Source organism: Rhinoraja longicauda, chromosome 10 (genome assembly GCF_053455715.1).
Source record: "Rhinoraja longicauda isolate Sanriku21f chromosome 10, sRhiLon1.1, whole genome shotgun sequence".
Taxonomy (NCBI): domain Eukaryota; kingdom Metazoa; phylum Chordata; class Chondrichthyes; order Rajiformes; family Arhynchobatidae; genus Rhinoraja; species Rhinoraja longicauda.
In genome coordinates, this window is record NC_135962.1 from 44646149 (window position 1) to 44718237 (window position 72089).

At 41.7% G+C, this 72089-nt stretch overlaps 1 protein-coding gene across 2 annotated transcripts; it reads left to right on the top strand.

Annotated features, from left to right (window-relative positions):
* Positions 1 to 496: 496 nt before the first annotated feature.
* golga5 (golgin A5) lies at positions 497 to 28715 on the top strand. Of its 2 annotated transcripts, none has more exons than XM_078406784.1 (13): positions 497 to 763; positions 5840 to 6463; positions 11849 to 12079; positions 12752 to 12971; positions 14282 to 14405; positions 15815 to 16018; positions 17956 to 18126; positions 19777 to 19905; positions 20852 to 20950; positions 21475 to 21697; positions 23574 to 23676; positions 23834 to 23897; positions 28370 to 28715. In XM_078406784.1, the coding sequence occupies exons 2-13, from the start codon at positions 5884 to 5886 to the stop codon at positions 28454 to 28456; spliced, it is 2235 nt and encodes a 744-aa protein (XP_078262910.1). In that variant the 5' UTR covers positions 497 to 763; positions 5840 to 5883; the 3' UTR covers positions 28457 to 28715. The 2 variants fall into 2 exon arrangements, with proteins under 2 accessions (XP_078262910.1, XP_078262911.1); XM_078406785.1 differs by having other exon boundaries at positions 497 to 640.
* Positions 28716 to 72089: the final 43374 nt, after the last annotated feature.

Sequence of the window (72089 nt, forward strand, 5' to 3'; positions counted from 1 at the left end):
AACTAAACTCAAAGGGGCATCTCGATGCAGTTGAGCGCCAATAAGTTGCGGCCGAACTAATGCGCAGAGCTGGAGACTTAACTTGCCGCGTCGCGTCTCACAGACAGCAGCGACGGCCCCCAACGCCGTTGCCATTGACGACGACCCCAGCGCCGTCAAATCCATGTACGCCCCTTCGTCATGACGCTCCCAGCGCCGTCGTCGTCCCCTCCTCCTCACACGGTCTACGTCACGACGCACGACGCACGACGCACGCCGCCAGCGTCGTCCTCTTCGTGCAGTTTACGTCACGACGCACGGCGCCAGCGCCGTCCTCCTCGTGCAGTTTACGTCACGACGCACGCCGCCAGCGCCGTCCTCCTAGTGCAGTCTACGCCATGACGCACGCCCGTCAGCGCCGTCCTCCTCGTGCAGTCACGTCACGACGCACTCCGCCAGCGCCGTCCTCCGAGTGCAGTCTACGCCGTCACGCCCATTTCCATTTTTTTTCTCAGGCAACCGGTGCGGACGCCTGGTTGCCGGGGTCCTGATCGCGTCCTGCTCCACGTCTGCGGCTCCGCCATCGTTGCCGTCGCTCCGCACCGGCGGCTCCTCCCGACCCGACCGGGCCCACCGACCCGCTCACCCCGTGCAAATCCCGGTAAGTGTGAGCGCAGGGCGGAGGGAGAGGTGGCGGCGGGGAGTTGTTGGAGGGGGAGTCGCATTGCCTTGACCACCCGCCCCCCAGGCCAGGGCTCATCCTCGGGCCTAAGAAGGTGCTGAAGTAAGTCCAGCATTTTGTGTCTTGTCTTCAGTGTAAACCAGCTTCTATAGTTCCTTCCTCCGCCGAAGGTGCTGAAGCTGCACCGGGTGTGACAGGGCCGGTTGTAAGCGGCGATCAGCCTCATGAGAGTCGCATTGCTGCGTGGGGTGGTTTGTATGCAGCAGAGGTTGGGTGAATTCATGGGTGGAATTAACCCGTTTGGCTCCACACAGATGAAAAAAAAATGTAATTGCCCCAATTCTGCAGGTTTTCGGGGTTGTCACACGCGAGAAAATAGACACAAAAATGCTGGAGTAACTCAGCAGCGGGACAGGCAGCATCTCTGGAGAGAAGGAATGGGCTGCAGACAACTAGAGATTTTCATTCGGGATGGCTTGTTTACGATGCGGAAATGCTTAATGTAAATAAACCACCTGGAATGTGAAATGTGGCAGGATGTACGGCGATATAAACGTCTCTCATGCGCCTTGAGTAGATTAAAGGTGTGCACATGACAACAATTCAAAGAGTCTCTGAGAAGATGCAACGTCTGCACCAGTTTGAGGGAATTGCTGAATTATGATTGTTCAAAACGGAGAATCAACATTTGAGATAACATTGATTATCGCAAGCCTCTGTCAGCAGAACACACGACCAGCGAAATGGCAGGAGTGCACCACCTCCCATACTACTCACTGCCAGCACCTTACGCTGCATCTGTGGCAGAGTCTGCATATCATGCTCTGGAAAAAACCTTTGAGGCGGTCTGAAGAAGGGTCTCGGCCCAAAACGTCACCCATTCCTTCTCTCCTGAGATGCTGCCTGACCCGTTGAGTTACTCCAGCATTTTGTGTCTACCTGCATATCATGCTAGCCATCTCAGAATTGCAGTGGATGCAAATCATTCTCAACCCCAATGATCTGCCTGAGAAGATGTTCTAAATTCTGTGGCATTATCCAGTCAGCATGTGAACACACATTCAATCAAGTATGGTACCATTGAGCCATAGTGAACTAAGTTAATGCGGATTTGAGGAGAGGAAATTCTACAAGTTATAGTTCGCACAATGAAAGAAGGTTTAATTTGAAGCACAGGCCTGCAACATTGGTACAGGAGTTCTGATTTAGACCTATAATCGTTCCTTCACCAGTGGTTGGTCAAACTCCTAGATCTTAAAATGCGATCAGTACAGTTCATACATTTGTGAGGTATAGGAACTGAATTATGCCTTTCGGTCCACACCGCCATTCAATCATGGTTGATCTTTATTTCCCTCTCAACCTCATTCTCCTGCCTTCTCCAACCCCTGACACCAATACTAATCACAAATCTGTCAATCTCTACCTTAAAATATCCATTAACTTGGCTACCACAGCCATCTGTGGCAATGAATTCCACAGATTTACCACCCTCTGACGAAAGAAATTCCTCCTCATCTTTCTAAAAGTACGTCTTTTTATTCTGAGGCTATGGCCTCTGGTCCGAGACTCTCCCACTAGTGAAAACATCCTCTCCATATTCACTCTATCCAAGCCTTTCAGTATTCAGTAAGTTTCAAAGACGTCCCACTCATCCTTTTTTAACCTCAGTGAGTACAGGCCCAGTGCCTTCAAACGCTCAATGTATGTCAACCCAATCATTCCTGGGATCATTCTCAGAAACCTCCTCTCAACCTTCTCCAATGCCAGCACATCCATCCTCAGACATGGGTCCAAAACTGCTCACAATACTTCAAATTCAGTCTGACCAGTACCTTTCTAAGCCTCAGCACAGGCTCCAAACTATAGAATTAGTCTAAATACAAGCTATTTCTACGTTTTGTTTCTGACACCTTTCTTGTGCTGTTATGGGACCATCTGTGATGCAATAGAAACATGGAAAATAGGTACAGACGTAGGCCATTCGGTCCTTTGAGCCAGCCCCGCCATTCAGTATGATCATGGCTGAGCGTCCAAAAGCAGTACCCCGTTCCGGCTTTTCCCCCATATCCCTTTATTCCCTTAGCCCTAAGAGCTAAATCGAACTCTTTAAAACATCCAGTGAATTGGCCTCCACTGCCTTCTGTGGCAGAGAATTCCACTGATTCACAACTCTCTGGGTGAAAACGTTTTTCCTCATCTCAGTCCTAAATGGCTTACCCCTTATTCTGAAACTGTGACCCCTGGTTCTGGACTCCCCCAACATCGGGAATATTTTTCCTGCATCTACCCAGTCCAATCCTCTAAGAACTTTATATGTTTCCCTTTGATCGCCTCTCATCCTTCTAAATTCCAGCGAATACTGGCCCAGTCGACCCATTCTTTCATCATACGTCAGTACCGCCATCCCTGGGAATTAAACTGGTGAACCTATGCTGCATTCTCCCAATAGCAATAATGTCCTTCCTCAAATTAGGAGACCAAAACTGCACACAATACTCCATGTGTGGTGTCACCAGGCTCATATACAACTGCAGTAGGACCTCCTTGCTCCTAAACTCAAATCCTCTCGCAATGAAGGCCGACATGCCATTGGCTTTCTTCACTGCCTGCTGTACCTGCATGCTTACTTTCAGTGACTGATGTACAAGCACACCCAGGTCTGGTTGCACCTCCCCTTTTCCTAATCTGACACCATTCAGATAATAATCTGCCTTGCTGTTCTTGCCACCGAAGTGGATAACCTCACATTTATCCACATTATATTGCATCTGCCATGCATCTGCCCACTCACCCAACCTATTCAAGTCACCCTGCAGCCTCATAACATCCTCCTCGCAGCTCACACTTCCACCCAGCTTTGTGCCATCCGCAAACTTAATTCCGTGCAATTCGTCTAAATCGTTAATATAGTAAACAACTGGGGTCCCAGCACCGAGCCGTGCGGCAACCCACTAGTCACTGCCTGCCATTCTGAAAAGGACCCAGTTAATTCCTACTTTTTGCTTCCTGCCTGCCAACCAGTTCTCTATCCATGTCAATACCCTACCCCCAATACCTTGTGCTCACTAATTTTGCACACTAATCTCTTGTGTGGGACCTTGTCAAATGCTTTTTGAAAGTCCAGGCACACCACATCCATGGACTCTCCCTTATCCTTTCTACTTGTTACATCCTCAAAAAATTCCAAAAGTTTAGTCAAGCATCAATCTGCAGCAATTCATGAGAAGGATGAAAGACAGTAAATTCTGGTCTTGCCAGAATTTAAAAAAAAACAACCTGCATTTATGTGGACTTCATTTAACACCTGGCTTTTGCTTTCTAAGGTACAGTGAATTTACAAACATTAATATTTAAGGGCAAGTTACTAATTTTTTGAATTAGTAAAATTCTAAGGTTAAGCCTTACTAGGCCTGTAATAAACAGTGTGCACAAGGATCTGCTCTATTATTTATCTTTTGATTTTTATTTATATGAAGTAGATGAGAATGTAGGTGGCATGGTTAGCAAGTTTGCAGATGATACTAAAACTGGTGGTATAGTAGACAGTGAAGAAGGCTATTTATGATTACAGTGGGATCTTGATTAACTGGGCCAATGGACTAAGGAATGGCAGATGGAGTTTAATTCTGGTAAATACAGGTATTTGTTTGGCCCTAGAGAATGCTGCAGAGCAGAGATACTTGGGAGTGTAAATATATAGTTCCTTCAAAGTGACAACACAGTTAGATAGGTTGAGGAAGAAAGCATTTACCACTCTTGCCTTCATCGGTCAAGGAGTTGGGACATTGTGTTGGAGCTGTATGACATTGTTAAAGCCACATTTAGCATACCGTGTATCGTTCTGGTTGCCCTGTAGGAAGAATGCCATTAAACTAGAAAAAGTGCAAAGATGGGCACTGGATGGGCTTAAATTATGAGGAGAGCCTGGAAAGGCTTGAACTTTTTTCCGTGGAGCATTGGAGGCTGAGAGGTACATAAAATCACAAGAGGATTAGTGGAAAGGTTGAATAATAGAAATCTATTAGAAGACATAGACTTGTGGTGAGAGAGATAAGATTTAAAAGGGGCAACTTTTTCACACAGGGTAGTGGTATAGGTTGCCTGGGGAAGTTGTAGAGATAAGTACAATTCCGACATGTATAAGGGATTTGGACAGATACGTGGATAGGAAATGTTTGGAGGGATATGGGTTGGGTCAGGCGCGGGCAAATAGAGACTAGCTCGGTTAGGCAACTTGGTCTGCATGGACGACATGGGAGGAAGGGCCTGTTTCTGTGCTGTATATTTCTATGACCACCATCTGCATTATAACTACAATTCACCCTTGACTGATGTTAACATTTGATTATATCGCAACAACATCTTTCTAGATGACTTTACATTTTTAAATTTAATTGTTTGTTGGCTTTTGTATAAAATACAAAGTTGGATATTGATCCGTGGGTTAATGATGTAAACCCTCAGTCCAAAATTTTGGTTTTAGAAGAGGATTTCCCCGATGTAAATTTGTAAATTTCCCAGGTGTGGGATAAATAAAGGAATATATTATTATTGATTTTAGTTGACACTTGGAGGTTACACCATTATTGTTGAAACCATTCTGCAAGTTATATTAAATTAAGGTCCATCTGTTCATTCAAATATGTGTTAAAATTTCTATGACATTACATTGTTCTAGTCAGTATTTATCTCCCAATATTACCATCAAAAAGAGCAGATTCATCTTTAATTTGGTTGCTTTTGTGTACTGCTGCAACTGCAGAATGACTGCAAAGAACAATGTACTGTACAAAGGGGATTGCAATGTCTGCAATACGCTAGGAGTGAAAGGAATAATTAAGACTTTCAATGATACAAATTAAAAAATGTACTTTAGATATGCTGTAATTTATTTTCTCAACATTACTGAATTGCCTTCACTGACACAATGTTATGCTGATCTTGTTAACTCTACGATCATTCATTGTGGGAGCTTATATTTTGTAGTTTAGTGTTATTTTGGACAATAATTTAATACTGCTCACAATTCAATTAGAAATGTTATCATCAAAGGTATTCTGCAATGTTCTATACCTTTAAAGTCTATTACTGAGTTCCACCTGTTATGCATCAACCAATTGAGGCACGTGGGCTCTCATTTTGTGCATTAAAAGATGCTTTTGCTCTTCTTTTCAGGTCATGTTATAATATTACGTTTTTGGCTCTGATAACAGTTCAGAATGTCATGGTTGGCTGAGCTTGCAGGAAAAGCAGAAACCTTCTTGAACAAAGTGGACCAGGGAGCAGCAGTAGCGTTGCAGAATCCACCCATTGAAGCCGTGACTGTCATAGACAGTAAGAGCGATGAAGCCAGTACTTTGAGCCAATATTCTACCCTGATTCAGCTGAGTGATAAATCTGATCACCAGATCCAAACTAACCCTGGGTATGTCTCCTCTGCTGCCAATAACATTAAGAGGCAAAAGGCCACCCTTCTGGCTGGAGCTTCGAATGTCTCCTCAGCATCACAAAACATTGAGACTATGGCTGGTACGTCTGCAAGCTCTTCTCTGGGCAGGCCCTCAATGCAGTTTGTAAGACCAAAAAGGAGTGAGCCAAACGATGACCAACTTTTTGATTTCCTAAATAGTTCAGAGAAATCATTAAATGGAAAAGTGGACAGCAAACAAGAGGCACCAAAACCCTCAACACCAAAAACTCTCTCTCGGACTTCCAGTCACGGTTCAGCAACATCTGGCATCAATGTTGTTAAGTCACCTGAGGAGAGCTTTATCAAGGACAATTCTGCTACTGGACATGGTAGGAAAATGTTTCAATATTTTAAAAAAAAATTTGTACTTCTCTTTATCAATTTTCTACACATAGAGGTCGAAAATGTTTGGAATTCTTGTGGTTGTACACCACTAAAATTGCTGTTATGCCAGGTTCATAAATTTACATCATGTGTAACTCTGGCTGGTAATTGAGTTGGTCCTGATTATTGATAGGTTATCAATTTAAAGATATCTGGAACTAAACCAGTTCCAAATCTATTTAATGGAAGCCTCGTTTTCTATTGGCAAAGATTTTACATGGAATTAGCTCAGGCAGTTCCAATCTAATATTTTATATAGCATTAAAAATGTAATTTGGCTTGAACTTTCTAAGGGTGGCTGCTGTGAAACGTTGAAGCATGTGTGGCCTAAGGGAGAGCAAAGGAATATTGTTTCTCCCCTCATATTGTACATTGTTCCATCAGCACCAAAAGTGCAAAGATATTCCTTTCCTGGTGCTTTCAGTGTTTTTATCAAATGACCTTATGTGCGATTTATTTCTATAACTGATGTCAGAAATTACAGACTTAAAATACAGCTTTCAATTTTTTTCCTTCTTGCCTTGAAAAGAGGAAACAGTGACTGTGTGGCAGTTAAGCCTTGCTGATGGATAAATGATTTTGTGGTCTCGTTTTCTATTATCAGTACACCCTGATAACAATGTGTAATTGTTGTCACTTAAATTTTAAGAAGACGTTAAAAGAGCATCAATGAGTGAAAATTCACTGCATATTTATTTTTAATCCACAGTTTATGTGGCTTTAAGATTATTTCCATTGTAAAGTGACTTTAGTCTAATCCTGGCTCACTCAATAGCATTAATGACCTTAGGTTTGATCACTCATCAGGAGAATACGCCAACTAAATCCAGCTACACATTTAACAGTTTGATCCTGACTGTTGCGTAATTTGTATAACCAGAAAGAGTTGCAACAAGAGTCTGTAGTGTGCCTTTAATGTAATTATATGCTCCTGAACCTTTACTTCAAAAATTACTGCTGACCATTATAAAGATATTGGGACAGATGACCAATTGCATCTTGAAAGATGTAGATTTTGAGAAGTATCGTGTAGGACGATAGTGAAGTAAATAGGCAAGAATTTGATGGGAACTCAGGAGGTTAAGATGTTGGCAATTCAAAAATGGAGGTTCAAAGGTATTAGGGACAAGAACATAAAGCACATAGGTATTTAAGAAAATTGTACGGTTGAACTCGGTAACAGAACTGGTGCGGAGCAAGACTATTGTGAAATTAAGATGAAGATTTTGGTGTAAAGTCTTTGTCCTGCTGTGAGCCACTGTAGATCAGTGATGTATGAATGAAACATGGCAGAAGTTAGGACATAGGCAATAGTTTTTGATGCCTCATTTTCAGAGGGCACATGCGTGTCTTGTGTAAAACTCATCTGGAGAGGCAGATGTAATTACAAAATTGTGAGCTGTCCAGATTGGTTTCACACATCTTCCACGGAGAGAGTTTGAGGACCGGAAAAGATTAATTAGATTCCCTGAATGTTTAGTTGGGAAGAAATTTCTACTCATTTGGTTCAGAATATCAGTATAACAATTTAGAAACACTGAATGAATCAAGAGTGGAGCTGAGTGTGGTTAACAACTGCGCAACGGCTGGAAAAGGTTTTCCGATTTAAGTTGTTAGTGCGAGAAAAGAATTCATAAGGAATAGTTAAACATAGAGCAACTATCTTCTCTAATTTGTCAGCAGTTTTATAATTGCATAATGTCTCCTTAGTTAATGTGCACCATTTTTCAGTGGGCAATTGGGTATGTTTTGAGGCAGATAGTAGAAGCATATTGGAGCAAGTTACAGCTGCCCATTTGCACAGTTTAAGTTGAGCATTAATGTCAATGCAATCATTGTGATGACAAGGCCTTGTTTACATGTGAGCAAAATTGAGTAGAAGGAAGACATTAGATCCCTAATCCCTTAAGAGTGGAACGGTCAGCAAGAGAAGCAAGTGAATGAATGAATGAATGAATGAATGATTGTTTGTTTGTTTGTTTGTTTGTTTGTTTATTGGCCAAGTATGTGCATATACAAGGAATGTGCCTTGGTGCTCCACTCACATGTCAACACAAACATACAGTTAACAATTAAGAATAAAGCATAAACACATTAAAACAATAAGGATACAACATTACGGTCTAAACATGTGGGTGAAAATAAACCAGAGCAAAAAATAAACTACAGACTTTGGTTATTGAGTAGAACTACCACTCTTCCAGAGGGAAGTGCTTCAAAGAGTTTGTGGCCAGGGTGAGAGGGGTCAGAGATGATCTTGCCCGCTCGCTTCCTGGCCCTTGCAGTGTACAGTTTGTCAATGGGGAGAAGGTTGCAGCCAACAACCTTCTCAGCTGTGCGAATGATCCATTGCAGCCTCCGGATGTCGTGCTTGGTGGCTGAGCCAAACCAGACTATGATGGAGAAGGTGAGGACGGACTCGATGTTAGCAGTATAGAATTGGACCATCATTGCCTGTGGCAGATTGTGTTTCCTCAGCTGCCGCAGGAAGTATTTGGGTCTGTTGCAGGGTTGGTGTTTTGTGTGAGCTCAGAGTAGCACGTGGCGAGCTTTAATGTGGTGAAATATATTGAAAATAACAATATAAAGGAGCTTTGCAAGGTTGACGTAGGGATTGGGAGGAGAATGATGGAAGGACTGGTGAAAGGACTTTTAGTAATCTGGGTTTTGGAATGGGTAGAGTCAGGTGGAGGACTCGGGAGAGATAATCCTAAAAGAGGTCATAGAAATAGAAATACGGTGTTGAGGCTCGGCAGTAGAACAAGATTAGTACAGAGGGTTGGTTCTGTTGTTAAAAATGGAAAGTAGAATAAATACAAGAGTGTTGGAGTAACTCAGCAGGTCAGGCAGCATCTCTGGAGAACACGGAGAGGCAACATTTTGGGCCAAGACCCTTCTTCAGACTCAAGAGTGTCCTATTCCTGTTCTCCAGAAATGCTACCTGACCTACACCTGTCCGACAGATAATGTATTCCTTTATTTGCCCCACACCGGGGAAATTTACAGATAAGAAATACTCTTCAAGAGTCAGGTGTGGATTTGTCAATGACCACTGTCCGCAGAAGACGTCATGAACAGAAATACAGAGGCTACACTGCAAGATGCAAACCACTGGTTAGCTGCAAAAATAGGATGGCCAGGTTCCAGTTTGCCAAGAAGTACTTAAAAGACCAATGACAGTTCTGGAAAAAAGTCTTGTGGACAGATGAGACCAAGATTAACTTATGTCAGAGTGATGCAAGAACAAAGTATGGAGGAGAGAAGGAACTGCCCAAGATCCAAATCATACCACCTCATCTGTGAAACACAGTGGTGGGGGTGTTATGGCCTGGGCATGTATGGGTGCTGAAGGTACTGGCTCACTTATCTTCATTGATGATACAACTGCTGATGGTAGTAACATAATGAATTCTGAAATGTATAGACACATCCTATCTGCTCAAGTTCAAATAAATTCCTCAAAACTCATTGGCCGGCGGTTCATTCGACAACAAGACAATGATCCCAAACATACTGCTGAAGCAACAAAGGAGTTTTTCAAAGCTAAAAAATGGTCAATTCTTGAATGACCAATTGAGCCTGTCTTTTATGTGCTGAAGAGAAAACTGAAGGGGACTAGCCCCCAACACAAGCATAAGCTAAAGGTGGCTGCAACACAGGCCTAGCGGAGCATCACCAGAGAAGGCATCCAGCAACTAGTGATGTCCATGAATCGCAGACTTCAAGGATATGCAACAAAATACTAAACATGACTACTTTCATTTACCTGACGTTGCTGTGTTCCAAACATTATGGTGCCCTGAAATGGGGGGACTATGTATAAACACTGCTGTAATTTCTACATGGTGAAACCAAAAGTATAAAAATGGCCTTTATTAAAATCTGACAATGTGCACTTTAACCACATGTGATTTTTTTCTATTAGAAAATAACTGCAGATGCTGGTACAAATCGATTTATTCGATTTATTTTTTTCTATTACAAATCTGAATCTGTGGAGTACAGAGGCAAATAAATAAATGATGGGTCTTTGTCCCAAGCATTATGGAGGGCACTGTATATACAATACATGCAAAGTTTGATTTTTTTTATATGAACAATATTATTTTCTCTTCTATTTATTTTCTAGGATTGTTTTCATTGATGCTGACATGCAAAACTAAAGAATAATGCATTTGCATATTCAACTATCCAATTTTTTTCTGGATGTACAGTAGAGATAAATGAATTGTCAGTCCTCCATGAATGAGAACCCGATTGGGCAATTGGATGCAAAGGTCAGCCAACCCAAATTAAAGTTGCATCCAATTTTCTGATCATCAGAATGTATTTTGTCAATGCTTACATTTAGTCAAGAAGGCTTCCCAAACTATTGATCCATAATCCTATTGAGGGGCGTTGTAAACATGAAATCCTACGATATTTAACCTAACATGTTTTGCAGAACGTACATATCTGGAGAAACAAGAAAGTGCAGGTGCTGGATTTGCACTGTGAATAGTTAAGAAGCTGATTCACTGAGACAGATTTTGAAAATAATAACATTTACTAATAGTCCAGCCATTAACTTTGTATCTCTTGCAGACCTCCCAACCCTTCCGAATTTGGCGGAAATTTCCGCTTTCTTATTGCATTTCCGCCATTCTGATTTTGCCTCACATTTTTCCGCAAAACACATGCCCTGCCGCTCGCCCCATCACTGAACTCGCCCGGCCCCGCCGCTGAGCTCGCCCCGCCGCTGTACACGCCCCGCCGCTGTGTTCGCCACGCCGCTGTACACGCCCCGCCGCTGTGCTCGCCCCGCCTCGCCGCTGTACTAGCCTCACCTCACAGCTCACCTGGCCTCGCCTTGTCGCTGGCCCGGTCTCACCTTGCGTCGCCTCGCCACTGACCCGGCCTCACTTCGCCGCTGACCCGGCCTCACCTCGCCGCTGACCCGGCCTCACCTCTCGCCTTTTCTTTGTTGTAAAAGGTATTTCTGTTCAATAACCTTTCTATAATAGTAGAATATACTCATGACAGGTCTGACATTGTACATGTAGTCCAAGAACTGCAGACTGTTGGAAATAATAGTAGTTTTTCACACGTGAATGTAGCGCAACGTGGACACGCATTTGGAGGGCATCCTTTTTTTTGCTGAAAAGTTGCATTACGCGCCATATTATGAATTTTGATGTAAAATTCTGAATTTTGGACATCAAAATTCTGAATTTGTAAAATCAAATGTTGGGAGGTCTGCTCTCGTGTAGAAATTAGAACAGTTTTCAAAACATAAAATACATTTTCATGTCTAGCTTACATTTTATTTATTAATTGTTTTTTTGTAAAAGATCCAGAAATGTCAGAGAACTCTCCCAGTGTGAATCAAAGTGGCCAATTAGAGCCTTCGAGGGAAGAAGCATTGGACAATGCAGGGAGCACAACTTTCTCAACTAAAGACGAGAATCAATCGCTCGAGCTGTCGAACCTTCGGCTTGAAAACCAGTTACTGCGGAGTGAGGTCAACTCCCTAAACCAAGAAATGGCTGCACTGATTCAGAGATCAAAGCAAACACAAGAAGGTGAGACAGCAATTGAAGCACTGGATACTTGGAACACACTGGTTATCTTTATCTCTGATAGATTCCTACAGATGTAGTTTATGCAATTGAGATTCCAAGGTTTCTGGACAGATATGTTATCTAAAGAACATAGAACAGTACAGAACAGGAACCGACCCTTCAGCCCACAATGTCCGTGTCGAACATGATGTCAAGTTAAATTGATCTCCTCTGCCTGCTCTTGATCCTTATCCCTCTATTCCCTGTAATTCCACATGCCTAGCCAAGAGCCTCTTAAATGCCATTATTGTATCTGCCTCCATCACCACCCCTCAACAGGCATTCCAGGCACCCAACACTCTGTGTAAAAAAAAAAAATATGTTGACAATCTGCTGGCTTATAAGCAAACAAGGTACAAAGTGACATGGATTAGATTAATTCGTCAGGTTAAACCCAAATCCTATAATGCGGGATTATAAATTTAGACTGATTTAACAACAACTAAGGGAGAAAATAAAGATCATGTGAACCATGATATTTTAAAATTGTCCTCTCGGGTAGTAGAGCAAGAACACAGGATTCTTTTTTTGTGATTATTTGTAATGTGAACTAGTGGGGTTGGGGTGGAACAAACATCCTCCCTCATCTGTACTTTGATCTGACTATTATTTCTGGAATTCTTGCATTTTTAGAGTTAAATAAATCCAGGAAACAGATTGAGAAATGGAATAGCGAGAACTCAAAGACGGACAGGATAAGTAGGGAACTGCATTCTCAGGTGGACGACCTGAACGAGGTGCTGGGCGCCAAGGATTCGCAGCTGGCTGTGCTCAAAGTGAGACTGGAAGAGGCAGATCAACTTCTGAAGACCCGAACTGAAGCAATAGATATGTTGCAGAATGAAAGAAACAGGTTTCAATGACTCTCCTGGCATGCATGCTTTTCATTAGATACTAATTTCCAAATGAGAAATAACACTTCTAAACGGGACGGACCTTTGGATGGTTCAAAGGATTTTAGTTCTGATTTATTCCATCAGATTTTTTTTTCTGTTTCATGTCTAGCTTAGAAAGGGAGAAACACATTCTGATTTACAACATTCAAAGTGAAATCAATGGATGTAGTTCACGAAAACTGGAAATATTGCACCACCAGGGGGATTGGTTTGCTTTTGAGTCTTTTTCTATGTGGTTCAGAGTCAACTGAAGTAAAGAATGCTGCATTCTATATCATTGTTTAGTGCTCTGTAACTTGAGCGAAATGTTGTGATATATAATTCTGAGATTTGAGATTTTTAAATGAAATTGAAGCTATCATCTTTACACTTGCAGCATCTTGAAAGAAAGCCCATAATACTGAATTATTTTATTGCCAGGTAACCAGAAGTACTTTTACTACTTCATCATTGATCTGAACCATATTTTACATCAAAATAGGAATAATTAAAACACTATTTTATATTATTTTCCACCCTTTTTTCTGTGCAATTATGTACATTTTTATTGGAATAAATGTTATGTTTTATTTTTTATAGTTCTGTCCCTCTACTCCTGGTGTCTTTGGAGGTGGGCTGAGCCTTTCAAAGGCCACTTTCCCAGTTAAATTCTGAATATCGCAATTGCTATGTTGCTGAGAATGATCAAGTGAATGCATGGCCCCTTCACACTCAGCTAGAAAATACACTGTCATATTGCAGAGATTTAGGCATAGTTTTATTAACCTGTGTCTTTTTGCATGCTTTTTACGATGAAAATATTTGGTGGTAGCGAATGAAGCAATTTCCATTTAGGGGACTAAATTATGCCATCAATTTGGATATAGCTGAATTAGACTCTTCAATGTACGAATATCACATATCAATGTATGAATGTTATTTTTAAGGATTAAATTAAGGATTTTCATTTATCATTGTTGCTGTTGGCACTGAGACGTTACTCAATATGCACTAATGCAGAACATTGGTGCTCCAATTTAATTACCCATTTATTGAGAGGTGAAGAAGTTTTACTTTTGACATATATCCTTGATATATTAAAACAATCTGTGCCTATAATTTTGATTGTTTTGGATTAGCAACATTATATCAGAAGCAAATTGTAAATTCCAAAACATTGAGGGAAGTGGCACTCTAAGGAATCCATTAAATCATTCTGTGTTTTTATACATTGCTTCTGTACAATCCCGAAAAGTATTTTGTATCATCTCTCCTTTTATTCTGAAAGGATATTACAAGATCACAATGAAGGGAGCAACTTGCACAACCAAGCCTACCAGACAATGCAAGAAAGGCATATGGATGCTGAATCAACACTTAAAAGAGAACAAGAGAACTACAGTCAAATGCAGGTTGGTCTAGACAAACTTGTAACTTTTTAAGTGCCCTTTATGTCGAGTCTATTTGATACCTTGGGTATGCAAGCTAAGAATTTCACGCGACAAACGCGTTCATGAAGTTCATAAAAGCTACCCGGGTACATGGCAGTTGAATGCAGAACAACAGACTTTTAACAGTGATAATTTGTTTTCTAATTAACATTAAAGCAGAATTAATTTATTTATCATTTGGTTGGTCCTACAATATACTTAGCTGAAATGACAAAAGTCTGGATAAACTTTGTTTCTGCATCAGAATGCATTCCAAGCACTTAAAGCAGGAGACAGTAGAAATCGAAATTTACGAGCTAACTGTGAAGATTTTTATGTGGTTAGTCTTCATATTGTGTTCTGCCCCCTAAACCAAGTCAGTCATCCCAAAAAGATGCTAAATCACACAAAATGGCGTTGAAAGTTTTGTTCACTTGGAGCACTTTTCTGCGGGTGCCTCAATGGAATAAACCTAGGCTTTGTTTGAGTGGTGAACTGAGAGCATAGAAAGCTTCCAGTGGTGGAGAGCTACGGTGTCCATTTGGTAGCTTCGCTTTTTTTCAAGGCTTAACATGGATTGATTCAAGGACCATATTTTCTCATTGTGTAACAGCACAGAGAGACAAGTGCAAAATAAATATGCTCTTTGCAAATTAAAAAAAATTAATAATTTGGAGTGATTCATAAAAATTTGCTGGTGACTAGAGAAAAGTGCTATAAGATAGAAAGTTGTCATTAATTGTACGCAGTAAAATCAAGATATGATAATGGCTGTGCAATGTACTCCTTTTCTGAAATCCAATTCCACTGAAAATATGCAGCAGAGCACAATACCCGGTTATGGAAATATAGTTTGACACATGTGATTGAGATTGAATTTCTACCCAATGTGTGTCAGTGACTCGTGGAAAATGTGAATTATTTTTGCCTTGGCGTGAATTTAGTTCACTGTCCATGAAAACTGACACTCTGGAACATCTATGTTTAAATTTTCAACCTGGATCATTGAATTCATCCTCAATTAATCCTTGCTGCCAGCCTCGCCTCATATTTCGTCTTGAGACAAACAGTCCAGCATTAACTTAAAATTCATGTTTTTACTTTACTTATGTTAATTCTCTTCACTTCATTCCTCTTCTGGATGCAAAGAGCCCTAGAGTGTACTGTCCAAGACACAGTAATTCACTGTGACACTGGATAGTGAGTAAGACGATGCACCATATGTTTGTGAGCAGCTGCTATGACTCAATGTGGAGAAATCCTTTTATTAAATACAGTTTTTCCCTGATATTGTTTAGCAAATGCCTTGTACTTGCCCGTACAGCAAGAACATAGTCCATTTAAATAAAATGAGATGGGCCTAAAATGCCTCTTTTGTTTATTTTGTTCAGCATGAATTTGCAGCCAGACTCGGTAAAATAGAGGGTGAGCGGCAAAGCCTCGCGGAAGCACTGACAGCGTCCGAGAGAAAAGCCATTGAAGAGAAGAGGAGGGCAGATAATAATCAGCAACAGCTCAAACTTGCAAAGACCAGCCTGGATTCCTCTAAACAAGAACTAGTGGATTACAAGCAAAAGGCTTCCAGAATCCTTCAAGTGAGGGCAAGGTTATGGAGAAGTACTGCAAACCAATCCATTTGTTTGTCTTTAGCACGTGAATTTTCTATGTGGAGTAACTTTTGTGCCACCAGGGATCCAAGACAATAATGCAAGTATATTGCAGGGCATGTACCCTGTGCAATAGGCCCCATAACAACGTATTGCTACAAAATTAATCTGTAATTGTCACTGAAAGTGCAACATTGGGAATAAGGAGATTTTTCACCAGACTTTCAAAGAATGTTCTACAACTAGTGGTCCTTGAGATAAGAGGCTAAAGCATTTTGTGAACCTTGAATAAGGTTGGGTTTTGGTTTATTATTGGCACTTGCATCAAAGAACAGTGAAAAGCCTTTTTGTGTGCTACCCAAACAGATCAGATAATACCAAACATAAAGTACCAGAGTTAGAGCAAAGTCAAACTCAAGTACCAGAGTTAGAGCAAAGATGAAGATACAGAGTGCAGAATATAGTTCTCAGCATTGTATTAGCTCCAAAGACAAAGTCTATAAATACAATAAAAAATTCTAGTACAATAGTGAGAGCAAAGTGCAAGATACAGAAAACATTAAGAAATGGTACCAAACTTACAGATAGAAAAGAGATTTAAAACAATGGAGCAATAGTTTGAGCTGATAGTAGATCCTTCTCTGGGAAACCACCCAAAGAGTCACCACTCCACTGACAAAGATAACAAATCTTGTAAAACTATGACGATCAGCTGTGCAACTATTTGGAAATCCTGATGGTCCAACATCTGACTCAGCAATGATATTACGCACACTCCCTATCCACTCACTAGGCCCTCAATCCCGTATCCCTTCTAAATTACCAGTTCACTGGAAAACATTAGTTTCTGTGCATCATCTTTAAACAAACAAATTAGAAGTGTGTTGATATACTAATAGAATAGCTTTTGGTGCTCCAAAAAAAAATGTTAGTCAAGCACCACCAACTCCTGAGCATGCTGGATTATCAGAATTTCACTGTATGTAAGTAAACAATGTTAAACAGTAGATTACGTCCTGTTGAAAAACCAGTGATGGGATAAAGGTATCATCTACACTAAGAAATGTTGATTCCACATATTCATCAGTTTGATGTCAAGGTGAACACGTGATAAATCAAATATTATTTTCTTTTAAATTTGTACATCTTGCACTGTTGCATTGCAGTACTGAAATATTGTCACTAGATGGCAAAGTTTACTTGTGTGCGAAAATTAATTTGGTAGTTTGCATCAATTTTCCTGTTTTTCCTGATATTCTATCATTGGAAGTTCTTCCAATTTCTTAGCAAGAGGTACTAATTTGGGGATTGATTCTTGAACATAAAATCAATACGTTTCTTTTGATCCAATGATTCACTTTAACTATTCTAAATTAAAGTGACTCTTTGTTATGGCTCAAAGTTTTGCCAAAGATGGGCAATGTATTGAAATGAAAATATTGCACAGAAGACCCCAGGGTTACAGCCGTTTGGGTAATGGAAATTCACCCTTACAGATTTTACAACTCAGTACCCAAAAGTTTGAGATACAAAATAAAAATCACTCTCATGGAATCTATATGAAAAAACTAAATAAAAAACAAAATATTTTTTTTCAGCTCGCATTAGTTGACACACGCAAATGACATGGCTTCACATTATGGAAAATCGCCACATGGCCCTGTTTTCTCGAATGTATGCTTGCTGTCATCATCATAATCATACTTTATTAGTCAAATATGTTTTGCCACAGATGAGGAATTTAAATTGCCCGTGTGATGCGTGGGTTGCCTATTATTCCCAATTGAAATTGCATATGTGCTTTAATATAAATTTAACATCTAGGGTGCTAGTGATTAAAAGTATGAAATGGTTTTTTCCATTATCACCATTCCAAAATAATTGAATTCAAATTTATTATGAAATCTTTACATATTTTTCCACAGTCCAAGGAGAAACTGATTAACAGCCTGAAGGAGGGTTCAGGGTTTGAAGGTATCGAGAGCAATGCTATCAGCGTCATGGAGCTGGAGGAACTACGTCATGAGCGTGACATGCAGCGGGAAGAGATCCAAAAACTGCTGGGTCAGATACAAACACTGAGGACAGAACTGCAGGTAGTCAGTTCCACCCTGTCATTAAATTCTTACTAAACGTATGCTTTTTTTGCTTGTTGCTTGAAAACTCAGCAGACCGCAAGAGGGATATGACTCCCACAGCAAAATCTGGAATTTTGGCTCGGCATTCATCCACGTTTCACATTTTGGGTTGGCCTGTAAAGGGAAGCCCAGTATTACAGCTCAAGATAGTTAGGAGGCTGTTCAACACGTTGGGGGCCCGGGCTCAAAGTAAATCCCCTGTTTTAATAGTGATTGCAAAAGGGTGATGTATGCTCACCCATGGTATTGGGCATTTAATTACTTAATCAATTTGCAGGTAGAAGTCATTTTTCTTTTAACTCTTTCTGGTCCCCAGAGGACGATCGATGATAAATAAAACACCATTGAAGATCCTTTTTAATTTGCCCCCAAAATCCTTCAAGAACCATTCTCCCACTGAGGATGGGTTCAATGATGGACACAAACTGAAGGTTGGTAAGAAAAATAAATTTGTCTTTGTAACAGGGGCCTCTAGTCACACACTAATCCACTTGCCTCTTAACTTTACAATGGGGTAGTGAAGCAAACCATTATTAATCATTCTAATTGTGTGATATAACAAAGAAGACCAGCCACATACTCGGAATAGATAGTGATGAACGGCAAATGACAATTTGGCCAGTGATGTCCACAGCCTGGACTTTAAAAAAAAAGTTATACCAGTTAATTTATTGCTAAGCTAAATAACTCAGCTGCAATTGTGAGTGCCACAGTCTATCAGTAAAATTCAAAAACACCAGAAAATGTTTTGGCACATTATGCCTGAGTTGTTAATGTTGAATATTTCCCCCGCTCCCAACTCCTCCAAAATGAGTCACTTTTTTTAAAAAAGAACTTGGATTATTTCAACACAAGAATTACAAAATCCTCAGCAAAAAGAAAGCTTGCCCTCTGGATGTCAGTGACTTCAGTTTAGTTTATTGTCATGTTTGTCAAGTAACAGTGCAAAGCTTTTGTTACGTGCTAACCAGTCAGCAGAAAGACAATACATGATTACAATCGATTCATTTAAAGTGTATAGATACATGATAAGGGAATAACGTTCAGTGCAAGGTAAAGCCAGCAAAGTCCGATCAAAGATAGTCCAAGGATCACCAAAGAGGTAAATAGTAGTTCAGGACTGCTCTCTGGTTGTGGTAGGATGATTTAGTTGCCTGATAACAGCTGGGAAGAAACTGTCCCTGAATCTGGTGGTGTGTGTTTTCGCACTTCTATACCTTTTGCCTGATGGGGGACGAGAGAAGAGGGAGTAGCCAGGGAGAAGAGGGAATAGCTTGGAGCCAGTTGCTAGTAATGCTTTATTAAGTAACCAACAATGTACAAATAGGAATGGGGAGAAAGATCTCTCAATATATCATTACACATACATGTTCTGGGTAATTTAAGCACAATTAATGTTTTTCATTACTGTTTTTATGAGGGCATTTACTTTATCATTTGTAATTCTGTTCCATTTCAATTTGAAGCATAGGCTTCTCCGTGATATGAAGTAAAATTTATGTCTTTCAATGTCTTTAAAGAAATCTTGTACAACTTGGAGGACATGTAATGATTTGTTAAAAATAGAATAGCACCAACTGATTTAGCTTCTTTTGAATTCAATTTCAGGATACAGAGGCGCAACAATTGGGTGAGGCAGAGTCGTACAGGGAACAAAATCAAGAGTTACAAGAACAAATCAATTCACTAATGGGGACCAAAAAGGAAATGGAAGCTGAACTGGAACGTCAGAAGCAGGCATGTGTATCACACTTAAAATAGAAAAAAAGCGTAAAATGGCATGATTCCCTTTAATAAATCTACGTGAGATCAGGTAGACATGTGATTGTAATTATTACTTTGTATGTTTTCGGAGAAACAATGAAATTATCATTTTGAATAGCAATATGTATCGAATTGTATAGAAATAGTATGTGGTGTCCCAGATGCTTATCAATCTTCAGTGATACTTTATGAAGTTGAGTTGTGAAGAAATAATTGTGACTAATCAATTGAATGGATGTTTTAGTTTCTTGGGTTCTTTGAAAAATATGTTCCCAATTCATTCAATTTAGAGCTTTGAACTTACAGTTCCATTTTTTCAACTTTTATAATGATAGACATGGTATCAAAAGGTATTTTACAGAATTAGATCAAAGGCCCCTTTTTAACCTCTCAGTAATGGATATAATGTTTATTAATCATATAAATTTAATGCATTTTTACATTTTTTGTATTAAAAAAAAATTGAGCTGTAAGCTCAAAGCTCTAAATTTAATGAATTGGGAACATGCCACTATATTCATGTTTTTCAAAGAACCCAAGAAACTAAACCATCCATTCAATTGATTAGGCACTATTATTTCTTCACAACTCAACTTCATAAAGCATCATTGAAGACTGGTGAGCATTTTGGACGCCACATACTTTAGGAGAAGAAAGAACTTTACCTTTTACGAATATGAATTGTGTTCTGTCGGAATGTTTCTTAAATATCAAAAAAGTTCACAACAATTAGTTAAGGAGCTGTCTCCAATGGAAATTGCTCTAAACCATGCAGAAGGTTGGCTGTAACATTGGAAAGTGTATATCAGCCAACTGCATTCGAAGTCAGAGATTTATTAGATTAGTCATTCAACTATTGAAGTTTCTCTCTATTTCTGGTAAGCTGCTACTGCCATTGATCTCTTGCTGTTGAATTCAGGAGTTCCAGTACACAGAAGAAGACCTACATCGGACAAAGAACACACTACAGATGAGGGTAAAGGACCGAGAGGATGAAATCCAAAAACTTAGGAACCAGGTAATGCTTCAGATGTTTGTTTTGCATGAAATGTAATTTTAAATATTTACACTTTCAGATTTTCTGTTTTAACTTGTTTTATATTGATAACCGTGGTAGTTTTCAAAACTGAGTAGTTTTAGTTGAATTGAGAATTTTGGCTTGGGAGGAGAAGATACATTCTTCTACCAAAACACACACGCTTTGTCATAGCGGTCCTATTGAAAATAGAATTTCTGCCTTTTATAATCTTCTTAAAAATATTTTAGGAAAACTTTATTAACTAGAGAAACACCTTCTGAATTACCTTGAAAACCCTGGATTTTCAACTCGGTTTTAACCACAGCAAGTAGTCAAGCAATATAATGTAATGCAAAAACAAATAACTATTTCAAGTATAAAATAAAGTATTGTGATAAAGAGAACAATGGAAATGTGCTCCTTTTGGATGTCTTTGAAGAATTGGCATTAAAGATCTGAATTTTCTCATTCTATGTTTTAAACATTAAAAGTGACACATTTCTGTGTTACCTCTTTACCTTCAGCTGACAAACAAGACCCTGAGCAGCAGCCACACTGAACTGGAGAACCGACTGCACCAGCTGACTGAAACTTTGATCCAGAAACAGACGATGTTGGAGGCCCTCAGTACTGAGAAGAACACGCTTGTCTTCCAGCTGGAACGCCTTGAGCAGCAACTTAAAAGTGGGCAGGGCAGCAATGTTAATGGCACCGCTATTAATGTATCTGCATTGGAAAATAATGAAGGTTGGTTTCAGTGACGCATCAACTTCAAAAACGTCCTGGCTTGCAGTATAGACCCATGTTATCTTAAGATAACATTTATTATTATTTCCATTGTAAAATTGGCTTTGGTTTGATATCTGCATGTTAAATCTGGTAGTTCAATCACCAGTTAATCACAATCACAGTAATACTTTATTAGCCAAGTATGTTTTGCAACATACAAGGAACTTCATTTGCCGTAGAGTCATCATTACAATAAAAAGCAACAGGACACATGAAATACATTTTAACACGAACATCCACCACAGAGACTCCTCCGCATTCCTCACTGTGATGGAAGGCAAAAAAAAAGTTCAATCTCTCTCTTCCTTGTTCTCCTGCGGTCGGGGGCCTCTAACCTTCCGTTGACGGGATGATCTTGACTCTCATAGCCGGTGGAGGGCCTCCCTCGTCGGGGCGATCAAGCTCCTGTATTGTGGGGGGATCTCAGCTCCCCCCGCGCCGGTGATCAACCCTGGGTCGGGCTTGCCGAACCTCGTGCAGCTTTGGAGCTCCCGACCGGTCTCAACCCGAGACTGCGAGCTCCTTCATGTTAAATCCGCAGGCTGCATTGGAGCGTTGATCACAGGCAAGGAATTGCACGATCAGATGTTAAGTCCACGGCACCGCGGGCACTCAAAGTCTGTCCCAGGCAAGGCCTCCAGCTCCACGATGTTAGGCCGCAGAGCAACCGGAGATATGATCTGGAAAACAATCGCATCGCCGGCAAAGTAAGAGATTGAAAAAAAGGTTTCCCCCAACCCCCCACATAAAACAAACAAGAGAACATTTACACAAACTTTTAAAACTTACCAAAAACAACACAAAAAGTTTGTAAAGGACAGACGGACTGTAGGCGAGGCAGCCAACGTGTGGCGCCCCCTGGTTTAAAAATAAAAGTTGCAAGGTCTGCGCATTATTCAAGGCTTCACAACTGAAATAAAAATCTGTATTTTTCTCCCTGATGTACTCCCTGAAAATGTGTTTTGTTTCAGTACACATTTCATTGATATATCAAACAAATTTATGGACTGAATTTGAAATAATCTAAAGCCTTTCTTTGGTTAAAGAGATTTCATTTTTGAGCGTCAAAAAGATGATTGAGACATAATATGAAATTTGGTTGGCTGCAGTTTGGATGGCTTTCTATGGACATGCTGCTACACTGTGGCATTACCCAATCAATGATCTTTCCCTGGCCCACTGAGATCTGACTACATTTTTACTTATTTTTATATTTAAATAAAAATGTCTGAATTGATGAAGTATTTTCAGGAGAAGGTTCTGCCAAAGGCAAGAAAGTATTGGAGTCTGAAAATTGTAATATCCAGTTTCAGGAACAGCTTCATCTCAAAAACCATCAGGCTTTTGAACTCCAACTAAACTCTAAACTGTGAACTGTGTAGGAAGGAACTGCAGATGCTGGTTTAAACCAAAGTTCGACACAAAATGCTGGAGTAACTCAGCAGGACAGGCAGCATCTCTGGATAGAAGGAATGGGTGATATTTCAGGTTGAGACCCTTCTTCAAACCCTTCTGAGGAAAGGTCTCATCCCTGAAACGTCACCCCTTCCTTCTATCCAGAGATGCTACCTGTCCCACTGAGTTACTCCAGCATTTTGTGTCTATCTCCGAACTCTGAACTGCCTGGGTCGCACAAGGGATTTTGGACTTTGTTCTGATTTTTACATTATGTTGGGTTTTTTATTTATTGGTTTATTTTTTCCCCCATATGTTTATATTATCTATTGAGTACTGCATTCACAAATCTGTTGTGCTGCTGCTATAGAAAGAATGTCATTGTTCCATTTTGGTACATATGACAATAAAACACTCTTGACTCCCCTACTTGGACTAGGTGCTCGTCTGAGAAACGTCCCGGTTCTTTTCGGTGAGATGGACAGTTCAGCAGGAATGTATGGGAAAGTCCGCAAAGCAGCAAATACAATAGACCGATTCAGGTAAATATCTGCCAGTGAAATGTCTTTTTCATTACTCGATACAATTGCGTACAACTCGTGCACACTTGATCGTCTTGAGCTTTATATACTATGATTTAATGTTTTGTTTTAATTTTATGTTGATGGCACTCGAAATAACGCCTCTTGTCTTTCACAGCATCCGGTTAGGAATTTTTCTGAGACGATATCCAATTGCGAGGGTATTTGTAATTATTTATATGGTGAGTTTATCCTTTTACCAGTTACAATGTATCTCTGACGTATTCTGGTATTTCTCAGCATTTAGATTTTAATTGAAACGGTCCAATGCGCACTGCCAGGACCATGTGCCTGCAGCACTTTCTTAAGCCTTTGATGTCACACGGCTCAGATCAGCGTTCCCTGGTGCTTTGTCTATCGCAAACCATGCTGTTTTCACCACATGACAGATGCTGGCTTTGTTGCTTCCATCAGTAATGTTCCTTATCCTCGTGCCATCCTTTCTGCAATACAGATTCAAATTTTCACCTGGAAACATGGATGGTCATAAGGAATAGGAGCAGAATTAGGCCATTCGGCCCATCAAGTTTACTCCGCCATTCAATCATGGCTGATCTCTCTCTCCTAATCCTATTCTCCTGCCTTCTCCCCATAACCTATACTAATCAAGATGATGGAGTGTGGAAGAGTAGGTGGCAGAATGAGCAGTTTACTCATGTCCTGGCTGCACAGAACGCAAAGAGATTTAGTTAAATCCGTGTTGAATCAAATATTTACCATTGGCAGCATGGCATAGCGAAATATTGTGAATTGTTGATTTGAAGCTATTGGCTGAAGTGAAAGATTGTCGAGGGATAAAGTCTACATGTTTTTCTTTAAATCATTACTTTATTCCTCTCTGGGAATACCATTAATTACTCACAATGCTGGAGTAACTCAGCTGGTCAGCTTCTATTGCAAACCATCATCTGCAGTTCCTTGTTTCTACCATTAATTAGTCACAACGTGCTGGAATAATTCAACAGATCAGCGAGTTCCTTGTTTCTACCATGAATTAGTGCCTGTTTGCCTCTTGTAGTCTCTCTAGCATTGTCTCGGTCGAAGGGCATAGTCGAACCTTACCGCATAACCTGACCAGAGCAGAAGATTGAAAGAGGTTGAATGACAAACCTATGGAATTAATTATTGCTCGGAATAGTGACTGTAGAAATCGGGTTTGTTTCCGGAACTATTGAGGAACCATTGTGTACGTCCTAAGAGCTTGGGTGCCGGTTCTGTTAATGTTTTTGGTCTTCAATCGTTCGTATAACTTATAACAAATAAACAAAGAAAAAAGACTAATTTCAATTTTTTGGGGGATAGTTGTTAAAATGCCAATGTACAACCACACACACACAATGTACAATCCACCACCACACACTCTACACTGACAAACTGCATCACTGAAATAAAATCTTGGCTTCAATCAAATTTCCTCAAACTCAACTGCAACAAATCTGAAATCATCATCATTGGTCCAAAAACGCTCACCAAATCCACCCAAAACTTCATCCTCAATATTGATGGTCTCCCAGTATCCACCTCCCCTCACATCCGGAATCTTGGAATCATCTTTGATCAAACCCACTCCTTCGACAAACACATCAAACACATCACAAAGACAGCCTTCTTCCACCTCAAAAACATTGCCCGTCTCCGTCCATCCCTCTCCTCCACAGCTGCAGAAACCCTCATCCACGCCGTCATCACCTCCCGTCTGGACTACTGCAACAGCCTCCTCTATGGCGCACCCTCAAAAATCATCAGTAAACTTCAATACATTCAAAACTCCGCTGCCCGTCTACTCACCCACACCCCGATCCGTGACCATATCACCCCCGTCCTTTACAAACTCCACTGGCTCCCCATCCCCCAGAGAATCCAGTACAAAATCCTCCTCATGACCTACAAAGCCCTCCATAACCTGGCCCCATCCTACCTGACTGACCTCCTCCACAGGCACACTCCCACCTGCACCCTCCGCTCTGCAGCTGCCAATCTCCTATCCCCCCCCATCCGGACCAAACTCAGATCCTGGGGGGACAGGGCTTTCTCCATCGCTGCTCCCACCCTATGGAACTCACTACCCCAAACCGTCAGAGACTCCTCCTCACTCACCACATTCAAAACATCACTGAAGTCTCACCTGTTCAGTACTGCCTTCAACCACTGAAGGTCACCTCACCTTCTGTCTCCTTTCTCTGTTCGTTTACTTATTTATCTATTTATTCACTTCCCTATGTTCTTTAAATCCCTGTAAAGCGTCTTTGAGTGTATGAAAAGCGCTATATAAATGTAATGCATTATTATTATTATTATTACAACTCAGTTTGTCCACTTCCTAATGAAAAGTGGGAAGTGTTCAATTTTGAGCTTCTAAATGATTTGCCTTAAATTTGGCATGTATGCCAGGAATACAATTTGATTTCAGGAACACACTTTGCTGTTATCACAAGACAGAAACAGATTATCGTTCATTTCAAATTATGTGATTTGCTCTATTCCCCAACCAGGAATCTCCCGGTGGCCGAACACTTCAACTCCCCCTCCCATTCCCAGTCTGACCTTTCTGTCATGGGCCTCCTCCAGTGCCATAGTGAGGCCCACTGGAAATTGGAGGAACAGCTCCTCATATTTCGCCTGGGCAGTTTGCAGCCCAGTGGTATGAACATCAACTTCTCCAACTTTAGATAGTTCCTCTGTCCCTCCCGTCCCCTCCTCCTTCCCAGATCTCCCTCTATCTTCCTGTCTCCACCTATATCCTTCCTTTGTCCCGCCCCCCTGACATCAGTCTGAAGAAGGGTCTCGACCCGAAACGTCACCCATTCCTTCTCTCCCGAGATGCTGCCTGACCTGCTGAGTTACTCCAGCATTTTGTGAATAAATACCTTCGATTTGTACCAGCATCTGCAGTTATCTTCTTATACTACTTGCTAAAACTGTCAAGGATACAGAGAAGATGGAATAATGTCATACATTGACGTCCTTTTTTATTGTTCTTGATAACTTGTCCTTTTGTATTGTTCTTTGTGCTGGCTCGAAGGGCCGAATGGCCTATTCCTGCACCTATTGTCTATTGTCTATCCCTGTGGAGAAATGCTTTTACTCATTATCTACCCCAATGTGAACAACTCCACTTATAAATATTAAAAACACAAAGATTAATCAATTTAAATTTGAATTTCTGCTGCTGCCTAGGATTATTTATGAACTAACTTGCAATTGTTCTAATAATTGGATTTGTAACCTCCATGAGGAGAGGTTGGGATATTATCATTGTTATGGAAGGAATGAATAGATTGTGTTTCTCATATCGTTGCTTCAGATAATTTAAATAATCCAAGTCATAAATACATTCAGTTTGATTTCTGAAACCTTGGCTTCAGAGATGCGTATTGACTTGATTGGATAATTCAAATATCTGATTTCTTTCTATCGAAACATAAAGTATATGCCTGCCATATCAATGCTTTGTACATAATCATCTTCAAGGCAGAGCACTTTTTCCAAAGTCTATATGGTCACCTTAAAAGCTGAGCTATAGAAGTCTCTAACTTAAATTATTGAACACGTGTATTTATACTTATGGTGCTGAGATTTCTCTGATGGATTGAGTGTAACTAGCCACAAGACCCAAATAATATCAACTACACGTGGTTGCTAGGATTTCCCATCTTCATCCTCAAGCTTGCTGCATTGATGACCCTAAATGATTTGACTTTAGCTTGTAGTCAGCAAAATAGAACATTATAATACAAAATTACCTCTGGCTTATTACATTACAGTTCTTATTAAGTTGAACATTCATGAGTATTCAGTAGTCAGACACTATAATTGATGGAATTCTCAATAGACATCCATCTAAAAAGCAATTAACATTGTAAGAAACTAATTTTAAATGCCAAACAAGAAAAATAACAATTGATTTTGCTGTAACCAAAGAATGTGAAGCTAAAAAAATGTGTCAATTGTAGCATCTAACATCTTAACAAATTGAAGGCTGCATTAAAATTGCATTTATAAAATAAATGGGGTCGTAATTAAAAAGCAATTTACTTGCCATTGCTAAACAATGTCGTGCTATGTTTAGGAGCAGATCTTTCCTGGCAGGAGCCCATTTCGTACAGTAGATGCTGGGGGATACCTGCACCTGAACTTACATGGTCCACATGCCTTGCTGACACAAAATCCTCAAACTCCACTGGCATGGTCTGAAAGAGGCATCCAACTGCCTGTTGAACTGTGATAGCCACTAAAGCCATGCTTCTGCCTTTTCCTGCTGTCTAAGCGATGCAACTCTGAAGTATCTCTTCATGTGAACACCTTTTAAACATTAATGAATCTCTAATATTCTTAAATGGTTAAAAATGTTGTATCTATTAATCACCACCTGGATAAAATATCCTACATTTGTCCTTTTGGCAGTTTTTAGACTTTGTCCCATTGTCATGACTGTAGTAGATTAGTTTGAAGTGTGTGATATGCCTTTTCCATTTATTTATATGTGGAATACGTTATGACACCTCAATTAAAGGTAGCTGTTTTTTATAAAACTGGCAGTCCAGTTAATTCTGCTTCATGTATAGCTGTCCGGGTGAAAAACTTGGTCATAGTCTATATGCTTCTCCAGATATTTCCTTTCATTTGTAAAGTTAAAAGATTATTTCTCTTTCAGGCGCTACTGCACTTCTGGGTAATGATAGTCCTCCTGACGTACACGCCAGAGATACACCACGGTTCCTCCCGACCTGATGGCAAATGAGAACAACCCATCGAAGCTAGCTACAGATTGCTCAATGCATTTATGATTGCAGACCAATATTTCTCTATATGCTGTAGAACTAGCTTACTGTTGGCTTTAATCATGAGATCAAGAGGGACATGGTAAATAGTCTGAAAGTTTTATTCTTTTCTGCATTTTGTCTTGCCACCTTCCCACTTGCTAGAACCTGTACATACAAATGTGGTTATGTAGTTATATTGATGGACAGATACAACTTGATTTGTGCAATATCTTTGAATAAACCTATTCCAAAAAGTGTTGACTCCTAAATGTATATTCAATGTTAAGCTAACTAAACAGCATTCAACCATAACACATAAATAAGATGAGGTTGTGTATCAGGACTCAAAAGTGTGGGAGTAACTCAGCAGGTCAAGCAGCATCTCTGGAGAGCATGGACTGGTGACATTTCAGGTCGGGACCCATCTTCGGACTGATTGAGACTCTGAAGAAGAGTCCTGATCCCGAAATGTCGCCTGATCACGTTCTCCAGTGATGGTGCGTGACCCGCTGAGTTACTTCAGCATTTGGTGTCCTTTTTGTGTAAACCAGCATCTGCCGTTCCTTGTCTCTAAAAAATGTCGTACACGTCTGTTATTATTAATACAGTGTTCCATTAGCCATTTTCCAAAATGCCCTTCAGCCATAGATCAGGTCATAACAGAAGCCTGCTTTTAAAAAGCTGTGGGTTCCATCCAACTCCAAAGAACAGGACACGAAGATTTATGCTGACACTCCTGCATAGTATTGAAGGCAGATCGTGCGTTAGGAATAAAAAGTAAAATATTGGATGAACTTAGCAGGTCAGGCTAAACTGCCAACACTTTTCGCCTGCGACACTTCATAGCCATTGTTATAAGTTGCTGTCAGTTTCTGCTCACAGCTGCCCTCATGTGGGCATTGATGGTACAATGATTTGACTCACAATTCTCATCCTCATTGGCATAACTTCACTTAATCCCATCTCAGTATTGCAAAACAGTTCCATACCCTTATTATTAAACTTATTTATTTCAACGTGATCTATGTTTAATTTACTGCAGGCCCCTTCATAAGTTTAGTTTACTGCATAATTTACTATTATGTAAATTGTGACTTTCTACCAAACAGGTATTTGCACTTTGAGGAAAACCTTTCACGAAGCTGAATCCTGAAATGTTTTGCCATGAATGATGACATGGAAACATAAATGCTAAAGGGACATGACATGGTAGATGTCAAGTTGCTACTGTGAGTAGTAGAATCTTGTACAAAGGGGACACAATTATAAGATTAGAGGATGGTCATTTAAGACTCCGGTGCATAGGCTCTTCACTCATTCAATGTAATTTTATTGTGCCTAGGTGCAATGAAATGGTACTATACATAGGTAGGAAAGAACTGCACATGCTGGTTTAAATTGAATGTAGACACAAAATGCTGGAGCAACTCAGCACTGAGTTACTCCAGCATTTTGTGTCTACCTTTGTAATATACACACATATACTTAACAATACTTCATACTTCAGTTCAAGAGCGTAAAAATAATAGATTACATTGAAGCAGTACACAAAACATGCCACGTTTTTGACGCCATCTTGTATCCCTTCAAGTTTCAATTTTTTTTAAAATGTAGCCTTAACTTGGTCTTAAATGCCTGTTGTCCTGGTGACAACACTGGGTTGGAGTTACAGGGGTAGGCCTGGCTTTCTTTCCTGCAGTTGGCGGGAGTTATATTTCATGTAGGTATTGACCTTGTGGTAAGGAGTTATTGCTAGATGACCTAACTCACCTGAGTGCAGGAATACAGGCCTGGTATTTCTTATGGAAAATATATTGAACATCCTGCAACTAAAAAAAGTCCAGCTTTTTGTGTCTACGGTTTAAACCAGCATTGCAGTTCCTACACGTGTCTAATTATTCTTCTGGTGCATTCTAGTTTATCAAAACTGCTGTTTAATTCTTTACCCGATTCATCAAAGTACATCCAGTTTCAAGATCGTGATGCTTTGAGCATGACATCAAAATTAGGAATTAATTGTTGGTGTTATCATGCATTGTGTTAAACTGTATTATCTTTCTGCGCTGTTACAGATTAGAATTATGATTAACAATCACAGAAAGTAGTGTGGAGAGGAATATAAGGAAGTGCAGCAGGGAACGTAAGAACATTTAGTGCGACTGCTACTATAGCAGCTACGCCTTGGACTTGGAGGAAGTGGGAGGAGTCAAAGGAGAGGTTGTTGAGAGCGTGGACCTGTAGAGTATTAGTGGAGGGAAATTGGATGGTTCTGCGGTCGAGGAAGAAACGGAGGGCTTTAAGGCCTTCCTGGTGGGGGATGGAGGTGTGGAGTGATTGAACGCCCGTAGTAAAGATGAATCATCAAACCCCATTTTATTCCTGTACTCGCATGAAATGTTATTAATTAAGATGAACTGTGCTAGCCTGTTGCACATTCAGGGACAAAGCGACAAAAGGCTATTTTCTTTCCCAGCAATGAGAAATTCAATCTCATGTCACTCACTATTCATGGACATCTGGCGACAGGGTACAATTGTGACGAACTGGGATCTTGATGTTATTACAATTTGGTTTGCTCAAATGTTGAATATTACACACTGTCACAAGCCTTGTTGCAGCGGCAGATGGTGACCTGCACTACCGAAACGGAGCAGTATCAAATTACAGAGTGTTCCAGGAAAAATAATGGCAGGATTTACATGGATTTATGCTGGAGTTATTCAAAAGGTCATAAGTGATAGAAGCAGAATTAGGCTATTCGGCCCATGAAGTCTACTCTGCCATTCAATCATGGCTGATCTATCTCTCCCCCTTAATCCCATTCTCCTGCCTTCTCCCCATAACCCCTGACACCTGTACTAATCAAGAATCTATCTATGCCTTAAAAATATCCATTGACTTGGCCTCCACAGCCTTTAGTGGGAATGAATTTCACAGATTCACCACCCTCTGGCTAAAGAAATTCCTCATAACCCCTGACACCTGCACTAATCAATATGACCTTCCTCAAAGAACTCTGGTGAGATTTATTTAATAATGTCACTTCATGTCATAAATCCTAAGTTTAAATGTATTAGGTCTAAATGTTATGACAATTTGCACCCTGATAATTTGTGCATATACAACATCTGCCTTTATCATTGGGGACATGAATCTCAGTTGCATGATAAAGTGTGTTGATCACCAAAGTGTTTTGTCCCAAAGTGGTGCAAATAAGAAAGCCACTGTTTATCACCTGATTGGGAAGAGAACTGACATGAATAGTGTAGGAAAATAACTGCAGATGCTGGTACAAATCGAAGGTATCACAAAATGCTGGAGTAACTCAGCAGGTCAGGCAGCATCTAGTTGAGAAGGAATGGGTGACGTTTCGGGTCGAGACCCTTCTTCAGTCTGGGCACGGTGGCGCAGCGGTAGAGTTGCTGCCTTACAGCGAATGCAGCTCCGGAGACTCAGGTTCGATCCTGACTACGGGCACCGTCTGTACGGAGTTTGTACGTTCTCCCCGTGACCTGCGTGGGTTTCCTCCGAGATCTTCGGTTTCCTCCCACACTCCAAAGACGTACAGGTATGTAGGTTAATTGACTGGGTAAATGTAAAAATTGTCCCTAGTGTGTGTAGGATAGTGTTAATGTGCGGGGATCGCTGGGCGGCGCGGACTCGGTGGGCCGATGGGCCTGTTTCCGCGCTGTATCTCTAAATCTAAAAATAAAATCTAAAAAGTGACTGTTGGCTGGCTGCCGTGTGCACAGCACATTAGCCAGAACGAACAAACAAACAAACGGACGCAGGCTTATCTCCTGGGCAGTGGATTCTAAAACTAGAGGCCCCCCACAACAGGTCCCCCTTTATTCCCCCACCGTCCCTTACGGCGGTCCCGCCATGCTGGGTCCTCCATTGTTCTTCACATGGTGGACATACATTAGTGGCATTTAAATAATTTTTGGATGGCCATATGGATATGCAAGGAATGCAGGGGATATGGGTTTTGTGCAGGTAGATAAATTATAGTCTAGGCATCATCTTCTTCTTGCGTATGGCGTGCACAGCCTAAAGTTGTAGGGCAAGGGTAGACATCCAGGCCAGGGCAGCATCAGTTGCTGGGTGGATGGCCTTGATGCCGCCATTCACGATGTGTGCGATGGACTGGTCTGGATATCCGCAGTCACAAGGCATCATGTTCAGCACAGACATTGTGGGCCAAAATGCCTGTTCTTGTGCTGTACTGTTCCATGCTCTAGCTGCTGTGTCAATAGTCGGATGCTGTCTGTCATTTTTTCCTGATGCTGGCAGTATGGCTTGAAGGGCTGTAGATGAAATAGTGCTTGATTCATGCTGCCTGCAGGCAGATCTGAAACACATTGACTCCTTTTGTTTATGTCCGAATATCCACTGGAGCACAAAACAAGAATGTTTAATTGTTTTATGTACCAACAACAGAACAATGACATTCTTACTTGCAACCACATAACAGGGCTGTAAACACATTACAAGTAAATAACAATAAACCCCAATAGTAGTGCAAGAAAAGCCCAGAACCTTTTCGCCATGGCTTTCAGAATTCTTTACATTCTTCCCGATGGAAGGAGTGAAATAAGATCATAAGGTCATTACTGATAGGAGCAGAATTAGGCCATTCAGCCCATCAAGTCTGTGCCGCCATTCCATCATGGCTGATCCATCTCTTCCTCCAAACCCCATTCTCCTGCCTTCTCCCCATAAACACCTGACACCTGCACTAATCAAGAATCTATCTATCTCTGCCTGCATCCATTAACTTGGCCTCCACAGCCTTATTTAAAATAAAAAAATTCTGATGGACAAGAATACATTGATACAAATTGAAGAGCATTTTAGAATATATTAGCACAGTGGTGCAGTTGGCAGTGCTGCTGCCTCAAAGCATCAGAGACCGGGGGTTCAATCCTGACCTCAGGTGTTGTCTGTGTGGAGTTTGCATGTTTCTCCCTGTGACTGTGTGGGTTTCCTCTGGGTCCCTCGATTTCCCTCCACATCCCAAAGACCTACAGATTTGTAGGTTAATTGGCCTTTGTAAATTGCTCCGAAGGTGCAGGGAGTGGTTGTGAGAATAGGGTAACGTAGAACTAGTGTGAATGGGTGACCAATTGCCGGCGTGGACTCAGTGGGCCGAAGAGCTTGTTTCCCTGCTGTATCTCTAAGCTAAACTAGAAAGAACAAGTGCTGTGTACGATTCTCATGACCAATCATATTTTCTTGTTAAAACCTAACCAGAAAGCTGTCAGCACAAAACCATAAATGCACGATAAACTTAAGATAAATTTGCAGCAAAGCACTTTTATGAAGAAATATGGTATTGTTCACTAGAATAATTTCACGTTTTCAATCAAGACAGAGAGACATTTGGAGCAGTTAGATTTACCTTTGCCACAATACCCTATTCATTTAGGTAATTCAAATTTCACTGTGCCTTAATTGGTACATGTGACAATAAACTGACCTTGAAAACTTGACCTTAAAGGAAGAATGTTGAAAGCAATTAGTCGGTTTAAAAAAAAGACCAAGATAAAGCGAATAAATCTTGAAACTAATGGCACTTTAATCTTTAGTTTTCTTAAACACCCAACACATCTGCAGTGTTTTAATTTAGTTTTACTGAGCTTGTGAGGACTTGAAATCCTCACAACTGGAAATAGATATTTGACGTGTAGGAAAGAACTGCAGATGCTGGTTTAAATCAAAGGTAGACACAAAGTACTGGAGTAACTCAGCGGGACAGGCAGCATCTCTGGAGAGAAGGAATGGGTGATATTTCGGGTCGAGACCCTTCTTCAGGCTCAATTTTTGATTACTTACGGGAAAGCATGAATGGAAACAAAAACAAGCTTAACATAATGCATTTACCACTTGATAGTGTTAGAAATGATTTACTTGGACATTTAACACCTATTCATTTAGCTAACGGAAGAATGTTGAGAACATTAGACTCCAAGATTACGCAAATAAATCTTGAAAGTAAAGTAACTGAACTTTAATCCATAGTTTTCTTAAACAGCCAGCACATACTGTATAATAAAACATCTGCAGTGTAATTTTGTATTTGAATAATACTTTCAGAATTAAAGAGAGTCAGTATGTCACAGTCCTCTCTGTACATCATATAGGATGGGTATTATGTATCATGCATTATGCGTCTTGAATACCAGATGTATATAATATACTAGTTTAAAGGGTCCCGTTGGTCCCAAACCTCTCCTGCATTGGTGCAGCACCCTCTCCTCCCCCACACTCCTCTCCCCCCCCACTCCCCTCCCTCCCTCCTCCCCCTCCCTTCCTGCACCCCCTCCCTCCCTCCACCCTCCCTCCTCCCCCTGCCTCCCCACCCCCTCCCCCTCCCTCCCTCCTCCCCTCTCCCTCCTCCCCTCCCTCTCCCTCCCTCCCCCTCCCCCTTCCCCTCATCCCTCCCTCCCTCCTCCTCCCCCTCCCCCTCCCTCCCTCCTCCCCCTCCCTCCCTCCTCCCTCCCTCCCTTCCCCCCCTCCCTCCCTTTCCCCCCCCTCCCTCCCTAGGAGATAGATCTAAACTTTAAAATGTGAATAACTTAAAAAATATAACACCGATTTCAATGAAACTTCTTCCATTAGCACCAAAGGGACGACGGTGAGTAAGGTGGGCCTAAAAGTGTCGCGCTATCGTGTACCGCTATGGCTGTAGTTCATGAACAAACAAACAAACAAACAAGAGTTTTAGTATATAGATATTAGATTATATGTTATCTGAAATAACATAACAGATATGTTAGATCTGCCATATAACATGTTTGGTTATTCACTGTAAATAGTTGAAATACATTTCAAACAAAGCTGACAAAACAAGAATTCCGTAGCAAGGTAGTTCTAATAAGAAAGGATCTCAGCCTTCGTACTTACAGAAATATATTGTCTTTCCACACCAACAGTCTCATCACTGAGTGCCTTTTTTTAAGACAGATAAAGCTACGTGCAGAATGCTGCAGTATGCATGTAGATTTGGTTTTCTCATCAAACTAATAAGGCTGAAGTTCAGTGTCATCGATACAATTGCACCTCCAATTCCATAGAGAACAACACTAAGAAACATATAATTACTTGCTCACGTTAAAAATGCATGTTGCTAAAATTTACAGACAAATCATTTAAAAAGATTGTGTTCTGCAGTGTGCAAATACTGCAAAGTGCAAATAAACAAAGTCAATGTAATTGTTAGGTTATGACTGGAGACTCCAATTTAAATAAAAATGTAATTAGTAAATTGAGGGCCTTCTTGAGCTGCTAATTTAACCAATGTCCAATATAGAGAAGAACTTCGATGCACATCAGAGGGAAATAAACAACTGTGCTAGTTATATTCCACTTTAAAGAACTGATTGTTTTTAGCAATTCAATCGCATGAAAAGGAAATCTGCTTGTTCAGTGAACCAGAGGGTGGAAAACTCTGACCGTAACAGGAACTGACAGGGTTTGGCACTGATGTTAAGCATTTCCAGCTTAAAATCATAACCAATAAATGACAGCAGAGCAAACATTATGGAAGACTGGCCAACTGTGGAATTCTTGTATCTTACAGTTTCCATCAAAACCGACTGTTTTCCTCCACTATATCAACACAATTGCCACAATTCTTGGTACGGTGGCGCAGCGGTAGAGTTGCTGCCTTTGAGTGCCAGAGCCCGGGTTCCATCCTGACTACGGTTGCTGTCTGTACGGAGATTTTACGCTCTCCCCGTGACCTGCGTGGATTTTCTCCAGGTGCTCCGGTTTGCTCCCACATTCCAAAGGCGCACAGGTTTGTAGGTTAATTGGCTTCTCTAAATTATCCCTGGTAGGTAGGATAGAACTAGTGTATGGGTGATCATCAGTCGGCACAGATTCGGTGGATCGAGGTGCCTGTTTCCATGCTGTATCAATAAACTAAACTAAACTAAATATTATTTTTAGTCCACTAGGTTTCAAATGTTGAAATTCCCCTCCTCAACATTTCTGCCTCCCTGTTCTGCTGAAGATAATAGATGCAACTCACAACCTGAAGTTTCTCAAATCTGTAACATACACTCCCGCTGATGCCACGTTCTCTGATTATATTTCAAATTTCCAGGGTCTGCAGTTTTATTGCTTTCCAATTCCATGATACAGGTTCACCCTGGATTGGCAAAAGTTCATAACTGGATAAAGCGAAATCTGCCTGGTCAGTGATCGTACTTACACCCTGAGGTTTCCTCATACAATGTGGTCTCAGCCAAGGGATCCCGTTTATATCAGGTACCCGGTAAAAATCCTGGTAGATAGATGGTATTTTAACCAAGGTAGGGTTCGAGTCGAAACTTGATTAGTACAGGTGTCAGAGGTTATGGGGAGAAGGCAGGAGAAAAGTGTTAGGAGGGAGAGATAGATCAGACATGATTGAATGACGGAGTGGTGTTGATGGGCCGAATAGTCTAATTCTACTCCTATCCCTTATGAAACAGAAATATTTACCGCATCTAACTAATGCCTCGTTTGATTTAGAAACTCGTGTTAAGGAGAAAATATATTTTGCTCCTGATTCCATTCCCAAATTTTTATTATCTTGCATTATAAAAACCAAAAAGATGTTTGCAACAAAAGCTCCATTCATCGGTTTTGCTTGTTTTATTTCTTTGTTGTATTGCATAAGAGTATCCACAGCTGAATCTATTTCAGTTAGACTAACAAGAAGATTTGTTTTTGATGGTTGCTATGTGATCACTTGTATGGACAGTGCTAAAGTCCACAAATGTTGCTTTGTTTAGAAATGAAACGCCACACAGCGTTCCCAACCAGATGTCATTAGAACAATCATCAGCAGAATATTCATCCACTTCAATTGACCCTATTTAGCTTAGACTCATTATGATATCTGAATTGACTCATTTCCAATGAAGTCACATTGATTGAACAGGAATAAAGGCACCCACATATGAAATGGTTGCCAGTACAATGCACTGACTGCATCTTATTTAATTTGTGCGAGAGGCAATAAATAAAGAACTGATTGCCTTCACGCTAAACAATTCACATGGCACGATGTTGGCTATGACTGTATCAGGTGAAAAAATAATTTCCTTGAAGATTTGATACAATTAATAAAATGCTAAATGTTGTAGATGCTGGAAGCTGAAGCTAAACACGGAGAATGCAATAAATTCACAGCAGATTAGGCATCATTTGTGAAGAGAGAAACAGAATTAACATTTCAGGTCCATAAATTGTCTTCGGTCCTCATGAACTGTATTCATTCTGGAAGATTAACAGTGTTTCTCTTTCCATAGGTGTTGTACTAATTACTGGATATTTCCAGAATTTTCTATTGGTTGATGTTTTTATTGACGTTTTCTCCCAGGCATTTGGATTAAATGTTAGAAATAAACAAAGTATTTAACGTACATTTGTGCAAAGAAATCGAATAGGTTTGCCTTGCCCCAGTGCCATTTGACTGGGATGCATGCCCCAAGAACAATCCATTTAGCCAAGAGGACCATGCTTGTGTTAGTACTCCCCACAGCTCATATTTCAATTCCCCTGTCACCAATTCCTTCCTCATCTAATCTATGCTTAAATCTAGATATACAATTCACCTCACCTCTTCATGCATCAGCTTCCTCTTTAAACTCTGGATTTATTTATTAGAATTTAATCTCCCCAGATTCTCTGGTGGGGTTTAAAATCATGTTTCTGAAAAAATTATCCGAGGGTCTTGACGTCACCTATTCCTTTTCTCCAGAGGATGCCGTCTGACCCACTGAGTTATTCCAGCTTTTTGTGTCTATCTTCGTTTTACACCAGCATTTGCAGTTCCTTCCGACACAAATCTCTGGCAGTTAGACCCACTACTCAGCCACTTTACCATGAAGATCGTGAAGTATTTTTGGACGTGTTGCTTGGAGTTGTAGGGTCACTATGCATGGAAACAGTTTCTTCAGCTCACTGAATCCACACCTACCATTAGGCTCCTATTTACACTAGTCCACAATTAGGTTTAGCATTAGGTTAATTATTGTCATGCGTACAATGAAAAGCTTTGTTTTGCATGTTTATCCAAACCGATCAGATATACTATACAAAAATGCAATCAAGCCAAACTCAAGTACAATAGATAGTGCAACTCTCTGCAATTTCTTGTGGTTTTGGGCAAAGCTGGTCCCAAACCAAGCAGCGATGCAATCCAACTTCTATATTGCATATGTAAAAGTTTGTGAGAGTCATTGGAGACATACAGGACGGCACGGTGGCGCAGCGGTAGAGTTGCAGCCTTACAGCGAATGCAGCGCCGGAGACTCAGGTTCGATCCTGACTACGGGCGCCGTCTGTACGGAGTTTGTACGTTCTCCCCGTGACCTGCGTGGGTTTTCTCCGAGATCTTCGGTTTCCTCCCACACTCCAAAGACGTACAGGTATGTAGGTTAATTGACTGGGTAAATGTAAAAATTGTCCCTAGTGTGTCTAGGATAGTGTTGATGTACGGGGATCGCTGGGCGGCACAGACACGGTGGGCCGAAGGGCCTGTTTCCGCGCTGTATCTCTAAATCTAAATCTAAATCATGCTGAATTTCCCGAGTCTCTTCAGGAAGTAGAGGCATTGGTGTGCCTTCTTGTCTGTCACAACAATGTTGTTGTTCCTCGACAAATCATTGGTAATATTAACACCAAGGAACGTTGAAGCGCTCAACCATTTCCACTTTGGCACCATTGATGTTGATTGGGGCATGTACTCCGCCTGCTCCCTGAAGTCAATAACTAACTCCTTCAACTTGCTGACATTGAAGGGGAGGTTATTGTTCTGACACCATGTTACTCAGTTCTCTATCTCCATCCTGTACTCCATCTCATCATTGTTCATGATCTTGCCCAACACAGGGGTGCCATTTTGTTCTCCCTTTAATCCCATCAACTGCCCCATAAATTCAATCACTCACCACACACAATTGGTGGCCAATTAACCTCTCGCTGGCAGTTACATGTGTGCTGTGAACTGTAGTTCCTAACAATCTCTGTGTGTGAGGACTGATGGGGCTTTTGAACAAAAAGTATGTGCACTGACTGATGGAGGTTACTGACAGAGTATTGATACAGATATGGTGCATCAAGCACTGCTCGAGATCAACCCCATTTTGCAATGATATGGTAGATTTTCTCTGAGGTCTTCGGTTTTCAATTATAGGAAGGATGTCGACAAAATGGAGAGGGTACAGAGGAGATTTACTAGAATGTTGCCTGGGTTTCAGCACTTAGGCTACAGAGAGAGGTTGAACAGGTTGGGTCTTTATTCTTTGGAGCGTAGAAGGTTGAGGGGGGACTTGATAGAGGTTTTAAAATTTTTGAGAGGGATGGACAGAGTTGACGTGGGTAGGCTTTTCCCTTTGAGAGTGGGGAAGATTCCAACAAGGGGACATAGCTTCAGAATTGAGGGACAAAGGTTTAGGGGTAACATGAGGGGGAACTTCTTTACTCAGAGGGTGGTGGCTGTATGGAATGGGCTTCCGGTGGAAGTGGTGGAGGCTGGCTCGATTTTATTATTTAAGAGTAAATTGGATAGGTATATGGATAGGAGGGGATTAGAGGGTTATGGTCTGAGTGCATGTAGGTGAGACTAGGTCAGGGAGAATGGTCGGCGTGGACTGGTAGGGCCGGACAGGCCTGTTTCCATGCTGTAGATGTTATATGTTATATGTTATATGTTATATGTTTCCTCCCACACTCCAAAGACGTACAGCTTTGTAGGTTAATTGCCTTGGTGTAAATGTAAATTGACCCTAGTGTGCGGGGACGGCTGGTCGGCGTGGACTCGTTGGGCGGAAGGGCCTGTTTCCACGCTGTATCTCTAAACTAAACTAAAATGGCATTATTAATCACTGCAATGTTTTGGGAACAACATGTTTTTTGGAACTTTTCCTGCTTCACATTTGAGATCCATTGGAGATATATTTTTTAAACAAGCTTTGCAATAACAACAACCGCACAAAGACAAAACGCTCTCATTTAAATCTCAATGTAATCTTGCCTAATTCAGATAAGTCTAACTATAGGGACATCTGCTCTGTGTACAAATTTTATATTCTCATAGGCTTGAACATATTGATAAGGACATTTTCAAAGCCTCTGTTTTTAAATTATCTGCCTTCAGATCAAGTTCAGTGCGCACAAAAAAATGTTCACAAAAAAAAACAATCCAAAAATCAGTCACTTTACTAAACAAAGAATATTTTTCTTCATGTTAACCTCAATGAACAACATCTTATCCGTAGCCTCTGTCCTTGGTCATAAAACATATCCTGACCAAATAATTTATTTTTCAAGGACATTCCTCTCATTGTAAACTCCTGAGGTTATGAATTTGATCTTTCCTCATTGGATCACCACTTCATCCCAAATTTTAATCAGGCAAATCCACACTGCCCTGACTCCAAGACAAGGATATCAACCTAGTAGTGGGTCAAATTTGCACTCATTTATAGTGCATAAATCACGCCTTTACCACCTCAGACAGCTGAGGAAATTCAGAGTGTCTCTGAGGATCCTTCAATGCTTCTACTCTGGGGCTGTAGAGAGCATCCTGTCCGGCAACATCACAGTCTGGTTTGGGAACAGCTCTGCCCAGGGCAGGAAGGCCCTGCAGAGAGTAGTGCATTCGACAGAACGCACCATGGGAACTACACTCGCCCCCCTGCAGGACCTATACATCAGGAGATGCAGATCAAGAGTAAGCAAGATTATGAGGGACCCCTGCCACCCCAGCAACGGACTGTTCCAGCTGCTACGATCAGGCAAACGTCTCCGCAGTCAAGCTGTGAAAACGGAAAGGATGAGACGGAGTTTCTTCCCACAGGCCATCAGGACTGTTAACTATTATAACTCCAGGGACTGAATTTTCTTTTCTGTATTAATTTTAATTTATATGCTGTAATTGTAAAAAAAAATTGCACAATCCGCAGGCATTGCCACTTTCATTTCACTGCACATCGTGTATGTGTATGTGACAAATAAACTTTACTTGACTTGACATAAGAGCCATATTTTTCTCCACCTGGAATTTCCTTAACATCTATGGCAACCTTTTCTTTGACTGCCATGGGGGGGGGGGGGGGGGGGGGGGGGAGTTCTTGAAGTGCTAACTCACTTCCCAGCAGTCAGTGCAGCAATGAGGAGGATGCTGTGAGCTCTGCATGCAGCTCTTGGTGGGAACGGTCCATATCCCGTTTTTGAGAGGCACATATAAAGTAGACAGTCGGAACCAATTTCCCAAGATGAAAATATTAAAGATTAGAGGGCACAGCTTTAAGGTGAGAGGAGCAATGTTTAAAGAAGATGTGCTGGGGCAAGTTATTTTACACAGAGGAGGTGAGTGCCTGGAACACGCTACTGGAGGTGGTGGCAGAAGCAAACACAATAATGGCATTTAAGAGACTTTTGGACGAGCATTGGATTTGCAGGGAATGGATGGATATGGATTATGTTGGTCTTGGCATCATGTTCGGCACAGACATTGTGGGCCGAAGGGCTGTGCTGGACTGTTCTATGTTCTATGTTTTAATGTATGATTCTGTTGTGAAAATATTGGATCTTGATTTTAATGGATTTTAGGCTATTTTTCCAAACTCCTTGCATGGGATATGAGACTGGTACCAAAAGAGAGTGGAATCCTGTATTGATGAATCCTACCTGAGATATGGAGATCATAACTGTATATTGTACCCCAAATGTTTTCTCCCGATTTTGTTAAGGATTCCTTGCTCTTATATTCTAGCCCATTCACAACAGAGGCCAGCAGATTATATGCCTTCCTGCTTGCATGCTCTGTTTGCATAAGGTCATAAGGTCATAAGGAATAGGAGTAGAATTAGGCCATTTGGCCCATCAGGTCTACTCCACCATTCAATCATGGCTCATCTATCTCTTTCTTCTAACCCCATTATCCTGCCTTCTCCCCATAACCTCTGACACCTGTGGTAATCAAGAATCTTTCTATCTCTGCCTTAAAAATATCCACTGACCTGGTCTTCACAGCCTTCTGTGGCAAAGAATTCCACAGATTCACTCTGACTAAAGAAATTTCTCCTCATCTCCTTCCTAAAAGAATGCCTTTTAATTCTGTGGCTATAACCTCTAGTCCTAGACTCTCCCACTAGTGGGAACATTCTCTCCACATCCACTCTATCCAAGCCTTTCACTATTCTGTATGTTTCAATGTAGTCCCCCCTCATTCTTCTAAACTCCAGCGAGTACAGGCCCAGTGCCAACAAATGCTCGTCATAGTTTAACCTACTCATTCCTGGGATTATTCCTATGATATTAAGTCCAAACATGTTGTGCACCCACAATTGAAGAACCCTCAGCAAACCCACAATTCTAATTTCTCATGACTTTAAAATGTACTTTTATTTGCTGTACTTTTGACTAAAAGTAAATATGACTATTTCTCCACATCCTACTAAATGTTCCCCATTTCTTCCCCATTCAGTTAAATTGTCCCCAGCCTTCTGCAAATCTTTTGCATCTTCTTCACAGCTCACTTTCCCATCCAACTTTACAGAGTCAGCAAAAATGGTTTAATGTGATAACAAGGAACTGCAGTTGCCAGTTTATACCAAAGATAAACACAATGTAACTGGAGTAACTCAGCGTTAGGGTCAGGCAGCGTCTCTGGAGAACATGTAACGGTGACATTCTACCCTACACACATGGGACGATTTACAGAAGTCACTTAACCCACAAACCTGCATGTCTTTGGATTGTGGGAGGATACAGGAGCACACGGGGGAAACCCACACAGTTGCAGGAAGAACTTACAAACTCTGTACAGACAGCACCTTAGTCAGGATCGAACCCGGATCTCTGGTGCTGTAAGGCAGCAACTCTACCACTATGCCACTATGTCTCATGCCAACACAGCAGAATATTGATTGAATTGATTGAAAGACACAGCATGGAAACTGTCCCTTCAGCCCGCCGAGTCCACACCAACCATGAATCAACTGTTCACACTAGTACCATGTTATCCCGCTTTTGATTCCACTCCCTTCACACCATGGGCAATTTACAGGGGCAATTAACCCGTAAACCCAGCCAATGTCACGGGTGACATTTGCTGTGAATTTGGACATGGCAACTGATCCTCAAACTCGTCCTTAGTCTTTGTACAGCAGCTGACATAATTAATCACATCATCCTCCTCTAATGCCACTCTGCTTTTCTACACTTTGATGGTTTTTCTCTTGCACAGCACTATTTCCACTTATCTACATGTATGGCATGATGCCTTCTCCTCTCCCCAATGCCCTGTTCCATTCAGAGTTTTCCAAGTATCTATCCACCTCTACGTTATCTGCATGTTGCCCTGAGAAAGTCATCTGCAGATACAAGGTCATCTTTCATATGTATGCTGATGGCACCCAGCTATCTCTCTCCATTAACCCATTCTGCATCCATTCCTAAGCTAATATGGACTACATGGTTGATCTTAATAAGACATATCTGCATGCTATCAATCCTGTCGACAATGCCTAGCAGTTCACCCCAGAGCTTCATCACTCTTATCTCTGGTTTACCACGATACCACTGGATGATTTGCATCAGGCTCGGGATATTAAATCCTTACATTAAATGAGGCTAAGAGGCTAAGATCAGCCATGATTGAATGGAGGAGAAGACTTGATGGACCAAATGGCCTAATTCTGCTCCTATCACTTATGAACTTGTGAACTTATAAATCATTTCCAGTTCCCATTATCTTTATCATTCCCTTTGTCACACCAATCTCAGAATTTTCCACTCTCCACAACAGCAGAAAATATTTCTGCTCTTCCCTTCAATAAGAACATATCAGTTGAAAATGTTCATCTTGTGTTTCGACAGTCACAAGGTCATTTCTAACTTAGCACTACCGTTACCTATTTTTGAAAGGATATATCGATGTCCGACTTCCTTTGAGTTCAGCCTTCCAGCTGGGGGAGCAGAATCGTAGCAACGATTCATATGATTAAGTACATTTGCACAGTGTGTCAGCTATCAAAAAATATAATAAGCTCAATGGTGTCATTGATACAGCTCAGTTAATTTGATACTAGCTTGTGGTCGACTGTTCAAGGTTTGTCTGTAAATATCTGGCATTGCAAGCCAGCATTGCTTGAAAAGCGAATTAACCATCGGTATCTCATTTCTTTTCAACTCTACCCAACATTCTGATTCAAAGGACTCCTGCACAGAGCAGAGAATTTCTCCATTTTCACTCTCATATCACAGATACTTTAGTTTAATTTGGAGATACAGCATGGAAACATGTCCTTCAGCTCACTGAGTGCATGCCAACTATCGGTCACCAGTTCAGACTAGTTATCCCTCTACACAAGAGGGGAATTTACAGTGGCCAATTAACCTACAAACCCCCACGTCTTTGGCACAAGAGAGATGTATGAGACTGGCGTGGTATTAGTTAAGGGATAGCTGAAACGGAAATGCAGTTTTTCTGTAGTTTCTATCACACCAGTGCCAAAGGAAGCATTCTTCCCCAATAATAAGGTTTTAATACTAAAATTGCTTTTAAGTTCAGCGTAGGTGTAGATATTCAGTATAATTAGAAAAGACAGACTGCAAGACTCTTCGATGCATATTCTATTCACATCATCTTCTGGTAGGAGGAATCAATTTTAAACATGTTTTTTTCTATGTTAGAGGGTCAGTAACAGCCTCAAAATGGGTTTGGTTGTTTCAGCACCCTTACCAATCCTGTGGGTATCATCTTACAGGGCGAAACAGCTCAGCCAGTTTCAGGTAAACTAAAATGAGATGCCAGACTACAAAACTGTAATGCAGGTCTAGAGATGATCTAATCGGCAATAGCAACATGCAGTTGGCAAAGTAAAGTATATTCAGGACTTCAGTCCATTACATGAACTGAAATACCACTTCAGTGCAGTACTGAGGAAATGACGCTGGAGATCATTTGGACAAAAAGTAAAAATAAAAAAACATTCTTCTTCAGGTTAAGATCAGATTCAGATTAGTTTATTGTCATGTATACCAGAATGCAATGTAATTCCTTGATCACATGAGGTTCATCAATTAAACAGCATACATGGTAATGAAGGATACAATAATAAATACGATGACAAAGCAACAGAATGGTGCAAAGATGGTAGTGAAATTTGATGTAGTGCAAAAACAATTTCAAGTGCAATAATGGAATAACCAAATGAAATTACGGAATAACTGAATGATATAGATTTAGAGTAAGACAACATGGCAGCACATCTGGGAAATGGGTGTGAAAGAGGTGATTGGTTCAGGGACTTGATAACAGTGGGGAAAAAATCTATTCTCAAGTCTAGATGTCTATGATTTCAAGCTCCTGTATCTTCTCCCAGAAGGTAGAAGAGAGAAAATAGGAGTGGCCAGCGTGGCCGGCATCCTCGACAATACTTTCAGCCTTGCCGATGCAACACACCATGAAGATGGAAGGAAGTGATGATCTTGTGATAAACTGGACTGTGTTCTCCACTCTCTACTAGTCCAGGTGGTCGAGAGCAGGGCATTTGCCATCCTGAGGCTGAGATGAATCTCTTCAGGACACTTTCAAAATCACATCTGTGGAAGTTGAAGAGAATCCTCATGGACAAGCCAAATCTTCTCTGATGCCTCTGAAAGAAAATACATTGATGCACTTTATCGATCACCGCGTAAGTGTGAAGGGACCAAGTTAGGTTGCTGGTGATATGAATGCCGAGGAACCTGAAGCTGTCATCCGATAAATAATTTAAACATGTCAAAAGTACCAATCAGGTTTATTTAAGATCAATCTCCATCAAAATCCATCAGTCTGAAGAAGGGTCTCGACCCAAAACGCCATCTATTCCTTCTCTCCTGAGATGCTGCCTGACCCGCTGAGTTACTCCAGCATTTTGTGATTCCATCAAAGTGATTTCCATTCACCATTTTCTACCTTTCCTTTAGTTGAAAACTTTTTCTTAGGACTTGGAAGCATTTATCTTGATGGTAAAAGATCCCCTTCAAGACAATGAGCTAGAGGGTCCCAAACAGAATTGGCCTTTTTACAGGGGAGAGCTGGAAGAGTCACATAGCATTAAGTAATCTGAGGTCAAGAAATGTGTGTTGAAAACCAGCTCACCTACTTTAATTGTGTGTAAGATGGCTTCAGTTGGAACCAGATATCCAAGTATTGAATTAATGGCGTTCACTGACTCACCAGCCCTGGGAAGGAAAGGGATTCACTCAAACAATTTATAAAGATGAGATTATATAAATTCAGAATGTTATTATTCATTTCTGTAGGCTAAAGCCATTAATTAATTGCACAAATTTGTTAATTTGCAGCTCGCTGTGGAAGTAAAAGCAGTTTCTCCAATGAATAACATCAGAAGATGTTAATATTCAGAATCCATTAGTGCTGATTTGCAGCAGTACACTAAATTGCATGTACAAGTTTTGTTCCTTGTTTATTAAGTAATTCTCTCCATTAACAATTTGCTGTTCAATTGTCTATGTGCTTAGACACATGTTAATTAAACTCACCTCCATCTACTCAACTCTAATTTAAAGCGTCATTTCACTGGTAATCAGTAGATAACATTTCAAGCATAATGCGTGGTTTGACTTCTGCCTTCATAAATTAGTAAGGGTGTGAGGGTAACCTGACTCAGAAAAGATAAACGAAATTATTTGAATCAAAATGAACAGCACGAGATGATTCAGAGATCTGATTCAGGCACCTGTCATCTCAATATCTACATTGATGTAAAACGTCAGGTGTTGCGTGGTAAGGAATTAAAGGAGGGATTGAAGGAATAATTTGTTAGATTTTTAAAAATTTATCAGGATACCAAAATTCATCTTTCTTTCTCTATTTCAGCAGATATCTAACATCATGGGAGGTAATCAAAAAAAATCATATTGATGTTGCTCCATCAATTCTGAATTAAATCAGTAATAATCCAGACTGGGGCTTGCACTGAAGCTCAGTTCCTGGACAATTGCTTGTCATCATTCTAGCTGCACGAGGGAGCAGCACAGAGGCACAACAGTAGAGCTGCTGCCTTACAGCACCTGGAGACCCGGGTTCGATCCTGAGTACAGGTGCTGACTGTACGCAGATTGTACATTCTTCCTGTGACCGTGTGGATTTTTTCCGGGTGCTCTGGTTTCCTCCCACACTCCAAAATCACACAGGTTTGTCAGTTAATTGGCGTCAGTAAAATTGCAAATTATCCCTAGTGTGTAAGGTAGTGCTGCTGTACTGTGTGATCGCTGGTTGGCCTGGGCACAGTGGGCCAAAGGGCCCGTTTCTGTGCCATATCTCTAAAATCGCTCAAGTCTAAAGTATTTTTGGGAGACATTTTTGCATTAAAATATGTGACAATAGAAACGATTTGGTGTTTGGTAGTTTTTAATCGTTATTATAATGTAAGGAGAAGTTTAGCTGGTGATATAACATTATCAACAAAATTATTTTATTGTCATTTTGCTTTCAAACCTGGCAACTTTGAACTTAATACTAAACTCAACAAGGTCAGATAAACAATCCTTCCTGTTTGTGTCAGAACTGGCCAGTTGTAATGTAAGGAATATTAACTCAGCTTTTGTTTCCTAACAGACACTGCCCAATCTTTCTTTAATTTCAGATTTCCAGCATCCTTTATCATTGTTACTTTTTTGCATATCTTTCATTCATTTGTTCCAGATCTCTCTATGTCACCGTCTATATCTCTCGATTCCCTTTCCCCTGACTCTCAGTCTGAAGAAGTCTTGACCCAAAACGTCACCTATTCCTTTTCTCCAGAGATGCTGTCTGACCCGTTGAGTTTCTCCAGCTTTTTGTGTCCATCTTCCCAACAAGTTCTTTTGATTTGATTTCTTCTGCTCTTTTCATTTTTCTACTAGCTAGATGTCACCAAAAAAGATTGTGTTACCTGGACAATTTTGGTGTCCTCCCCATCACAGATATCCCCTTTATTCCCTCCACTGTCTCCACACCCCCCCCACCCCCACACACACACAGACACACACAGACACGCACAGACACACACAGACACACGCACACACACAGGCACACACACACACACACACACACACACACACACACACACACACACACACACACACACACACACACACACACACACACACACACACACACACACACACACATAGGCACAATCTCGCTGCCTCTTGTTCTCTCCTTTTTCCAATTCTGTGGAAGGGTCAGCAAATTGAAAATTTTAATTCATACTAGACCAAGTGGACCTGTTGGGCCCAAACCTCTCCTGTATTGGTGCAGCGCCCTGTCCCCCCCCCATCCCTCTCTCCTCAACCCCCCCTCCCCCTTCTCCCCCAACCCCCCCCCCCTTCCCCCCTCCCTCCCTCCTCCCCTCATTTTAAACTTAAAAATGTGAATAACTTTTAAAATGTAACACCGATTTCAATAAAACTACTTGCATTATCACTAAAGTGACAATGGTGAGTAAGGTGGGCCTAAAATTGTCGCGCTATCGTGTACCGTTTTGGCTGAAGTTCAGTCACAAACAAGATAACAAACGAGAGTTTTTTTAGTATATAGATATTACTCTCCATGGGGTGCAGTCCGGTGTCTTAAAAGATGCTTTGATGGATGGCAATGACCTGTGAAAGAAAAAAATAGTCCATCAGTTGATTTGAAAATCAAAGACCTATAGCTGTTGGAAATATTTAAAACAAAAGGTAAATGCAGATAAATGGTCTTTGATCCAAAACATTAATTCAGTTTCTCTTCGCACAAATGCTGCCCGACCACTTTAGACGTTTAGAGATTCAGAGCAGAAACAGGACCTTCGGCCCACCGAGTCCGCGCCGACCAGCGATCACCCTGTACACTCACAGTATCCTACACGCACGGGACAATTTACTGAAGCCAATTACCCTACAAACCTGCACGTCTTTGCAGTGTGGGAGGAAACCGGAGCACCTCTTTGTATAAATACCACCCAATTAATTTATTTGTTTTGTTTTTAAGCAAAAATGGCAGGAAAATTGATAATTGATGCAAAGCAACGGAAATGGTAATGTAGGAATTACAGTATGGGAATTGTATCCCAGAGGCCCAGACTAATGATTTGGAGATGTATGTTTGAATTCTTTCAAGGCAATTGAAGAATTTAAATTCAGTTAATTAAGTGATCTGGAATTATAATTGTCATTAGTAATTTTGAAAGTCAAAATGTCGGATTGTCAAGAGCTAAATTTGGCTCCCTAGTATCCTCCAGGAAAGGAAAGCCCGTGTTTATTGCTCTTTCTGTGACTCCAGGCACACAGAATGTAGTTGATTGCCCTCTGAAAAAAAGACCAGATAAGCCATCCTGTTCAGGGTAACTGTTGCATTGTAAATTCTAGCCTTGACAGCAATGTCCAAGAATGAATTGAGCAACAAAGTTTTCAGATGGATGTAACAATAAACATTTATTGCATTAAACATTATGGTTACAAGTAATGATCAGCAATCTTTTATTGCATATAGAAACTGGGTCTATTACCTTGAACTGACTGACTTACCATTTAACTGCAGAAGGCAATTAATGATCGGAAGAATGGGAACAGAAGGAGGCAACCGGAGCTCTCTTTCCCCAAGAGGGCATTAATATGCCAAGTGAGATTTATGAGCATCTTGCAGCTTCACAAACAGAATTTTCACACACAAACAGAAGGGGCAGCACGGTGGCGCGGCAGTAGAGTTGCGCCAGAGACCTGGGTTCGATCATGACTAGGGGTGCTGCCTGTACGGAGTTTGTACATTTTCCCCGGGACCTGTGTGGGTTTTCTCCGGGATCTCCGGGATCTCCACACCCTCCAAAGACGTACAGGCTGGTAGGATAATTGGCTTGGTATAATTGTAAATTGGGCCTAGTGTGTAGGATAGTGTTAGTGTGCGGGGATCACTGGGTGGCGCAGGGCCTGAGGTGGTGGGCCGAAGGGCCTGTTTCCATGCTGTATCTCTAAACTAAACTAAACTACATTACAGACGGTATTTAATTCCAGTAGCGAGAAGAGATGTCATTTTTGCCAAGGCATTGGCTGATTAATAGACAATAGACAATAGACAATAGGTGCAGGAGTAGGCCATTCAGCCCTTCAAGCCAGCACCGCCATTCAATGCGATCATAGCTGATCACTCTCAATCAGTACCCCGTTCCGGCCTTCTCCCCATACCCCCTCACTCCGCTATCCTTAAGAGTTCTATCCAGCTCTCACATTGAAAGCATCCAACGAACTGGCCTCCACTGCCTTCTGAGGCAGAGAATTCCACACCTTCACCACTCTCTGACTGAAAAAGTTCTTCCTCAACTCCGTTCTAAATGGCCTACCCCTTATTCTTAAACTGTGGCCTCTTGTTCTGGACTCCCCCAACATTGGGAACATGTTTCCTGCCTCTAATGTGTCCAATCCCCTAATTATCTTATATGTTTCAATAAGATCCCCCCTCATCCTTCTAAATTCCAGTGTATACAAGCCTAATTGCTCCAGCCTTTCAACATACGACAGTCCCGCCATTCCGGGAATTAACCTAGTGAACCTATGCTGCACGCCCTCAATAGCAAGAATATCCTTCCTCAAATTTGGAGACCAAAACTGCACACAGTACTCCAGGTGCGGTCTCACCAGGGCCCGGTACAACTGTAGAAGGACCTCTTTGCTCCTATACTCAACTCCTCTTGTTATGAAGGCCAACATTCCATTTGCTTTCTTCACTGCCTGCTGTACCTGCATGCTTCCTTTCAGTGACTGATGCACTTGGACACCCAGATCTCGTTGAACATCCCCTCTTCCTAACTTGACACCATTCAGATAATAATCTGCCTTTCTATTCTTACTTCCAAAGTGAATAACCTCACACTTATCTACATTAAACTGCATCTGCCATGTATCCGCCCACTCACACAACCTGTCCAAGTCACCCTGCAGCCTTATTGCATCTTCCTCACAATTCACACTACCCCCCCAGCTTAGTATCATCTGCAAATTTTCTAATGGTACTTTTAATCCCTTCATCTAAGTCATTAATGTATATCGTAAATAGCTGGGGTCCCAGCACCGAACCTTGCGGTACCCCACTGGTCATTGCCTGCCATTCCGAAAGGGACCCATTTATCCCCACTCTTTGCTTTCTGTCTGTCAACCAATTTTCTATCCATGTCAGTACCCTACCCCCAATACCATGTGCTCTAATTTTGCCCACTAATCTCCTATGTGGGACCTTGTTGAAGGCTTTCTGAAAGTCGAGGTACACCACATCCACTGACTCTCCCCTGTCAATTTTCCTAGTTACATCCTCAAAAAATTCCAGTAGATTTGTCAAGCATGATTTCCCCTTCGTAAATCCATGCTGACTCGGAATGATCCTGTTACTGCTATCCAAATGCTCAGCAATATTGTCTTTTATAATTGACTCCAGCATCTTCCCCACCACTGATGTCAGACTAACTGGTCTATAATGACCCGTTTTCTCTCTCCCTCCTTTCTTAAAAAGTGGGATAACATTTGCTATCCTCCAATCCACAGGAACTGATCCTGAATCTATAGAACATTGAAAAATGATCTCCAATGCTTCCACTATTTCTAGAGCCACCTCCTTAAGTACCCTGGGATGCAGACCATCAGGCCCTGGGGATTTATCAGCCTTCAGTCCCATCAGTCTACCCAAAACCATTTCCTGCTTAATGTGGATTTCCTTCAGTTCCTCCATCACCATAGGTTCTCCGGCCCCTAGAATATTTGGGAGATTGTGTGTATCTTCCTCAGTAAAGACAGATCCAAAGTAACGGTTTAACTCGTCTGCCATTTCTTTGTTCCCCATAATAAATCCCCCTGCTTCTGTCTTCAAGGGACCCACATTTGCCTTGACTATTTTTTTCCTCTTCACGTACCTAAAAAAACTTTTGCTATCCTCCTTTATATTATTGGCTAGTTTACCCTCGTACCTCATCTTTTCTCCCCGTATTGCCTTTTTAGTTAACTTTTGTTGCTCTTTAAAAGAGTCCCAATCCTCTGTCTTCCCACTCTTCTTTGCTATGTTATACTTCCTCTCCTTAATTTTTATGCTGTCCTTGACTTCCCTTGTCAGCCAAAGGTGTCTCTTACTCCCCTTAGAGTCTTTCCGCCTCTTTGGGATAAATTGATCCTGTAACCTCTGCATTATTCCCAGGAATACCTGCCATTGCTGTTCTAATGTCTCCCCTACTAGGGCATCCTTCCAGTCAATTTTGGCCAGCTCCTGTCTCATGCCTCTGTAATCCCCTTTGCTATACTGTAATACTGACACTTCCAATTTACCCTTCTGCCTTTCCATTTGCAGAGTAAAACTTATCATGTTGTGATCACTGCCTCCTAATGGCTCTTTTACCTCTAGTCCCCTTATCAGATCAGGATCATTACACAACACTAAATCCAGAATTGCCTTCTCCCTGGTAGGCTCCAGTACAAGCTGTTCTAAGAATCCATCTCGAAGGCACTCTACAAACTCTCTTTTCTGGGGTCCATTTCCAACCTGACTTTCCCAGTCTACCTGCATGTTGAAATCTCCCATAACCACCGTAGCATTACATTTGTGACACGCCAATTTTATCTCCTGATTCAACTTGCACCCTATGTCGAGGCTACTGTTTGGGGGCCTATAGATAACTCCCATTAGGGTCTTTTTACCCTTACAATTTCTCATTTCTATCCATACTGATTCAACATCTCCTGATTCTATGTCACCCCTTGCAAGGGAATGAATATCATTCCTTACAATCAGAGCAACCCCACCCCCTCTGCCCACCTGTCTGTCTTTTCTATACGTTGTGTACCCCTGAATATTCAGTTCCCAGCCCTGGTCCTCTTGTAGCCATGTCTCAGTGATCCCTACAACATCATACTTGCCCATGACTAACTGAGCCTCAAGCTCATCCACTTTATTTTTTATACTACGCGCATTTAAGTACAACACTTTAACTTCTGTATTTACCTCCCCTCTCACATCGGTTACAAATGGCCCTGCCCTTAATCTCTTTTCCCCTCTAGAACTTCTGTTCCCATTCTTCCGAGAGTCTTTTGCAATATCTCCTGTATTCCCTTTTACCACATCTTTATATTCCCAATTTGTTAACCCCTCCCCCCCCACTACTTAGTTTAAAGCCACAGGTGTCGCACTAGCAAACCTGCCTGCCAGAATGTTTGTCCCCCTGCTGTTAAGATGTAACCTGTCCCTTTTGTACAAGTCACCCCTAGCCCAGAAGAGATCCCAGTGGTCCAGAAATCTAAATCCCTGCTCTCTGCGCCAGCCCCTCAGCCATAAATTCATACCCTCTATCTCTCTGTTCCTGGCCTCACCAGCACGAGGTACCGGTAGCAGTCCAGAGATAACCACCTTCGACGTCCTACTTCTCAGTCTTTTTCCTAACTCTCTAAACTCCCGCTGTAGCACCTCCTTCCTCTTCCGCCCGACGTCATTCGTGCCCACGTGCACAACGACTTCAGGTTGATCGCCTTCCCTCACTAGGATTTTCTGAAGCCGGTCCGTGATGTGCTGAACCCTGGCACCAGGGAGGCAACAGACCATCCTCAAGTCCCTCCTGCTGCCACAGAATCTTCTGTCCGTCCCTCGGACGATGGAGTCACCCACCACTACGGCTCTTCCTGACTTCGGTCTCTCCTGTCGAGTATCCTTGCCAACAGGTCCGCCACTCGGACTGGAAACGTCTTCTGCCCCGACAGTTCCCAAGAGGGTATACCTATTTGCAATAGGCACAGCCACTGGGGTCTCCTGTAGTCCACGTCCACGTCCACGTCCACTCCCCCCTGAAACAGTCTCCCACCTTCGCTCGACCTGGACCCTTGGCGTGACAGCCTCACAATAGGTCCTGTCGAGGAAACTTTCGCATTCCCGGATGGCCCTGAGGTCATCCAACTGCCTCTCCAACTCCACCACACGTCCATTCAGGAGCTGCACCTGGACACAGTTCTTGCAGGTGTAGCTCCCAGAAGCTCCAGCGACGTCCCTATCTTCCCACATCCTGCAGGAAACACACTGCACCAACTTTTCCGCCATTACTTTGTGTCTATAAACAGTTCAGGCTTAAAACAATTGTAACCTCCTCACCTCAGCCTCCTCGCCGAAGACTCGCAGCCAAAGACTCGCACTTTTCTGACTGGACTCGCAGCCAAAGACTCGCACTTTTCTCACTGGACTCGCAGCCAAAGACTCGCACTTTTCTCACTGGGCACTTCCCTCACTGGGCTGCACCCGAACAGGCTGCACCCGAACATTAATGATTAATGGACAATAACATGGCATTCCAAAAATGTTAATTCCCGCATCTCTAACATCTCACTTCCTGAGGAACAATATGATTCATAAACATAAAAAGTCATTTTTTAAAAATAGGACGATTTAGTTGTGTGATTCATCAGATATAAAAAATAAATTAGTCAGCGCTTCTAAAGAAACTAGTATCTTCAATAATATTAAATTTAGGTCGATCAGTATGGAGAAAAGATTATCATCAAGCAGCCAACTCATGCTCTCAGTAAATCTCAAATACCCTCTATGTACAATAATAGAAGTAATATCGGTCCAGAATAAATTGGAATCAGACCAAACCATTCACAATTTCTTTTGATTTTGTTGTTATTGATTTTGCTTTTAGTTTTATTTAATGTCAGAATATATTCTTTTTTTTAAATCGTATTATTGAGCTGGTTTAATGGGTTCACAACATATTTTTAAATTAAGAATATTTCATTTTTAAAGAGCCATATGGCATTTGTGCAACCAAAAAGATTGTTATTTTTGAGCAGAAACCTATATTAGATGCTACCTCAAGATGGGGGACAGAAGGTGGCGACTCTCAAAAGAGGATCTACTATTACTCTTTCAGATCTCTATTCCAATTGTAAATCTATCAGGATTTCGTGACTAGAGGACACAAAGTGCCGAAGTAACACAGCGGGTCAGGCAGTATCTCTGGAGAACATGGATCGTGATGTTCAGATCACATCCCAAAGTTATATAGGCCAAGACCCTTCTTCAGACTGGACAAGGGTCTAAAGCCTGAAGACATCATCGGTCTTCAACTGAATGATTGTCGAGATTCCCCGATCCCCACGAACAAATGCCAGAAAACAGGGCAGGATTGGAATCTGATGTGATATCGTAAAAAGACTCACTGATTTTGTAGCAGACTTTGAGCAGATTGCAGAAACAGCATTATATTTAGACACTGTCTTAGCAAGTTGATATATCTGAAGAAAAATCTCTACATATTTCACACTTACTAAATGGTACAAAACTGTTAATGGAATGCATGGATTGCTGTTAGAAGAAACCAGTCAATCAAGGGGAATGAATGAGAGAGAGATTCCTGTGCAGATCAGGAACTCAATTCAAACAAGCCTGGAGTTTTCGACCAAAATATGTCAATTTTCAAGCAGATTTATGTCAGTATGCAAATTAGAGTCAGTTGCACAATTTTGCAAAAAGCCTGTGCCAATGATTCTGGACATTGACGGCATAAATAGTCCAACCTGAGTTTCCATTGAAAACAACAAGGTGAGTGTTCAAACTTGAAAGCTCAATGAAAATGATTCCAGATTCTTTCGGCTAAGGAGTTCCAGGATTTTTAAACCTAACATGGAAGGAAAGAGGGTTTTCAAGTCAGTTGGAGAACAACAAGGTTCACCCGCCTTTTACTTCTCGGTGACGGAGGTTGTGGTTTCACAAGGTGCATGTAAAGAATTCTTGAAGGGCATTCTTCAGCTAAGCAGCAATCTAGCCTGGTTATAGTACTTGTAGAGACACTGAATAACTAAACCGGTGAGGCTGTCTATCACATGCAGAACTTTATTCTAGTGACTGGTCTTGGATTCAGTTAGAGCTTCCTTCATGTGGCCAAGTTTCATCCCAGTCTCGATTTGTGCTTTCCTATAGAACCATTCAGGTGAAAGGTGATGAGTAATTCACTGCAGAATACAAACTTGTAGCCTTCCCCAACAAGGCATTTACAGAGCCAGCCCACTCGAACATCAACTGGAAAGAGTGCAGAGATACTTTATTCTTAAAGTCTTTTTGAGAGACATGCTGTATTGCTCAAGCCTGATTCAGCCAGATGCTGACCAACTTCAAGAGAACTAGCCGTTTGTGGAGTTTATTGCAGTTGGCAACATCTCTTTCTGGTTACAATCACTTCTGATTTTCTAGGAGTTAAGAAACAACTTATTTTTCATAAATAAAATGCGAAAACATCATTGATATTGTGGGACGGGCTCGGTCCAATGGCTCTGCCTGTCATGTTTCGTTGGGTTGCTGTTGTCTAAATTAATTCAATTATTGCATTGTATGGGAGGCGCATTCCCAATCTCGTTGTACCCCTGGGTACAATGACAATAAAGATATATTGTATTGTATTGTATTGTATTGTTCACCTGGAAGTTGGTTAAAATCATATACTGTAGATTATTGGTTGATATATGGTGGTAATTTCAATATGATGATGCAAGAATCATTTCCCAAGCTACTTCCGAGAATTCCCCGCCTAAAAGCAACTGGACTGTTTTAAATGATTCGATTATTAGTCCCCCTCGAACGAATTTCCAATTTTTTTTGTTCCGGCAAGTGAAATTTCATTATAGATTTAGCAGGGTCATTCTGAAAGATCGTGGACAGTCCAAGAATGGTCACCTACATCTGTTTCATTTAGAAGGTTACAACAGAAATATTTGTAGGTGAGGAGGGAAGAAATAGCTGAGATATTGCAATTTAGATAAATGAATAGATACACAAGCATAAAAAGCACACAACTAGTAGAGCCACTGCCTCACGGTTGCAGGTATCCAAGTTCAATCCTGATCTTGGGAATTGTCTATGTGGAGTTTGCATGGTCTCCCTGTGACTGTTTGGGTTTCCTGTGAGTATTCTATTTCTCACTCTCGCACCCAAAGGACGTGTAGGTCGGTAGGTTAATTGGCTGCTACAAATTGTCCCTTGTGTGTGGGTGAATGGTAGAATCCAGGGCGGAATTTAGAGAGAACAAAAGTGAAAACAAAATGGTGTTGGATTATTCTAAATGAATGCTTGGTGATTGTCCTGGACACAGTGGACTGTACCTGTGGCTGTGTGACTGTATGACTCTAACAATTCACTGTGGAATTTGATTGCTTCCATTACCAAACTGATTTTGGCAGCTCTCCAGGAAATATTCATCCTGTCTCTGCTGAGGAGTTGTGAGGTTTACTATTCTTGTGAGCTCTGTGAGCTAATTGTAGCTGTCCTTCCCCCATGGCATTCCCTGCCTTGTTTTACAGGCAATTATTTACTTTATAAAGGGAACATGCTGTATGTAAGACATTTGATTGATGCAACATATATTTTCACACCAATTACTGAAAGCATTCATGTTAAGAATATTTCAGGGACTGTCTGTCATTACTGCCTCCAGTCTCGGAGATAGATTATGGGAGGGAGCCAAGTGTGACATTGATGAATGTGCAGGATGGAAGAACCTCTCATGGTCCAATGAATTTGTGCGCTCTGAAGAATTCAGAACTCTTCAGAAGTCCAACCCGAAACATCACCCACCCCTTTTCCACAGAGATGCTGCCTGACCCACTGAGTTACTCCAGCATTTTGTGTCTATCTTTGGTACAAACCAGCATCTGCAGTTCCTTCCTACAATAAACATCTACGGGACTGGATCAGCCCGGTGGAAGTGTACAACGTTATTTATTTTCACCAGCATCACGTTCAGAATCCATGAGGAAGGACATCCATTCCAACTTGAAAGGAGAGAGATCAGGAAGTGGCAACCAATATAACTGTCTGATGCAGATAGCAAAATTCTGCCCAAGGCCACCACCTGTTGAGCCAAGTGTGGAATGGGTCTGGTGATGTACCCAGAACAGGGCAGTGCTGTGTCCATCAGAAGGCCCTTGCACCACTCACGGATACAAACACCTCCAGGGGCTGGACAATTGCTTAGCCACCCTAGATAGGGAAAAGGCTGTTGACAGAAATATTGTACACGTGCATGAAGAACGTGCTCTCCAAGACGATGTTGCTGCAAGAACAAGATCTGGACAGCTACAGTTACACACATTTATAATTCATCAGCACACGATCTGCACGTTTGCTTCTGCTGAACTGTGCACAAGCATAATCTCAATTGAACACGCAGAACAATTTTTTATGGATTTCAGCAACTCCTTTTCAATAATTCTTGATTTTGATAACTTGAACTAACAATAAACTAATAATAAATAGTATTAATCCAAATTGAAACCGGTGAGGTGGAGTCAGGCCTCTTTCATGCAGCTTTGTTTGATGCCCCTTTTATCTCAACACTCATCAAATATTTACGGCAATGGCTATTTATATTTCTCAAGCTTTCAGTAACATACTACATGTTGCTCTAGTTAAGTAGCAGGTTTTCTTGTCTCGCTTCTGTTGCATTATTAAAGTGCGTGGAGTGAATGGGTTAGATTTTCCACCCAGGCACCAGCACTTTCCCAGTCTAGGTCCCAGAGGTCATAGACTTAAGACAGCAGGGACACTTTATGTGCTGCCAGCTTCCTCTACATGGCAGGTTCACCCACCTCCATCAATAGGTTGCCTTCAGAGTCCATCAGGGCAGTACACAATTCCCCAAACCTCCCAGCTTTCAGACGGAGAAATCGACCTGCTGAGCTTGTGCAAGTGGTGACTGCCCGGTGAACAATACATAGAGCTTCATATTTGATTTAGTTCCCTAGTTCTTTGCGGCATATCAGACTATTTTGGCCCTTCAACTCCGTGCTGGCTCATAAGAGGCTACAAGCCTTGGGTAAAATAAACCCCCCTGTCCCACTTAGGTGATTATTTAGGCGACTACAGGTGATTAGGCTGTCGCCACACGGTCGCCAGGGTGTCACCCGTACGGTCGTGAGTAGTCTCCAAAGAGTCGTAGCGATTTTCTGGTCGCCGCTGGATTTTGAAATGTTAAAAGATTTTTGGCGACTGTTGGTTTGACCCCAATGATCGTCGCTTGACGTCTCCTGACGTAGGTGCTGTCGTAGGTTGTCACCAGGTTGTCGCCAGGTGACGTAGTTTGTCGCCGGTGCTGACTTCGGTGAATTCCATTGACGACTACCTACGTCAACCTACGTCAGCCAGCGACAAGTACCTGCGTCAAAACCGGAGGTCAAAATGACATGAATTGCCTTCAGTTGTCACCGACAGGGTCATAGCTTGTCGCGGGTAGACGTAGGTTCACTTCAGTTGTCGTAGGTTGTCGTAGGCATGGTCTTAGGTGGACGTCCTAAGTCGCGACGATTGGGTCGCCGGTTGTCGGTAGCTTGTCGTAGCTTGACGTCGACTAGGCGATAGGTTGTTGTAGCTTGTCGTAGACATTGTTGTAGTGGGGGGGGGGGGATCCAGATGCCATTTTTTCGGCGACGTGCTACGACTATGACAGTTGTCAGCAGTCGCCTAAAAAATCGCCTAAGTGGAACAGGCCCTAAGTTCCCCTTTAAATCTTTTACCTCTCTTCTTAAAAAATGTTACCTCTTGTTTTTGATATCCCTAGCAAAGGAAAAGCATTCTGACTATATACCCCAGCTATGTCTCCCATCATCTGGCAGTTTTCTATCTGGTAACTCCTCAGCCTCCTTCACTCCAGGGAAAGTAAGTCCAGCCTATCCAGCCTCACCCCATAATTAAAGTCCTCCAATCCAAGAAACAACTTGCTGAGTCTCTTCTGCACTCTTTCCAGCACGATCATATCCTCCCTAAAGTGTGGGGACCAGAATTGCACACAATACTCCATGGGCAACCAGTGTATTGTGCAAAGGGGTAGAAACACCGTGATCGATCCGTGCTCCATTTTCCTCTCCATTGCACCTGGGAACTGAGAATTATCCAGACAAATAGTCCAGGGAATTTGTAACCATTGTATCTTTATACCCGTCAACTGACAACATGTGATGCTGTGTAAAAGCCCTTGCTTTTCAACGGAATCAACTCTGATTGATGGACTTAATTCATTTACGGAACCCAAGGTTGCTGTGACTTAAAGTGAAAACCAACATAATTGCAGAGTAAGCAAGAACACTTTTACTGAGGGATGTAAACCATGTGAGATTGACAGGGTATTAAACAAACTAATCCACAAAAAAACACTAAATACAAATCCAACCACATCGCTGCATTATATATAGTGAAACATATGTTCTCAGGGGAGCTGTTTAAAGTAATTCATTATTTCTTGCTTTAGTATTTAACTCTGAAATGTTGTTGGCTAATCCCTTTTATTGAAATATGCAATTAATTTAGATTTTGTTAAATTTTAACCTGCTTCCATTTTGAGGATTGGAGTGTTATTGATCTTCCCTAATGGACCAGACTTTAATACTTTCTTTGTTCTACATTATTTATTGCTTAAAGGAAGACTGTATAAAACCTTGGATGAGAAGAGGAGCTTAATTGAATATTGAATTCCTTTGCCTTAAAGCTTGTTTTTAATGTGCTTTCCACTTAATAAATGGAGGAATAAGAGCCAAGAAATATATGGAATGCTCAAATCCAATTATTGTAGTGTGTCTCAGTCTTGTAAGTCAATTGTGGCTCAATTGATAGCACTCTTGCTCCTGAGTTCGATGGTTGTGGGTTCTAATCCCATTGCTGGGACAAATGGATCAAAACCTAGGTTGACATTCATACGGAGAGGAAAGAGTACTCTTTATTTTAATGCATTTTACAGTATCTGGGCATTGCTAACAAGGCCAGCAATTTTTCTATCCATGATTGCCCCTGACAAGGTAATGGTGAAGCACCACCTTGAACCACTGTTGTCCTTCCTGTGAAGGAAGGTGCTGTTGAGTAGGGAGTTGCAGGATTTACATTCAGCCACAGTGAAGGGATGGCAATATATTTCCAAGTTAGGATGGTGCGTGACTGAGAGGAGGTAATGTCCCTGTGTGCCTACTGCTCTTATCCTTCTTGGGAGTAAAGGGCTTGGAAGATCCTGGCTAAGTAGTCCAGATGTGCAGCAGTAGTTGAGGGAATCAATGTTAGTGTGGTAAATAGGGTGTTTTGTCAAGAATGGTCTTATGCTTCTTGAGCGTTGGAGTTCTCCCATCCTAGCAAGTAAGAGCATCACATTCCTGATTTTTCCATTGTACATACTAGAAAAGCTTTGTGATACCAAGAGATGGTGTAAGATATTTGGACACAGAGGATGGTTGGTATATGGAACGAGCTGCCGGAGGAAGTAGTTGAGGCAGGTACCGAAACAACATTTACAAGACATTTGGACTGGTATATGGATTAGGTCAGTTTAACATAGAAACATAGAAAATAGGTGCAGGAGTAGGCTATTCAGCCCTTCGAACCAGCACCATTCAATATGATCATGATCATCCAAAATCAGTACCCCGTTCCTGCTTTTTCCTCATATCCCTTGATTCCGTTAGCCCAAAGAGCTACATCTAACTCTCTCTTGAAAACATCCAGTGAATAGGCCTCCACTGCCTTCTGCGGCAGAGAATTCCACAGATTCACAACAGTCCTAAATGGCCTACCTCTTATTCTTAAACTGTGAACTCTGGTTTGGGACTCCCCCAACATCTGGAACATTTTTCCTGCATCTAACCTGTCCAATCCCTTAAGAATTTTATATGTTTCTATAAGATCCCCTCTCATCCTTCTAAATTCCAGTGAATACAAGCCCAGTCGATCCATTCTTTCATCATATGTCAGTCCCGCCATCCCGGGAATTAACCTGGTGAACCTATGCTGCACTCCCTCAATAGCAAGAATGTCCTTCCTCAAATTAGGAGACCAAAATTGCACACAATACTCCAGGTGTGGTCTCACCAGGGCCCTGTACAACTGCAGTAGGACCTCCTTGCTCCTATGCTCGAATCCTCTCGCTATGAATGCTCCTATATTCAAATCCTCTCGCTATAAAAGAGGGATATGGGCCATTTGTAGGCAGGTGGCACTAGTGTGGATGGGGCATCATGATTGGCGTGGGCAAGTTGAGCCCAAGGGCCTGTTTTCATGCTGTATGACTATGACTCTATGGACAGATATATGGATTCGACGGATTTAGAGGAATATGGGCCAAATAGGGTTGAATAGGACTAGAACTCTGGCCTGCAAGACAGCGGCCCTACGAACTATGCCACTGTGCCACCTTTTAAAAACAAAAAATTAAATACTGGAAATCTGATACATAAACAAAAATCACAGTAATTTTCAGTTGGTCAGACGGCATTTATGGAGAGAGAAAAACAAAAGTAAACGTTCCGGGTGGATGGCCATTCAGAACTAGGAAACGTTAGAAATATTTAAATTTACAGAGAAGAGGGAAGGGGTGTGGCAGAGAGAACAAAGAGCAAGTCTGTGAGAGGGTGAGGACATGGACAGACTGACTAACATAAGCAGATAGAGAATAGTTCAGGTGGGATAATTGAGCTGACCTGTTTGGTGCAGATGTAAATAGAAGGAGATAAAAAATAACCAGTGTAAACAAAATGTTCTGTTTCCAATTCTAACAAAGGGTCTTCCACCTGAAATATTAAATCTGGGTTTTCTCTGGGTGCTCCGGTTTCCTCCCACATTCCAAAGACATACAGGTTTGTAGGTTAATTGCTTCCAGTAAAGATTGCATATTCTGCCTTGTGTGGGATGTTGCTAGTGTACTTAGTCAGGGTGGACTTCAGCATCAGCGGAAGCCTGTTTCCGCACTGCATCTCTAAACCAAACGAAACTAAACGAGAGTCATAGAGTCATACAGCTTGGAAACAGGCCCTTCGACCCAACTTCCCCACACCAGCCATCATGTCCCAGCTACACTAGTCCCACCTGCCTGTGTTTGGACAATATCCCTCCAAACCCGGCCTATCCAAGTAAACCAAGCTCAACTAAACACTGTTAAAATCAAGTGGCTAACTGGCTCCTACAGCCCAGTCAACTTTTTTACGCAGCACAACAATAATCAGGTGACAAGTGGCTGTCCCGAGATTGGAACAAAAACATTTAGGTTGGTTTGAAATTTTGACCACTGCCATCACTGTCCTGCATTTCAGGGTCCCCAAAAGGAAATCGACCCGTAACGTCACCTATCCATGTACTTCAGAGATGCTGCCTGACCCGCTGAGTTACTCCAGCACTTTGTGTATTTTCATTGTTGTAAACCAGCATCTACGGTTCCTTGTTTCTACATTTGACAAACATGGATAGTTTTTTCTGGAGCATCAGAGTTTGCGCGTTGACCTGATAGATGTATATAAAATTATGAAAGGCATAGAAAGGGTAGACGGTTAGAACCTGTTTCCCAGGATAGAAATGTCAAGGGTGCGGTTTTAGGGTCAGGGGGAGAAAGTTTACAGGAGATGGGCGGCACAAGTTTTTTTACACAGGGAATGGTGGGCGCCCGGAATGCATTGGCGAGGATAGGGGTGGAAGCAGATATCATAGTAGCCTTGAAGAGGCTTTTAGAGGGACACATGGATATGCAGGGAATAGAGGAATACAGATCAGGTGCAGACAAAAGGAAGTAGTTTAATTTTGCATCATGTTCTTCACAGACATCACAGACAGGAGATGGAACAGAGGACACAATGGAACAGAGATGTATTGCAATATGTTCAATATACAAGGGGAGGGGGGATATCAGAATTTTAAGTAGATCCAAAAGAGGGGAAATTAGGATATATTGATTTATTTTACAGACAAACATTCTATTTTATGTTTGGATCAGAGAGATAATCACCTGCTTTGCCCATTTAGATGCAAATGCTGATCAATGGAACAGAGGAAACAGGAGATGGAACAGAGGACACAATGGAACAGAGGACACAAAAATGCTGGAGTAACTCAGAGGATCAGGCAGCATCTCTGGAGAAAAGGAATAGGTGACATTTCGGGTCAAGACCCTTCGCCAGACAACTTAATCGCTGGCAAGCTCTCTAATATGTTGAACAGGTATGAGAAGTGGTTTTCCACAACGATCTGCAAATGCTGATATTTACCATTTTTATTGTTGTAAATAGATATTTCTTTGTGCGGTTAGGAAACTACCATTAGTTATTAATCCGTGGGAAGTTTATGAGTCTCACAGCTGGCCAAATCTCAACCCTACTTTACGAAGCTTAGTAACAACCTTGCCTTGGGTCGTTTAATACTATTGAACAGGTGTCATACTGGAGTTTATGATTAATTTTGTCTCCAGAAAAGGCACCGTAAGCTTTTAATTTTTGTTTAAAAAAATATATATAATTAAAGTCAGGGATGGGAAGATGATTGCTTGAGCAAGGCTGTTGTAAGCTGACCTTCTGTAATGAACGCGAAGCAGGTTTTGAGGATTGGGATCAACGAGTGGAGTAAGGACATTTTAGGTTACAAACAACTATCTTTATTAAAGCAGGGTAAAGGAAAATCATTAATAAGGCAACAAATCTCAAGCCCTTCGGCACATAAGAGGCTCCTATCTGCGATGAGACAGGAGTCTCGTGTTTCTCTTCCCATGGGTGAAGTTCTCCTCCCTCTTTCTCTGAAGGTGCATCTTCAGGGATAATTCACCCTGGACCATTGTGCCTGCCAGTGCTAGGACTCACGAGTTCTCCAGACCAGCCATTGTGGACAGGAGTCTCTGATGTGCAGAGGAGCACGAGATTTGTTCTGTAATTTTCTTTTAATAAAGATAGTTGTTTGTAACTCAAAATGTTCTTTCCATTAGGTTTAGTTTACTTTAGAGACACAGCACAGAAACAGGCCCTTTCGGCCCACCGGGTCCGCACCGACCAGCGATCCCTGCACATTAACATTAGAGAACGTACAACTTCCACATAGACAGCACCCATAGTCAGGATTGAAGCCGTGTCTCTGGTGCTGTAATGCAGTAGCTCTACCGCTACGCCACCGTGCCATTCCGATTTATTGATCTGAGTTCTTGAAACCTGCTTATATTTTGTTACACCTTCTCATCTTAATGTGAGATAAGCTACATCCTAGCAACATGCCATTCAGCCCACTTGAGTTATGCAAGTGTTCTTGTTCCACGTAAATCTTTCCCTTTCTCTATTGTCCACTTGTCTTAGAAAATAGGCACAGGAGGAGGCCATTCGGCCCTTCGAGCCAGAATGTGATCACATTCATTGTGATCATGGCTGATCATCCACAATCAGTAACCTGTGCCCAACTTCTCCCCATATCCCTTGATTCCACTAGCCCCCAGAGCTCTATCTAACTCTCTCTTAAATTCATCCAGTGATTTGACCTCCATTGCCCTCTGTGGCAGAGAATTCCACAAATTCACAACTCTCTGGGTGAAAAAGTTTCTTCTCACCTCAGTTTTAATTGGCCTCCACTTTATTCTTAGACTGTGGCCCCTAGTTCTGGACTCCCCCAACATTAGAAACATTTTTCCTGCATCTAGCGTGTCCAATTCTTTTATAATTTTATACGTCCCTATAAGATCCCCTCTCATCCTTCTAAACTCCAGTGAATACAAGCCTAGTCTTTCCAATCTTTCCTCATATGACCATCCCGCCATCCCGGGGATTAACCTCGTGAACCTACGCTGCACTGCCTCAATAGCAATGACGTCCTTCCTCAAATTAGGAGACCAAAATTGCACACAATACTCCAGATACAGTCTCAGCAGGGCCCTACACAACTGCAGAAGGACCTCTTTACACCTATACTCAAATCCTCTTGTTATGAAGGCCATCATGCCATTCGCTTTCTTCATTGCCTGCTGTACCTACACGCTTACTTTCAGTGACTGGTGCACAAGGACACCCAGGTCTCGCTGCACTTCCCCCTTACCTAATCTGACACAATTGAGATAATAATCTGCCTCCTTGTTTTTGCCGTCAAAGTGGATAACCTCACATTTATCTACATTATACTGCATCTGCCATGCATCTGCCCACTCACTCAACCTGTCCAGGTCACCCTGCAACCTCCTAATATCCTCTTCACAGTTCACACTGCCACCCAGCAATTGTGTCATCTGCAAACTAGCTAGTTACTTCTAATTCCATCATCCATATCATTAATATATATTGTAAATTGTTGCAGCCCCAGCATCGAGCCTTGCGGCACTCCACTTGCCACTGCCTGCCATTCTGAAAAGGACCCGTTTATTCCTACTCTTTGCTTCCTGTCTGCCAACCAATTCTCTATCCATGTCAATACCCTATCCCTAATACCATGTGCTCTAATTTTGCACACCAATCTCCCGTGTGGGACCTTATCAAAGGCTTTCTGAAAGTCCAGATACACTACATCCACTGGCTCTCCTTCATCCATTGTACTTGTCACATCCTCAAATTCCAGAAGATTAGTCAAGCAGGATTTCCTCTTCATAAATCCATGCTGACTTGGACTAATCCTTTTACTGTTATCCAAATGTGCCATTATAACCTCTTTAATAATTGACTCCAGCATCTTCCCCAACACCGATGTCAGGCTAACTGGTCTATAATTCCCCGTTTTCTCTCTCACTCCTTTCTTGAAAAGTGGGATAACATTAGCTACCCTCCAATCCACAGGAACTGATCCTGAATCTATAGAACATTGGAAAACGATCACCAATGCATCCATGATTTGTAGAGCCACCTCCTTGAGTACCCTGGGATGCAGACCATCAGGCCCTGGGGATTTATCAGCCCCATCAGTCTGCCAAATACTATTTCTCACCTAATGCAAATTTCTTTCAGTTCCTCTGTCTCCCTAGATCGTCTGCCCTCTAGTACATCTGGGAGATTGTTTGTGTCTTCCTTAGTGAAGACAGATCCGAAGTACCTGTTCAACTCTTCTTCCCCCTTAGAACTTTTCTTCCTCTTGGGAATGAAATGATCCTACATCTTCTGGATTATGCCCAGAAATTCCTGCCATTGTTATTCCACCGTCATTCCCGCTAGGATCCTTTTCCAGTCGACCTTGGCCAGCTCCTCTCTCATGCCTTCATAGTCCCCTTTGTTCAACTGCAACATTGACACTTCTGATTTAACCTTCTCCCTTTCAAATTGCGGATTAAAACTAATCATATTAATGCATCTGCAGTTATTTTCTTACACTACCTCCTTGAGTTCCCTTATTAAATCTGATTCATTGTACAACACTAAATCCAGAATTGCCTTCTCTCTGGTAGACTCCAGTACAAGCTGCTCTAAGAATCCATCTCGGAGGCACTCTACAAACCCCCTTTCTTGGGGTCCAGAACCAACCTGATTTTCCCAGTCTACCTGCATATTGAAATCCCCCATAACCACAGTGGCATTACCTTTGTTACATGCCAATTTTAACACCTGCTGAAACTTACACCCTATATCCGGCTACTTACACTACTATATCCGGGCTCCCATTATTGTCTTCTTACCTTTACAATTCCTCAATTCGATCCACAGTGACTCTACATCATCAGTCCCTATGTCACCCCACGCAAGGGACTGAATTTCATCCCTCACCAACAGAGCTACCCCACCTCCTCTGCTGACCTGCCTGTCCTTTCTATAGGATGTATAACCTTGAATATTCAGTTCCCAGTCCCGATCCTCCTGCAGTCATGCCTCTGTAATCCCCACAATGTCATATCTAACAATCTCTAACTGAGCCTCAAGCTCATCCACTTTACTTCTTATACTTTGCGCATTCATATATAATACTTTTAATCCATTACTCACCTCACCTTTCACATCGTTTCCTGTTACACTTGGCCATACTCTCCTATCCCTTCGTGAGCTTTCTGTCCCGTTTATTCTGGGGTCTTGAATAACTTTTCCTATACTCTCTTTCCCTTTAACTCCATAAATCCCTGCCCCCTGCATCAGCTCCTCAGCCCCACATTCAGATCCCCTATCTCCCTGTTTCTGCTTTCACCAGCACGTGGAACTAGAAGCAAACCGGGGATAACCACCCTGGAGGTCCTGCTTTTCAGTCTTCCGACCTCTCCAAAGTCACGCTGCAGAATCTCTTTCCTCTTCTTCCCAACGTCATTTGTGCTGACATGCACTACCACTTCCGGCTGCTCACCTTCACCCTTGAGGATGCCCTGCAATCGGTCCATGATGTCCTGGATCCTGACACCAGGGAGGCAACACACCATCCTTGAATCCCGCTTGTTGCCGCAGAAACCCCTGTCTGTGCCTCTCATGATGGAGTCCCCTACTACCACGGCTCTGCCTGACGTCGGTCTCTTCGGCTTTGCCTCAGCGCCACGTCTTGCCTCACTGATTTGTCCGCCGCTCAGACTGGCATTGTCTTCTGTCCCGACAGCTTCTAAGAGGGTGAACCTGTTTTCAAGAGGTACAACCCCCGGGGTCTCTTGTACTCCAAGCTTCCTTCCCTTCCTCACCGTCACCCACCTTCTCTCTTCCGGTACCTTTGGTGTAACAATCTCGCTGTAGGTTCTGTCAGGAACTTCTCCTTTTCTCAGATGATCCTGAGGTCATCCAGTTGCCTCTCCAGTTCCCCAAAGACATGTGTATGCATTATTACAAATTGTCCCTGGTGTGTAGGTGAGCAGTTGAATCTAGAAGGAATTGATGAGAACGTGGAGAAAATTGTGCACAGAAATGGGATTGGCGCAAAATTGTTAGAAATGGGTGCTTGTTAGTCAGAATGAACCTGGTGCCCTGACGGGCCTGTTTCCATGGTGTATGAATCAATGGCAACTAACAAGAGCAGATATTGAATGAAGTTTAATTATGGTTATTGCAGGTACATAGACTGTATGTACCCATCACATGCTAAAACAGTCTTATTTGGCAAGTAGTGGGTAGTTTTGAGTTTAAGCAATCACAAACAAACCAACAGAGAAAGTAATAACTTATCTCAGCCCCACAGTCCAAATGGCAGTATGACAGTTCTTCATTTGTTTCCCTTGGTTAATATTTGCTTGCAGTATAAGTCATACTGATAATTAAAGAGATTAACTGCATTGAAGCTCTATCTATCACCCAAGTGAAAGGACAGTTCTTCTCAATCCTCTGCAATCATAACTTGGGCAGCTAATACTGGATTTATTGCTTCTCTGATAGCCAAGGAGGAAATTGATTTTCCCTTCTGTCAAGCTAGGTTTATACTACAAGCCACTGTAAAGTGTCCAACATCAGTTCATGATGAATCTGATCCACATGGACTCTCATGAAAATGAAAAATTGTGATGAATGTTTTTTACCGTAAAAAGACAAGCAAAAAGAATTTGTATTTAATGTACAACATGGTGGCCGTGATCTATTATTCTGAGAATTCTTATTTATTTTTATTCTCATTTGATGCACTCACAGCAAACCAAAGATAAAATAACAAACATGACCAGCTACCCTGTTGTTATTTTCTGGAATTTGGAAGGATGAGAGGGGATCTTATCAAAACGTATAAGATTATTAAGGGGTTGGACACGTTAGAGGCAGGAAACATGTTCCCAATGTTGGGGGAGTTCAGAACAAGGGGCCACAGTTTAAGAATAAGGGGTAGGCCATTTAGAACGGAGATGAGGAAAAACTTTTTCAGTCAGAGAGTTGTGAATCTGTGGAATTCTCTGCCTCAGAAGGCAGTGGAGGCCAATTCTCTGAATGCATTCAAGAGAGAGCTGGATAGAGCTCTTAAGGATAGCAGAGTCAGGAGGTATGGGGAGAAGGCAGGAACGGGGTACTGATTGAGAATGATCAGCCATGATCACATTGAATGGCGGTGCTGGCTCGAAGGGCCAAATGGCCTACTCCTGCACCTATTGTCTATTGTCTATTGTCTATTTCCTGCAATCGACCAACCAATGGTTCATAAGTTCTAGGAGCGGAATTCAGTCATTTAGCCCATCAAGTCTACTCTGCCATTCAATAATGGCTGATCCATCTTTCCCTCTCAACTCCATTCTCCTGTCTTCTCCCCATAACACCTGACATCCGTACTAATCAAGAATCTATCAATGCTCAACTTAAAAATATCTGTTAACATTGCCTTCACAGCCATCTGTGGCAATGAATTCTACCGATTCACTACCCTCTGACTAAAGAAATTCCTCCTCATCTCCTTCCTAACGGTACATCCTTTTATTCTGAGGCTATGGCATTTGGTACTAGACTGTCCCATTAGTGGAAACATCCTCTCCACATCCATTCTATCCAGGCCTTTCACTATTTGGTAAGTTTCAATGAGGTTCCCCCTCATCCTTCCAAAGTCCAGTGAGTACAGGCCCAGTGCCGTCAAATGCTCATCATATGTTAACCCAATCATTTTCGTAAACCTCCTCTGGACTCTCTCCAATCGACCATCCAGTGATGTAACCAAATTATGGCTTGTTTCAAATCTGATTATGCTCTAGCAAATTTTCTTCAACATCACAAAACCATTTCCACTAATCACAAAAATATTCAGAGAGGAATTGGTGAACTCTTTCTCAGGTGCACTGGAGATGAAGAATTTGCAAAGCACCAACTGTTGTCTGGCATCAGCTAGTTCCAGCACAGGCCAGGAACCTAGGCCAGCAAGCCTGAATATGTACTAGTTTCAACCTGTCCATACTGAACCTTTGCAGGAGTTGCTGTCAGTAGCAATTGTGACACTTATAATGACTATGTGGCACTTTAGATAAACAAAACAGTGAAACAACATAATTCAAACATAACAATATAATTCAAAACTAATAATGTCAATGTTCATAAATAAAATGGGAAATACATAGCAAAGGCAGAATCTGTGAAGAGAGATTCTGTCAATCTAGTTCATGTCAATAATTCATTTCTGATCTAAGGTCTTTGACCTGAAACATTAATTAGTCTGAGGAAGTATCTCAACTCAAAACGTCACCTATTCCTTCTCTCCAGAGATGCTGCCTGTCCCGCTGAGTTACTCCAACTTTTTACGTCTATCTTCGGTTTAAAACATGCATCTGAACTTCCTTCCTACATATTAATTCCGTTTCTCTCTTCACTACTGTGTATTTCCAACACATTTGCTCTTATTTCATATTTTCATCATCTGTTTAATATCAATGTTTACTCTCATTCCATAAAGCGATACAGCACAAAAGACAACATCACCTATCAATGTTCTCCCGAGATGCTGCCGGACCTGCTGAGTTACTACAGCACTTTGTGTCCTTTTCAGCCCAAAAGACAGTTGTTCAGACCATTATGCCGAATGCAGATCTCTAATTTACCCTGTTCCCCCATCAACAAAAATATCCCATTCCACATCATTTTTAATCTGTTACTATTCAGTTAATGAGATGTGGGTTTATGAAATAGCAACAATTGCAACACAGTGGCACAACAGTAGAGTTGCTGCCTTACAAAGCCAGAGACCAGGGTTCGACCCTGACTATGGGTGCTGTCTGTACGGAGTTTGTACGTTCTCCCTGTGACTGCGTGGGTTTTCCCCGGGTGCTCCGGTTTCCTCCCACACACCAAAGACGTACAGGTTTCTAGATTAATTGGCTTTGCTAAAAATACTAAATTGTTCTTAGTGTGTAGGACAGTGCTAGAGTAGGGGGATTGCTGGTCGGCATGGAATCGGTGGTCCTAAAAACGAGAATCTCTGGGAGGGTTTCAAGATAAGACCACTGACCACATCCAACAGCA

Coding starts and splice junctions, on each gene's coding strand:
- golga5 (XM_078406784.1), top strand. CDS start 5,884: ATGTCATGGTTGGCTGAGCTTGCAGGAAAAGCAGAAACCTTCTTGAAC. Junction 14,406..15,814: donor AGAACTACAGTCAAATGCAG/GTTGGTCTAGAC, acceptor TATTTTGTTCAG/CATGAATTTGCAGCCAGACT. Junction 18,127..19,776: donor CACTGAGGACAGAACTGCAG/GTAGTCAGTTCC, acceptor ATTCAATTTCAG/GATACAGAGGCGCAACAATT.